Source organism: Epinephelus moara, chromosome 24 (assembly GCF_006386435.1).
Source record: "Epinephelus moara isolate mb chromosome 24, YSFRI_EMoa_1.0, whole genome shotgun sequence".
Taxonomy (NCBI): domain Eukaryota; kingdom Metazoa; phylum Chordata; class Actinopteri; order Perciformes; family Serranidae; genus Epinephelus; species Epinephelus moara.
This window is the reverse complement of record NC_065529.1, coordinates 23,581,606-23,640,154: the sequence shown is the minus strand read 5'-3', so window position 1 is coordinate 23,640,154 and position 58,549 is coordinate 23,581,606. Positions and strand designations below refer to the sequence as shown.

At 41.3% G+C, this 58,549-nt stretch overlaps 3 protein-coding genes across 9 annotated transcripts; 2 read left to right on the top strand and 1 right to left on the bottom strand.

The window, feature by feature from the left end:
* The first annotated feature begins 335 nt into the window (after window positions 1-335).
* dido1 (death inducer-obliterator 1) lies at window positions 336-23,446 on the top strand. Of its 7 annotated transcripts, none has more exons than XM_050037184.1 (17): window positions 336-460; window positions 1,977-2,071; window positions 3,928-4,046; window positions 4,335-5,418; window positions 6,771-7,167; window positions 8,194-8,562; window positions 11,001-11,220; window positions 14,187-14,748; window positions 14,866-15,025; window positions 15,181-15,297; window positions 15,387-15,500; window positions 15,862-16,018; window positions 16,124-16,631; window positions 16,899-17,046; window positions 17,149-17,238; window positions 17,341-17,536; window positions 19,130-23,446. In XM_050037184.1, exons 3-17 carry the CDS (start codon window positions 3,965-3,967, stop codon window positions 22,828-22,830), a joined length of 7,905 nt encoding a protein of 2,634 aa, XP_049893141.1. In that variant the 5' UTR covers window positions 336-460; window positions 1,977-2,071; window positions 3,928-3,964; the 3' UTR covers window positions 22,831-23,446. The 7 variants fall into 7 exon arrangements, with proteins under 7 accessions (XP_049893141.1, XP_049893137.1, XP_049893142.1 ...); XM_050037180.1 differs by having other exon boundaries at window positions 15,387-15,548; XM_050037181.1 differs by having other exon boundaries at window positions 353-456; window positions 15,387-15,548.
* Window positions 23,447-24,286: 840 nt separating this feature from the next.
* Window positions 24,287-27,759, bottom strand: LOC126385907 (opioid growth factor receptor-like). The gene is made up of 8 exons (XM_050037948.1): window positions 27,207-27,759; window positions 26,833-26,895; window positions 26,665-26,703; window positions 26,243-26,297; window positions 25,986-26,064; window positions 25,835-25,901; window positions 25,604-25,752; window positions 24,287-25,508 (listed from the first exon to the last, which is right to left on the bottom strand). Exons 1-8 carry the CDS (start codon window positions 27,747-27,749, stop codon window positions 25,163-25,165), a joined length of 1,341 nt encoding a protein of 446 aa, XP_049893905.1. The 5' UTR covers window positions 27,750-27,759; the 3' UTR covers window positions 24,287-25,162.
* Window positions 27,760-34,500: 6,741 nt separating this feature from the next.
* On the top strand, window positions 34,501-38,677 carry LOC126386164 (potassium channel subfamily K member 15-like). The gene is made up of 2 exons (XM_050038333.1): window positions 34,501-35,273; window positions 37,499-38,677. Exons 1-2 carry the CDS (start codon window positions 34,991-34,993, stop codon window positions 38,458-38,460), a joined length of 1,245 nt encoding a protein of 414 aa, XP_049894290.1. The 5' UTR covers window positions 34,501-34,990; the 3' UTR covers window positions 38,461-38,677.
* The last annotated feature ends 19,872 nt before the right edge of the window (window positions 38,678-58,549 follow it).

Genomic DNA, 58,549 nt, shown 5'->3' with positions numbered 1-58,549 from the left:
GTGGCTCCTGGCAGATTTTTAAAAATTATTTTTGGTCAAAAATGTCTATTGATAGTAACAGTTGTCGACCCCTGATATATGCTATTGTGTACCATACAGGTGACAAATTTAAGTGGTCAAAATTCAGGCAAATCCCCATTCAGTTTAAGATTATTTCCAAAAAAAAATCCCAAAGTTTTCAGTTTGTAAATCTTTGCTATTTTTCTGATTATTAGAGGGCTGTGCATTTATAACCTTGTATGTGACTGGTACACCTGTCCATACAAGCCAAACAAACCTAGCATTGCTGCCTGTGCCCGCTCAGTTACCCTCCTGACCAGCGGGGGCGCTGTAGACACATAGAGCGTTTTCCATAAACCGTCAGCCATCTGCCGCAGTCAGTTAGCTAGCTCCAGCGGGAATGGAAAATGGAGGACTGACCGAAGAGCGAGGGCATATCATCGACATTTCTAGCGTGTAGGTGGGTAGAGTACACCAATTAAATATTGTAGCAATGTTAGTGTAGTTTTCATTTATCTGGAATACGTCCGTGTCTCGGCTTTGTTGCTACTGCAGGAGTTGTCCTACTGAAGGTATTCAAGGCGGTGCTGAATATGATGCGCCTGACGACGGTTGTAACGTTAACGTGTGTACAGCTAAACTAAGCTATTCATTTTGAACCTGTACATTCGCCATGTTTCGTTTGACAAGACTCTTTCTACAGAACAAATATATCCAGTAGCTCGGTTTTGTGCAGTAACGGTATGTGCTTTTTGAATGTTAGCAAATGCTAAACAGCTACAGGTTGAGTGTGCCGCTAGCTTGCTCATGCCCGTGGTGGCTAATAGCGTTAGCCGTGGTTGCTAGCTACACGTTTTGCAACGCTCAGTTCCTCGTTGTGAGACGTAACGACAAACGAAGGGAACGAAGAGGCAAAACATGCAGTGGCGTGTCTAACGACATTCCGTGATTTGTTGGATGTGCCCCACCCAATAATGCAGCATAAGTTGTGCCACTTACGGTTTAGGATTGCTAACGGTAGATTGAGTCGTGGTTTGGCAAAATGTTGGCTATGCGGCCATCATTGGATGTGTAAGGTGTGCAGGAGGTGAGGTTATATGTTGTCGTACTTTGCTGTCTGATATCGTCAATATTGTCGGACTTGTTTCATACATATCCATAGGTAACGTTTTCAAGATAACGTGTGATAACGATGCATGATCGTGATTGTGATCTAACAATATTTAGGCTATATTATGCGCACCAAGGCCCCGTGCAGCCTCCCTCGTTCGGTGCAAGGCAGCAGCTACTGGACCTTAAATCGTCGTCTGCAAACATAGCATCAGTGTGTCGATATGCCATTTCGCTCAACCTGTGCTTGTTAGAAAGACTATTTTATCGCTGTAGTGTTAAATCTAATCTTCGTCCCGAGCCCCTCCCACCTCTCATGGCAACAGTTTTCCTGCCATTCACGTGGCACAGTGTCGTGACCACGGGTACACAATTGGAGCAATCCTCTTAAATCACTTTCAGTCTTTGGTGGGTGTTTTTTTAACTGTTGGCGGTGTAAAAGCAAGGCTCATTGATGCCCCAATTTTAATCAGATATGATTATAACGGATGCATTTTGACATAATTATATACAATTGCTTTCAGCCATTATAATATTTCGATACGTCACCAGAGAATTGTACATTTACTGTCAGTTGTCAACATACTGTTCACTTACTTACATTTGGTTCTTTTATTTATTTGCAGTTACTACAAATAACAATACTCATTGTTAACTCATTAAGTCGACATTCGGTATTTTTGTTGATCATATAAAGATCAAACTTTGAATAGTTGTGAAACGGATACCAGTTAGTAAATATCTTCAATTTCAAGAAAATTAGCATGATGTGGTGTTGTTATTTGTATTCACTAAACAAGGCTTCACTGTTGCAGCCAAATCAGAGAACTTTGACCCTAACTTGTTTTTTTTTCTCTTCCTGGCAGATCCTTTAACCTTGTACCAAGACTGATGATTGCTGGTGCAAGGCCTTTGTTTTGTTTGAAGAACAACTCTGTCACTCATCACTGCTGAACTGCAGGTACAGATATTGGCTTTTTTCATTATGTGCCCTTCAAGTAATGATTAGTAGGTTTGGCTCTTAGTTACAACAGTTTTTAGTTGTAATTTTCTTTAAGACTTAATAGAAATATTTCACCAGTAATAATTTATTAGTAGTGTTTGGCTGAAGTAAATTTGGTTTTGGACTTGTTATTTAACATTAATAAATTATGGATTTCTGGTTCTCGTCCTAATTTTTGCATATAACTTCCAACTTTTTCAAACGGCAAACATTAACTGTGATTTTAACATCCACGATTTGAAGTTGAAAATGTAGAATTTAAATTGCAATATTCTACAAAAGCGGTTATTTTACAGTATTATACAGCCTTACATGGCAGCATTTGACTATAGTGGGTATGCACGTGATGTTAGTACCACAGTCAGTTCCCCCGAGTAGTAACTTGCCACACTCAGCATCTGTCCTCATGCATTTGCATGGAAAGTACTGCTAAATATAAAACAACTGTGTAGTCTAATTTGCAACTCAACCAGTTAATGCATTTTACATTTTGAAGGCTGCAGATGGTGAATCAGGTAGCCTAAATATTTTTCCAAACCTGACCCCAGACAATCAGAATGTCCTTCAGTGTCCTTGAGAATTTAATTAAGTTGGACACAGTTGGACGAAGCATGCTTTTCATGGTTGATGACATACATGTACGGTATGCTATATATTTGTGTCAGGAAACTCACCTACATTTCAGTGTCTTGTGCAGTCTGACCAATACTGCATTGTTGAGGCCAACACTGCAATCTGATAATATATGTTTATGTTCATTATTCGCCTATTATTATTATTATTATTATTATTATTATTTTTATTTTTATTTTTTTTAATTATTTTTTTTTTTTAGCTTTTTTTTTTTTTTTTCAACATACATATGACTAAAACAATCACAGTACTGATCCCTATATTTTTAAAAAATAAGAATTTATGAACAATAAGCATACTATGCAGGACATTTTACATATGAAAAATCAACTTGTCAGTGGTCTCTGGTGGATAAACTGTGTACCGAAAATACTGTTTCCAAAGTAACTGAACCTTAGTTTGGCATTTCTGCCCTGCAGTTTCTTGTTATGTATTAGGTGACATATACACTGATAAAATATATCTGCAATAAGCTAGTATTCACTGATATAATGTTTAGGAGATTTCATGCTTTCAGGATGTGAGTTTGTGTTGAGATAGTGTGTGATGTTATTGGTATCATGCGAAAAAGTGACGTCATTGCATGCCCTCAATAGAGTTGACATTTAAAAGGTGTTTTGAGATAGTACTGTATAGTGCAAATAAACTGTAAGTGTTTATAATTGTAACACTATTTTGGAGCTAGCATGTAATAGAAACTGTCATAGAAAAGGAATGACATTTGCATTCAGTCATTCTGTTTCTATGTATAGAACAATCCCAGCCCTCCTTAATTATTAAAAACGTGGACGCCCTTAGGGCTGGGCGATATGGAGAAGATCTATAACAGTTTCCTCTGTATCAATATTATAGCGATGCTGGTGGGTTGACTATTGGTGCTTTCAGGAAATATTTACACAATGAGATGTTTATTAAATAATTATTAGTAATTTGGATAAAATCACTAAGTTGGTAAAGAGCAGTCTTATGTTAAGAAAATTACATCACTTTATTGCAATGAAGCCTTAAAAACCAGGAAAAGACGACACTTAAAATACTAGTGTCCAAAATATAAAATGATATCTAGTCTCATACATGATATCGATATATTGCCCAGCCCTAGCAGCTTACAGTATGTGCCATATTATGAAATGAAAAGAGTGACTCATAGCTGGTCTCTTGTGTTCTTCTCTTAACTGTAGACATTCTGTTTGAAAGTAGTGATTGACTCCATCATCTATGGAGGAGAATGTGAGCCCTGAGCTCTCTCTAGCTCCTGAGCCAGAGCAGAGCCAGGACCGCATGGATAGCTGCTCTCAAGGTACCTTGGCTGAGCTTCTTTTCCCCTCATAATAAAGGGGTGGGGATGTTTTAGTAATACTGGGCACAATTGGGGTGTCAGGTTCTATGATTTGTCAATGATATTAAATTTGGGTGAAAATGTAGGGTAAGTACAGGTAATATGCAATTAATTCATTTTCATATCTGTTTTGGTTTATATGTATGTTTGATCACAAAACAATCAGTAGTGTCTTGGCTATGTTGTTTTGTTGGTGGTTGCATGCAATCTTGTTTTTGCCCACAGTCTTCTTTGATTGTTTGTTCACAGGTTTTGGAGACGGGGATACAGAGCAGAAAGAACAGTTTCATACTGAGAGCGAGAATGCGGCCAAAGAGACACTAGAGGAGCCGGACAAGTCTTTCAGGGCCAACAGTGAAGTAAAGAAGACTTGGGCTTTCCGACGGTCCACTGTTGCAAAGAGAGAGATGCCAGTGGAGGCAGCAACAGACAGCTCTGAAAACCGCTGTCCTGTACGGCGCAGTGGCAGGCAGTCTAAGCGAACTGACAAGCTAGAGGAATTCCTCTTGACTGCCAAGAGAGGGTCAAGAAAGAGCGCCCCTCCTAGTGTGGAAAGCGGTGACCCTCCCTCCCAAACCCCAACTGATGCAGAGACTGCCTCAGAGGCCAGCTTTGATGGTAACGCTGACACCAAGGCTGCGGAGGACAAGGTAGAATCCCCAGAGAGGAAGACAAGAAGTAGTGCAAGGAAGCAGACCCAAAGGAGAGGTCGAGGTGGCAGACAGACACGGGGAAGCAGTGGAGTGACAGTCAAAGATGAGGGAAGCTCTGACAATGAGGAGGATAGCAAAGACGCCGCCAAGGCGGACCAGTTACCAGATAAAGATGAGGAGAAAGAAGATGGAAAGGGTGACGCCATTCCTGAAGATGGAGGGAGCACTAATGCAGCACAGCCTCAGCCAGAGCAGGACTCTGAGAGGAAAGAGGTTGTTGAGGAGAAGAACCAACATGGAGATGAAAATGACGAAGTGAATGATAAAGAGTCTGACGAGGATAGCAAAGACAAACCCGCAGCGGGGTTGGTGAAACGTGGACCAATAAGAACCTATGTCAACAAAAAGAGGGCAGCCAATAAGAACACTACCCCTGTTAAAGGTCCTGCTCCTGCCATCAAGACCCTCACTGTTGTCAAGAGGGAGATCAAGCCCAAAGCCGCCCAAGCTGCTGGAATGACACGCATGGCCCAGGTACAACAGGCCGATGATGATGAGAATGACTCTTCAATGTCTTCATCTTCTTCTTCATCGTCATCATCATCATCCATTGATTCTGATGAGGGAGGTTATGACCCCAATGCACTTTACTGCATCTGTCGGCAGAAACACAACAAAAGGTACTTATGTTTTTATTTGTTATTGCTGTAGTTGTGATCATAATGACTGCATTTAAAGTATTAATAATGAAATACATTGTATGTTTAATGAACTTGTTACCATTTGATCTTTATTGTACTTTTTTTTTGATTTCAGAAAAATAGTAATAACACAAGTAGATTGCCTTAAAATTGTTAACACAAACATTTTGCAGTATGTTTGAACACCATTTGACAGCCTGGCTCTTCCAGAGGGTTTTGTTTCATAACATTAGATTAATTATTTACATGTGAACATGGGAAGCATGCACTTTAGATATTACAAAAAATGAAAGAATAATAATAAAGAGCTTGTTGTTAGATGCGATAAGTTATATAAACCACGTTACATTCTCACTTAATTACTCTTGGCAAAAGTCTGACCCTCTTGATGCGATGTGTTCAGTCTACTTGGTCCAATTCCAAAAAAAAAATCTGTTTGGACTTTGAGGGAAAAATACTTTTTTTCTTCATATATATTTTGTATATTATTTCCATCCTTTCATCATGGATGGGTGGCTCTCAATTTAGCCACTTCCTTGTGACAGTCTTTTTACCTGCTGCCAGAAGTCTTTGCTCCAGTTTGTAATCCTGGATAATCCAATCTTCAATTGAGATGTCAATCTTGTACACAGGATTGCATCTAAAAGGAATGTCTACTCCAAATATATTTCCCATAAGTTTATGTTCTGTCAGTAGGGCACAATATCTTCAATACACTTTAAACTCTGCATATTAAAGTTTTATGTTATGAAACTCGAGTTGTCGGGCTCATAGCTACAGCCACTGTCTAATCCCATGCTCATTTGTGTTGATGCACTACTCCATGAGTCTTCAGCAGGTTTTCCCCTGCAGGGGGGCTGCCAAATCATTGTTTGATGTTTTTTTTTTCTTTTCAAAACTTAAAATCTGTTTGAAAATACACATTAACATGAATCAGACTAATTATTGGCAAAGATAAATCAGCCTGTTTGCAAAGAAAAACAACCCATTTAATTTACAGTACACGACACTGATGATAGGCTAACTGTTACCCATGAATCCTTGTCAATGAATCCATAATATATAAATCAGTAAATCTGTCAGTAATTATTGTTTTAATTGCATAGTATTGAATGCACCATATATAAGTATGTTAATAAATGGCACTTAAGACTGACCTTAACGTTACTGTGGGCCCAGTTTAATATGCAGCTCAGTTGTGTATATGTGGTGTGGGGTCCCTGCTCTGTCTGTCTTTCAGCTGCTCTACTCAAAAGTATGAGGAAAGCCAGCATTTTTTATGAGCACTACTTTGAAGAAATGTGGCACTATAAATATTCTGTGCTTATTAGGTTCATGATCTGCTGTGACCGCTGCGAGGAGTGGTTCCATGGAGACTGTGTTGGCATTACTGAGGCCCGCGGGCGCCTGATGGAGAGAAATGGGGAAGACTACATCTGTCCTAATTGCACCGCTAAGAAAAACCAGGTGGTCAGACCCGCCACGTCTATCCTCTCTGCAAGCACAGATATCGGGAAACCCAAAGCTCTGACTTCTGCTCACGCTGTTCTTGCTATGATGTCTGCTGAGAAAACCAACACCAGTGGGCCAGATGTCAGTCAGCCGGCTGCTCAGGCTTTGGCGGCACCTCCGCCCTCCACGACTGGAACAGAGGACATGGGCATCAAAGGCAGGATAGAAAAAGCTACTAATCCAACTGGGAAAAAGAAGATAAAGATCTTTCAGCCGGTAGGTTACAACTGGTATCAACTTAAAGGCTTTGAATTACTGTGTTAGTATTGTTTGGTTTGCTGTGCCTGTTGTTCTGTCCTTCATAGCGCATGTCAAGTGTTGTCCCGATAATCTTAATGTCAAAGTTTTTATGATGCCATGGTTAAATATTTAATGCTGTCAGCAACACACAGCTGAAGTCAGTTTCACCACAGTCACTGTCAAAGGTCTTAAATGTGTGATTGAAATGTAAATTAATTATTAATCCTCCAATCTGTGATTTAGAGCAGTGGTTCTCAAACTTTCTTCAATAATGCCCCCCCCCCCTTTGAAATAATTTACCCTGCAAAACACTTTTGGTAGGAAAAAATGTCATATAAAGAGATACAAAACAGCTGTGTCATCAGTGTTGGATTTACTTAACAAGAACCTGAGACACTGAAATGCTAAATTTCAAATGTTTAGAATCATCACTAAATTAAGGGCAAACAGATTTTTGGTCACTGTGCAATAACACTAAGACTGCACTGTAGTTGCATTGGACCATGCCTTTTTGAAAAGTTGCATGGAATAATGCATTATTTATGATTATTTAAGGAATTATGCATTACATTTCTAAACTAACTTTAAAACAAAAACAAAAATCTCTCACCTCCTGCGCTACCCCATACTACCTCTAGGGGCAGCGTACCCCCATTTGAGAAACACTGATTTAGAGTACGGTGCTGTATGACTCCAGCTGTTTTGAATCTGCAGTGGTGGTGTTACTGCATTTAGTGAATGCAGATTACTACCCAAAAAGAAGAGGCCAGGGGCTCCAGACTCTAAATCAGTATAAAAACAAATAGTTAAAGGCATGGCGATGGCATGAGGAAGCCCACCACTACTTAAACTGATCGTCAAAATATAGTACACACTTTTTAAAATCACTGTTGTTAGCAATAAAATTAATAGTAAAATCATTAAGTTGGCATTGTGACACTATGCAAAATGACATCAGTCATCATTAGCTGTTAATTTTTATGTTGTATTGACTTGGAGCAGACCGTACAGCAGCCAGCCCAAGCCCAAGCAGCCCTGTCAGTGCCAACCATGGAAAAGAAGGCAGCATCCGCAGCAGAGCAGAAAGCACTACCGGACACGGAGCAGAAAGTGGCGTCAAACGTGGAGGTGAATACAACACCAACAGTGGAGGTGTCAGAGGAGAAGGCCGGGCAGAAGGCTGAGGAGGAGTCTTCCCTTCCCAAATGTATCGGGCCTGGCTGTGAGAATAATGCCCAGCCAGACTCTGTGTACTGCGGCAACGACTGTATCCTAAGGCATGCTGCTGCGGCCATGAAGTCCATCACTGATGTCAAAGATCCCAAGCAGAAGGACAAGGCCAAGGCTCAGAAAACCAAGTCTACACCAAAGGTAACTTGGGCCACTTGAAATGTTGCCTTTTGCCTGTCCTTAAAGAAAACATGTTCTTACCTTTTCTATTTAATTAGAGAAGCTGTGCAGGGTTGCAGACATAATATTCTAGCTATAGCAATGCAAAGCACTTTCTTAGAAGTTGTGTATGACTGCTTAACAATCTTTGTCACTGTAATGTCAATATTAGACTTTTGATCTTATGTCCCATTTGAGAAATTATTTCCTAAATTGTGTTTTGAATAGGATGAAGAATGTTTGGGTCATTGTTAGCGTGGCTGGGTACGAGTACTTTTCTATCCTGTCTCTGTTGTTTCATTGTTGATTAGCAATACAGAAAACTAACATCCATGTGTATCTATCAATCACGACCTAATATTTGCACACCCAAGTGTTATTACAGTCATGTTTGGGATTTAAAAATAATATAAAAATCCCATTTGAGGTTTGTCTCGCCAAGGTTCCTCTTGTGGCTGCACCCTCTGCAATAATATGATGTTACAAGAGGTCATATCTTAGCCCGACTAAAATGCTTTAGAAGTCTTTGCTGTTATTCTAAAATACTGCTTAGAAGTGAGATTGCTAATGAAATGGTTACTGGCAGTTGCTACTTTGTGATGTCAGAACGTCTTGATGTTAAAATGCCTGTCTTACGAATTAAATTTAGTGGGTTAACAACCTAGATTTCATCTTCACAAAGGCTGTTTCATAAAACAAAACTGACTCACATTTCACAGGGTCAGATCACAAAATGTACCTGCAGTGGAGCAGGTTAAGTTCTATGGATAAGTTAAAAATAAACATGGAGTCTGTCTGCTGACCAGTCAGCTCATGGCAGCAATCATCCTCACTGGATCATGAGTACACTGAATGCTAATTAGAGTATATGAAGGTGTTGAGTAATGTATGTAGGGGCCCACATTGCTTTGCTTCACAAGCTAAGTTATTGTCAGTGATAACATAGTATGTTGTAGTCCACTAATGCTACTGATGTGTCCCAGTTCCAGAGTATATGTTGTGACTTCATAGGTGAAAACTGTTTTCTAGATGCAGTGCCATGAGTTGTGTAAGTAAATAATTTTCCCAATGCGCCTTAAGAATGGTGGGAGATAAGTCTGTTTTATTTAACAAAAGGGGTATCGAAAGGAATATGGCTCCTAACATCTAATCTATACAATGTTTTGGTAACTATACACTGGAAAATATCAACAGTGTCTTACTGTCTTTTAATAACAAGTATTCTTACCTTTACCTTACTTTGTATAGTTTAATGTTGTCCCTGTGCTCCTAATATTACCCTAATTTTGCCTCTGCAACAACATAATAACCCAGCAGGAGTCAGCAGTCCTGCTCTTGACTGACCAGTTGTTACAAACCCTGCCTTTTTCATCTGTACTCAAAGCTAAAATAAAAAATCCTATGGTCTCATTACTTCAAAAAACCAAATGGACTTTTATGAGATTGCATCTTAAAAGCATGCATTGCAGTCTTATTATTTTAAGTGCCATGTACATTCAGGGAAACTATCTTCCAATCAGTCAGCTTTTTCCTAATTTATATGCACTGTTTGATTTCAGCTCTGTTAGAATCTACTGCATTTTGCTCTTATTCATGGTTGCGCTAGTTCGTCGCCTCTCTGTGTCTCCCCAAGGGCGTGGCTTTGGAGCACAGTAGAGGAGAGACAGGAAGTAGACATTACTTGACAGTACTTGAGTTGACAACAACTTAAAGTACAATAAAAGCAAATTACAGAAAACTAAAGATGGGTGGACTGATGTTAAACAAGTGTGAATAATACATGTAATTTGTTAAGCTATGACGAGCCACTAGGCCAACTCTAACAGTGTAAAATGCCCGAGGGTGAAGCTAATTCTATAAAAATAATAACAATGCTGCCCATCTGCTTAAACTTGAGGAATTACTGCTTGAAGAAAGACTGCTGATGATGAGCTTGCTTTGTGATTACAGGTCCCTGAAGGCAATGTCTGAAATTAACTTTTTAGCTCGCTTGCATAGACCAGTAAATTGGACCTGCCAAGAATAATTTGGTACCGTGTACATTTTTCATAGAAATATATCCAAGTTTACAGAAGCTTAGATGCTACATGCAGGGCAGTGTAAAATGCTGCCAATGGAGAGCCTGGTGTTTAAGAAACACTGTTAATTTCGTTTGTACTGGACTCTGTACACTGTTCAGTGGCTACTGAGGACAGAAACTGGGAACAGGCAGGTTAAAGACCGTAAGGGTCAATTATTGTTTACGATGGACAGATTTCCCTGGCATTTGGCACTACATCATAGAGGGAATCTATTTTTAAAAGCCAACATGGCTCAAGTCAAACTGTTCTGTATTTTGACCGTAATGATTTCAAACAATGCTCGCTGAGTGCTGCGACTAAAAGACCTGACTGTGTGTGTGTGTCCTCCTGTCCACACAGAGGAGCGTCGCTGGTGGGAAGAGGACGCAGAAGAAGACCCAGGAGGAGTCGGACAGTGAGGAAGACTACAGTCCTGATCCAGATGAGGACAGCGAAGACGAGCATGCTGAGGAACACCCGCCCCCGCCGGCCACTGCGTCCTGGTCCAGCGACCATAATTACATTGCAGTAACACCAGAAAAGACTACACCCATATCACCAACAGTGTTAAACAAAAAGTGTATGTATCTCTTTGAAGGTCTTGGGCTGTTGTTGAAACCACGTTGTTATGTTTTCATTATAAATGGTGCTAACGTAATTTAGAAACGATCCTGACATATGGGGACAAACATAAGCGCTCTGGAGATGAACTCCCCTGTATGCTAGACTTAAAAATTATCTGCAAAGTGTTGTGATTTTGATAATGTGAAGGTTTTGTTAATGAAATGTCGGCAGCTGTGGAAAAAGGTAAGTGCTATTTGTGGCTTTGGGTAAGTATTCAATAATCCAGAACATTTTTATTCTTTAAAGGGGCGCTCCACAGGTTGCACTCATCAAGATCATTTTATCAGGTGCCTAAGCATGTTGGCACAATTTTATAAAGTCTTCTGTGGCTGTGATCTCAGTTTGGGAGACTTTAAATTCCTAACAGAAAGCCTGCGTTATAAACTAAAGGCAGGAGTTTGGAAAATGTAGTAATTCACCAGGCAGGAAGGGTTTGACAAATGATGTTTAGGTATTCTGGGAAAGGCTCCAGCTTTTTCCTTTTTTGGATCTTTACCCTTGCCATAGATAAAAGGTCAGGATACCTCGGCCTCAGTCAAATTGGACTATTCCTTTTTAATATGACTTTCATGAGTCCCTCCACTTTTAAAAGTGCAACACTCAATTGCTGGAGTTCCTCTTTTGAGTCCCTCATATTTAAAATGCAGAGCTGTACGTGAAAACCTATAAAAGATCACGTGGTAGAGATAAAAGCAAGGCAGTAATATCTTATGCTTCACCATGAGGTGTATGGATGTGATGAATGGACTGGTGCCTGTGTGTGTATGTTTGGAGTGTGATCTTTAAATTACCTGCTCAAGTCTCTCCACTTCCTGGGTTCATCACCTCAGCTGTTGCCCCATATAAAAGGTTCTTTCCTCCCTTTCTCCAGCAGGTAGGTGTCTCCGAATTCTCCTATGTTAACGTGGATCAATGAAGTTACTGTAGCTCATATTCAGCTGTTAAGCACAACTTTGTGTTTGATCAACCCTCAATGTTGTGGGTAACGGGCTGACTTGAATTTTTTTTTGATTCATATTGAATATGTTGCATTACCTCTCGTGGGAAACTGGCTTTGAAATAAAAGGTGATATAACAGATTTTAGGATGGCTTGATTGATTATGTAAGCAGTGTTGGCTTGCTGTAGGATACCTTGACCAGTTCAGCTCAAACAAATACATACTGATGAATCTACACACTGCGGAGACGTGAAGCCCAAGAGAACCCCAGATGGTGAATGGCTGCAGAAGAAGGAAGCTCTGCCACAGAGACTGGACCACCTGGAGATACTGCAGTGAAGTTCAGAAGGCTCACAGCAGAAGAAAGAAGCTGAAGACCTGGGCCTCACGCTGAGTCAGAAGAGGAAGACCCATGCTCAAGTTTTTCACACACATTTTGCACCTGATGAGATCTGATACATATATTGAGAGGAACATTTGTTGCCATGAAATGTGGACAGTTTGTTTCACCTCTCCTTTATAAGGGGTCACTGAAGGCACCATGAGGATCTTAACTGATGAGTTAGCAAGTGTTAACTTTTAGTACATGCATCTTCTCAGGTCAGGAGATCAGTATGACCACTGATTGTTGTGTGATTAAGAGAAACAGGAAGTCTGGCTCACTGATTTGTTCTTTCATAGCTCATATTTTGCTGAGTGATATTTTTATGTGACAGTCTATTATTTTGAGGAGATGGTTGACTGGTTGCTTTGGGACTCTACTGTTGCTCTGCACAATATTATTGTGGTTTTTATATTTAAGTGGGTGTGTAGTTTGTGTATTCAAGTGGGGTAATGCTTAAACTAATGCAGCTTTAACATGCAACTTGGACATAGATGATGCACTAGCACATGCAGATGACATTTTGAAAAGTGTTATGTCAAGTGTGTATTGTCATTTTAGTCTTGCTGCCACTTCGTTCATAATTTTCTTCACATAGTCTGATGTGAATAGTGGTTCAAGAAATGTATTACTCACCTGCATCTGGATGATTAATTCAAATGAGAGAGCCATTAACAAGACTTGGGTTAAAATGCTTTGTGGGTCAGAGCTCATTGCTTTGTCAGCTGGTTATAGTATTAGTGGTCAGGGTCCACAGCTGAGCTCATGATCTGCATGAACACTGTGAGAATAAGTAGGTTATAAACTTCTTTCTATATCATTTCTTTTTATTCTGATCACCATATCCCATGTGAGCAGGAGCATTCATGCTTTGGTGGCAGTGAAACAACATTTTAGCCAGTGGGTAACGGGTTGATGCTGCTTGTCTCTCACATTCAAGTGAGGGACCCTGGTAGTTGTAGTCCTGTCGTCTCAGTCACTGCTGATAGGAGGTTTACAGTAATACTGTACACAAGATAAGTCACTGGAGTCTTGTGCAAACTCTTGCTGAGGTGGAGAGGCAGAGAGATAGACTGTAGGTCATCAGTTCCCTCTCTCCTGTTGAGATCTGTGGGTGCAGAGAATCAAGGTTGTCTGAAGGAGGAGTACGAAGACCACTGCCATTAAATAATATTTGGGATGAACATACTTCTCTCTCAAATGACACTGCATGAACTGCACAATGTATCTGCCATCCACTGCTACAAATAAAGAGGGCTTTTAACTGCCCAGTGGTCAACTTTGTGTTTATTTCAGAATGTTTAGTGCAATATGTCCAGTGTACAAACAAGAAAAAATGTGAACTACATTTATTTTTTTGATTGAACAAGAGGGATTCATTGTAGATCTTACCATTTTGTATCACTTTTAAGGTGTAAAGCTGACAATAGTCCTCTCAAAACAATGTGGCGCTTTACCAGTCGTATGAATGTAGTCTAAATTATCAACGTAAAATGATTTTCTGCAGTGCTGGTTAAATACTGTCCCACTACATGCTGTATCTGCTGACATTGTAATGATGGCATGTTTTTAAAATGTCTGATCTTTTTCTTGGTTTCCAGCCCCCTCTAAAGAAGAGAAGCAAAGTGAGAAGGAACAGAAAGAGAAAGAACCAACCCCGACTCCTGAGAAACCATCCCCAGCGTCCACAACACCAGTCAAAGGAAAGAAGAAGTCCCCGGCCACTAAAGCTTCCAAGGTTTCCCCAAGGGGCAGGAAGCCTTCCGCTCAGTCTCCCAGCTCAAAGATGTCCAAGAAAGCTACGATACCTCAGAGTAAAACCACTACAAAGTCCAAGAAACCAGGTCCGAAGCCCGTCCCTACCCCGTCTCCGTTTCCCCCAGGTCCGATCCACGTCACAGGAGCACTGAGGGTCACCAAGTCCAACTTTACCATTCCTAAGAAGCAGCCACAACAAAAGGATTCTCCATCCCATAGCAAGTCATCCCCATCCTCCAGAGTCCCATCATCTCCTGTTTCCTCAGCTCCACCCACTCACTCCCCATCCTCCAGACCCCCACATCCAGCTGCGTCGGTGCCCCCTGCGTCCCCCATGCCACCGCCACCCAACAACCAGATGCGAACAAACATCCGCCGCTCGCTGACAGACATCCTCTATAAGAGGTAAGAGGCATACTAAACCTAGTTCAGAAATATTTCTCTTGTTAGACTATCTTTAAATCTTTTGCTGAGCACCTTCACACATCAAACACCAATATTTGTTGTGTCTCTTGCCACCAGGGTGAGCGACAGTGATGATTTGAAAATGACTGAGAGCGAGGTGGCAAGGCTGTCAGTTGCCATTGAAAAGGAAATGTTCAACCTTTGCCTTAGCACTGACAGCAAGTACAAGAACAAGTACAGGTCCCTCATGTTCAACCTGAAAGATCCTAAAAACAAAGTGAGTCAACATACACATTTATGCATTTATGTTTTCAGTCAAGTACACATCTTGTCTTAAAGGAAATGCCTACAGCCTGAAAAGCTTTGGTCTTTATGATTCTCTTGACGTCCCTCATGTTGATGTTAAACAACTGTGTGGTATGTTTGTCTCAGGGCTTGTTCTACAGGGTGGTGGGTGGCGAGGTTAGTCCCTTCAGACTGGTGAGACTAAGTGCTGAAGAGTTGCTTTCCAAAGAGATATCTGAGTGGAAGAAGCCAGATGCTCCTGAGGTAAATAATACTTTCCTTTAACTAAACACTAAGCACAGGTCACCTTGATAGGAGTTTGGAATTAAACTGAATATGGTCATCTTCTACAGGCCCAGTCTCCCAGTTCAAGGGCCCATTTGGGGCATTCCAGACTGGGCAACAGGCATGACTCTAGCTCACATAGTATGGATATGGAGGATGCTCCGCCAACATCTGATGGAGATGTATGTATCTCTGCCACCACTTCATCTGCTCGCATGGCTTCTGCTGCAGTAAGTGGTGGCATGCTGTCTTTCTTAAGCTTTCACACTTTGATTTTCACCTTTGCATGGGGCGCTTAGTACCAGGATATTTCAGATTAATGAAGATATTAGTTATCTTGCCAACTGTCCTGTTTTTCAGTGCTTTTTCTTTGTTTCTGAAGCTTTTTCTTTCCAAATCATTGTTGAGCAGTAAACCTACTTGCATCTACCTTGCACAATATGCAGTGTTGTACATCTTAATAATGAAGAATTACAGGTGTTACGTGGATTATTACCATCTGTTCCAGTTCAACTAAGATTTAATCGTGTTCTCTGCCCTCAGGACCAAGATGACTCCACTCCTTCAGCTTCGGCTCAGTCCTCTGCTGCGGAGGGGAACACTGGCAGCAGCGTGCCAGACATTTTCAGCAACATGCTCAAAGACACCACTGCTGAACACAGGACTCATCTGTTTGACCTTAACTGTAAAATATGCACAGGTAATTGAGAGGGTGACATGGAAGTGTCAGGGTAACATTTATCTAGTGAATTAAGCATGATTTGTTTTACTACAGATAATTTTAATATTGAGTCTTGCCCTTTAGGTCAGAAGACAGAAGATGAGCCTGCAGCTAAGAAAGCCAAACTGGCCAAGAAGCCTGAAACTAAACCTCCCAGACAGGAGCTGCATTCATCCAGGTCAGGGGACGTCTCCCCTGTCAGCCAAACACAGGTCCCCACAGCTTACCAGCCCCAGGACCCCGTAGCCTACCAACACGCAGTCCCTCCATCCCACCAGTCTAACATGGAACCAGCTGTCGCAGAACCACAGCCGCAGCTTGACCTCAATATGATGGTACCTCCAGTCCAGGCCCCTGCAACCATCGCCCCAACTGTGTCTTCTGTCAGCATCACCCGTAGAGACCCACGCATGGCCAGGCACAGCTCCGGTGTGACCGTCACCCACACTACTCCAGACAAACCCATCAACAACTCATCAGAGCCGCTACCAGCTCCTGTTAGTGCTGCAGTGGAGGTTGCACCCAAGGCACCGCTGCCAATGCCCCCAGCTCCCCCGTCTTCAGTAGCTGTTTCCAAACCAGGGAAAACAAGGTGCTCAATCTCATCACACTTTTATGAAGGGTTTTGTGATGCACTAACATTTGTTAGCAATGTGTATCTGTATGGTGTGCTAAAATTGCATGAGGAACTATATTTAAAATTCTGTTTTAAACAGGATTGGTGGTGCTACAGTGGAGTATGATGGGCAGTGTCAGTGTTCTATTCCTACACTGTATAGCCCCTTTTACATTCATAGAATAGTACAGGCATGAGATTATGATTTTGTGTTTTCTCTAAAAGACTGTTTTGTTTTTACAGTACATCTGACCCTCCTCTTGAGGGAGAGACAGCAATCTTCCTCCATGGTCAAGAGAAGATTTGGAAAGGATTAATTAACATGCAGTCTGTGGCCAAGTTTGTCACCAAAGCTTATCTGGTGTCTGGATCCTTTGAGCACCTGAAGGAGGTTAGCAGTTAGACTGATGATTAATTGCAAACATTATTGAATGCAAAACCCTTGGAGAGGGTCAGCAAGAGCGTCATACTTAGTGTTGTCAATGTTTTGCAGGATTTGCCAGACACCATTCATGTTGGAGGACGGATATCTCCAAGCACAGTGTGGGACTATGTTGGAAAACTGAAAACCTCACTCTCCAAGGTTTGTTTGGAGAGAAATTTCATTGTATAAAAGTGCTTAACATTTTTATTTTAAGGTCTGGCATCACTTAAATACTCTCTTTTGCTTTGTCTGTGTTTGCAGGAACTGTGTCTGATCCGTTTCCACCCAGCAACAGAGGAAGAAGATGTGGCATATGTCTCTCTCTTCTCTTACTTTAGCAGCAGGAAACGATTTGGTGTGGTGGCTAACAACAATCGGCGAATCAAAGACCTCTATCTCATCCCACTGGGCTCAAAGGACCCATTACCCTCCAAACTCTTACCGTTTGATGGGCCAGGTAAGCATTTACAGGGCTACACAAATATACCTTTGCAGTGACGTGAATGTAATTGTTTTTATTTTAATGTTTATGCTGTTACATTTTTTTTATACCCATGGTGAGTATATTTAGTGTCATCTTTGTCTTTGGACTCAGGTTGAAATGAGAGCATGTTGATTCATGGGTTTGTACTGTAGGGGGCACTCACACTCCTTGTTGAGTCTCCCTCAGAAAACACCTCTCTGCATGTAACAGCTGCTGTGTTCTCTGCTGTGTATCTGACTTTGTACCCTACATTTCTAATAAAGGAAGTTTGCATCGCAGGTTGGTGCCATTTGAGTCCAGTCTCAGCCTGTTGTTTCTTAAGACTTGGCTCCTACATAAACAGAATTGAACAACTGTGTAACCAATAAATCGCTATTCATTAGGTTGTCAGCCATTTCATGCCATGCTAGTGTTTATGGTTTATGGTGCAGCATTGGGATTAAGCAGGAAATGTTCTTATCGTGTCCTCCTAAATGAAGAATCAGCACTTGGTTTAAACTTTGCCATCAGTAGTTGTACAACAATGTTAACAGTACCCACGTTGCTATTGCAGCTCTGGTAAGTACAGTGGTTGTACACCTCAGAGGGTCTGTCTGCTCCTTATGTAGTGCCTCAGACATTTTTCTTTTATTAATTGAGTAGCTTCATAAAGATAAAACTACACTTTTTGATCTCCAACATCAAATTTCAGTAGGGGCTAATGTATGCACCTTTCTGTGGATTAATCATAGTTATATTATAAGTTACAATCGGTTTCAGTCTTTTGCAGTCATTTTTTAGCAATGTTTGGGTGCAGTCTAGCGATGTCAGTCAGTAATTTAGAGGGATTGTGATTCATTTTAACTCTTGGCTGTATCCTATAGAAGCGTAATGCACCACTTGAAATATTTGCCCTGTTTTTCTGAATTAATGAGATTATCTCAAAATTATGTGAAAAGGTTTAATGGGGAAAAATCTGCTCTTGTTTGAATTTAATTAATGATGATATGATGATGATGATAATCTTGTTAATTCTTGCCTAAGAACTAACAAGATTACATTTGTTTTCAACAAAATAATCTTATTCAGAGAAACAAGCAGATTTTTTCTTCATTACATTTTTTCTCAAAATTTTGGAATAATCTGAAAAACACTTGTAAAGACAATTGATTTTTTTTTTTCATAAGTGAACACATTACACATTCGCAATATCTGTCAGGGCATCTACAAAAAAAAAAAAAACTTCAAAGTTACAAGCCTCCTGATGACAGATGTTTCTCTGCAGCTGGTGCTCATTTACCCATGTCAGCAAGTTTTTTTTACTTCAGGTTTTTTAATTCACCACCAGGTACAATGACAACTGACTGAAATATAAAATTGCATATTTCTACTATTGTCATTTGTCGTATCAAAGGAAACACTGGAGAAAGTTGTGAGACTTTTTGTGCTACTCATTCTTTTTGTCTTTGTGGGGAAAGTCAGAAATAGTCAGAGTTTAATACAAAAAAACGATAGTTTCTTTTATGAAATTGTGTCTGTTATTCCACACGCACGTTTTCTAAGATTCTTGTTTCGTCTATCTTGCAGGGCTTGAACCAGCTCGTCCCAACCTGCTCTTGGGGCTGCTGATCTGCCAGAAGGACAGAAAGCGAGCTGCTGCTCCGTTGGAAACTGTGGAAAAAAGGTCCAAGACTGAAACTAAAGATGCCGACGACACTGGCCTTCCAAAGCCATCTCCTTTAGTCAGAGCAGAAAGAAGTACACGACAGAGTCTTGAAGTCCCCTTTAGCACAACTCCTCCAGGGTCACCTCCACCCAGCTCTGAGAGCTCAAGCAGCACAGTGGCCACCTCCTCAGTCCTTTCCTTCTTGTCTTCTGTCAAGTCTACAGCCACATCCACTACCACAGGCAAGGACTCCCCATCCTCATCGAGCTCTGTTGCTTCCTCTGCAGCAACTGCCACTCCTCTTCAGACCATTCTCAACACTCTCTTTGGGAAGAAAAAGCATGACTCAGAAGCTTCCAACTCCCCGTCTGATCAAGGCGGGGAACACTCCCTCCCACCCCCTATGATGCTTGACCCCATTGTGCAGCAGTTTTCTAAGGAGAAACAGTTGGAGGAAGATGAAGATGACAGACCGTATGACCCGGAAGAAGAGTATGACCCCAGTAGGGGCTACAATGTGCCTAAGAAGCCCGTTGAGTTAGTAAGCAAACCTGAAGTCTCTAAGCAGCCTGAGGTGGTAGCAAATGAAGGAGATGATGTAGCGTATGACCCAGAGGATGACTCAATTTTTGATGATGTCAGAACTGTAGTACCAGGTCAAACTAAGGTTGCAACTGACCCTTTGACTGATCCACAGAAGATATTGGAGAGCCTTAAACAGATTGGAGAGCAGACATTCCAGAAACAGGGAGAACAGCAAATATCATCTACAGGGACAACTGTTACCTTATCAGCACTTCCAGACACACTCTTAACTCAACCTACCAAATCCCTTTTAGCCAATACTCAGCTACTGCAGCTTGGCAAAAAGGTTGAGGAACTAGTGAAGTCTTCATCGGTTGCTCCCTTGATCAACCAAAGGAGAGATCCCCGACAGAGCAGGGATCCTCGCCAGGCTGCGGCTGGCTGGAAACAGACTGATGAACCTGAGGAGCAAGAGGAGACATCTGCTCCATTGGCAGATTCTACTCCTGTCTCACAACCTGTGGTTCACGAGCCCGAGCTGTCTAATGTAACTGAACTCCCAGACTCCTCACAAGGCCCAGAGACACCACTGCCTCACGAGGAAGTGAAAAGAGAAACACTACCCTTCATGGAGTCGAGTGAGGCAGAGGTGGCAATTCCATTATTAGGGGAGGAGGTGGAACCTGATATGGAGGTCAACTATATGGATGAGAAAGAAGTGAAAACTGAGGAAGCTGAGCCAATCAAGGCAGAAACAGAAATGGACAAGTACAGTATTTGGCCAAATGCTGCCAGTATTTTAAAAGCTGGTGAGGACTCAGAGTATGAAGAGAATAGCCAGGATGCACCTACCACAAGTTATTATAATGAGCCTGCACACACCTCCACGATAACTTCTACAATCCCAGTACTCACGCAGAGCTCAGCAATGGTTGACACTCTCCGCTCACTTGAGTCCCATCACATGCCACATCACATGTCAGCGTCAAGCTTCGACAGCGAGTACAGATCTCCAGCTGACATTCCCCCACCATCCAACTTCCCCCCGCCCCATCCAATGCAGGGACAGAACCTGATAATTAGGCCTCCGCCGATGTCTATGCCACCACCCATCCAGGGTCTTCCTCCAATGTCAGGTCCCCCTCCTATGCAGGGACCCCCTCCACCCATCCATGTTCCTCCCCCTGTACGTGGTCCTCTCCCTATGCAGGGTGACAGTAGCCAGCAATATGGTCCACCTCCGACTGCATACCCTCCCTATCAGAATCAGTGGCCAGGCACCCAGCCACCATCACAGCAGCAGCAACCTCCTCCTGGACCACCACCTCAGAATATCATGCCACTTCGAGGACCACCACCACCATTCCCTCCAATAACCCAGAGGGGCCCTACTCCTCAAATGTTTGATCCTTCTGTTCCCCCACAGTACGCTGGACAGCAAGGCCTCCCTCCAGGCCTTCCCCCACCTCCTACCTTTGATGGACAGAGCAGTGTACCTCCACCAAGATTCACTGGTCCTCCTCCACCATTTAATTTTCCTGCAAACAGAGGTCCTCCTCCACCTTTTACAGGGCCACCTCCCAGTCACTTTGAAAACAGACTCCCACCTCCATCCCACTTCCCAGGCCCCAGAGGTCCTCTGCCATCTCAGTATGGTGACCATGGGGCTCAACCTCCACTAGACCAATCTCGAGGCCCTGCAGAACAGTATATCAAAGAAAGTTCTAGCTCTTTTAAACTAAATGTGGACCAGATTCCAAACACTATCCATATTTTTAAAGACAATCAGGGTCCTCCACCAGGTCCAGCATACCGGGGACCTCCACCTAACCAGTACGAGGACAGAAGAGGCCCACCTTCTAGCAGCGAGATGAGCGGACAGCACTACAGTCCACATAACCAATATGGGAGCTCCAGACCACACTCGTCACCACCACATCGAGGATCTTTTGATGAGCACCGAGGTCTTCCCCCGCAGGAGGGTAGACCCCACCCTCAGCGTTTTGGAGGATCAGAACGGTACCGCTTAGATAGGCACTCTGATGAGGCTAGACCTGTTCGCCATAGCGGGCCTTTACTACCGACACCTTCAGAGGCTCCCATAGGCCCTCCAAGTCGCATGGGAGCCCACAGTCCCGACATGCACCGGGACGACCCCTGGCGCCGCCACTCTCCTGAAATGAGGAGGAGGAGCACCACCAGTCGAGAAGACTCAGAACCTCGCATCGGAGATCGTTTGAGCCGCTTTGAAGGAGGGCACAGAGAACCTCTTCCTGGACCTGTACCAACCTCTGAAGAGAGACAGAGGGAGCTGTCTGAGGACCGCCGGAGGGAAAGAGAGCGGGAAGTCTCCCACACCGGCAGGCTGTCATGGGACAGGAGCCAGGGCAAGCGGTGGAGCAGAGAGCGAGAGTGGGATAGAGCCAGAGAAAAGGACCGTGATCTCGAGCGCAGCCGAGAAAGAGATCCAGAGCGTGGCCGAGAAAGAGATCCAGAGCGTGGCCGAGAAAGAGATCCGGAGCGTGGCCGAGAAAGAGATCCGGAGCGTGGCAGAGAAAGAGATCCAGAGCGTAGCCGAGAAAAAGACCGGGATCCAGAGCGTAGCCGAGAAAAAGACCGGGATCCAGAGCGTAGTCGAGAAAGAGAACGGGATCCGGAGCGTGGCCGAGAAAGAGACCGCAGCAGAGGGAGGGAGGGTGAGAGGCACAAGGAGACGGAGGGAGAGCGACACAGGGATCAAGACACAGACAAAAGGAGAGACCGGGAGAGAGACAGAGCCAGGGATTCTGACAGGAGAGACTACGACCGCGACAGAGGGAGAAACCGTGATCGAGAGCGTGAACGTGACCGTGAGCGAGACCGAGACAGGAGACGGGACAGATCCCGAAGCAGGGAACGAGACCGGGACAGAGACCGTGGGAAAGACCGGGGCAGAGACCGAGACAGGGAGAGGGAGAGAGATAGAGACAGGGACAAAGACAGGGATCGTCGGGACAGGAGCAGAAGCAGAGACAAGAAAGAGGAGAAAAAGGACAGTAAACATGATGCATCCAAGGAAAGTGATAAAACTGCAGAAAGTGGCAAGAACATGTCCTAGTCTCTGTTTTATGGACATGACATTATGGTTTGAAGGACACTTCAATCTTTGAACGGTTGAAATCCAGTTGTATCACTGTAAATGTAGATGAGCAGTATTTCGTTAAATTTCCACAGTTGTGTTCGTACTAGAAAAAAAGTTTGACAATGTTTGTATTCTTTTTGTCACTTAAAGGTTTCTAACTTTGTTTTATTACATTTGAAAACAAAAAAAACTGAAGGCCATCTAAGTTGCTTGTGTACCAGATGTATTAAGTGGGCTACTGAGTCCTATGACATGTACCTTTCTCCTCTCCAAGCAGTCTTTTTTTTTTTTTTAAGAAAACAATAATGTAACTGAGTAACACACCATTTGCAATATGTAAATATGAATGTATTTGTGTATATACTGATGTTTTTAATCATACTTTTCTAAGTAGAGAAAATAAAAGCCATATATCTCAGATGGATAATGTGAAAGTTAAGGAATCACTGTTTACACACAAATGTGTGTTTATATGTCCAGCAGCATTGAACTTAAACGCTCCAGTTATCTACGGTAATACATCCCATCAATGGTTGTTAATGAAATGTCCTGATTTTGTTTCAGCTCAACCAATTAAACCTGTTTGATGACTTATGTGTCTCTCTGTTATCAATACTTGTTTTTTAAAAATAGAGTAAAAGGTCAGTTGAAGGTCCAGTGTGCAGAATTTAGTAGCATTTAGCTGTGATGTTGCAGAACTGAAAGCTCTCCTGTGTGCCAAGCGTGTAGGAGAACTACGGTGGCTGACGTGAAAACAAACTACGTCATGTTAACAGCTTCAGAAAAACAAATAGGTGAAATGCAATATCACACTGAAGGTTATCTATAAAAGACTACTGTAACAATTTCATTACATGCAACAAAGTTCCATGACTTTTCCAGGCCTGGAAAATGTAATGTGAAATTCCAGGCCTTTCCAGGTCTTCTGTGACAGTGGGAACCCTGCCCTTAAAGTCTTGGACCCAAAGTAATGTGAATTTACCTGTGATTTAGTAATACAAGAGCAATTCTGGGTGAAATGCAGTCATAGGATAGCCTGTTTAATGAATGTGACTTAGGCTGTTGCAGCACTTCCTAAATAATTACCTCAACAGAGGTCAACACTTAATCTCACACACAACTCGGGGAAAACAGTTCCTCTTTCTAAACCAGTAGTTCTCTTAACTGCAGCTAGACAATAACACAACTCCAAAAAACAGCTGATAGTAAAATCTACATTTTCAGTCATGATAAAGCCTTAAATGCAACACTACCAGTACAGAACCACTACTTGACATTATCTTTTTGTCATAATGCATGCAAAAACGTCACTTAAACATAATCACATTAATATGCATAATGCTATTACTCTAATAGGATTAAATATAAGGGCTGAGAATCTCACAATCGAGACGACATCAGGATGTGGTCACACTGAATAAAAAAATAAAACTTGTTAGACAATAAGAGACAATAGTCTCAAGTTTATTAATCACAGTCAAACTGATGAGCAGTTCATTCATTTGTCCTTCTTGTCAACACCGTAACATGCACACAACAACTTCATTACAGCTGTACATTTTCTGATTACAACCTATGAACCCACTTCAAAAAATTGCACCTTTCTGTTTAAGGCAAATAAAAATAGAAGTCTAATACCAAACTGTGAATACTTTAGTAAACAAAAGCATCTGCATAAATACCAATGCTGTAAAGCACAGTGAACCATTGTATGAACTCCTGAGAAAGATCAGTCAGTATTTGGAGTGTATCTGCCGCTACATCACTGGATAATAATTCATCATCACTGCACACGTCTACTCTCTCTTTGCTCCTTTGACCCTGTGTGACGTTCTCTTTAAGGCTGGATATTACATCTGCACACAGCATGTCCCAAATCTATACTACACACTCATTGTTAGCAGGTTTTAGTATGTAGTGTGCTCACACTGGAAAAGTAACAAAGTAAGACTCAAAGCAGACGGCATGAATACTAAATACTGTTGATATCTGAGTGTACTGTTGACGCACACTATTCTACCACAGCGCAATGCACAAAGAAAATGAAGCAGCTGCTGTACACAAACTGCAAATAATGCTAAAACAGTCATAATGAATCTTAGAAAATGAAGAAAACAAGTACGAAATTTTAGTGAAAACATTTGGATGTCTATTTGTTAAGTTTAGGCGGCGATCCAAAATTGTGGTTTAATTGACAACCAATGTCACACATTTCATTTCCTGTTCCTGATCTATGATGATTATGTAGTACTATGCATAATACAGTGAACATTAGTATGTAGAATAGATTTGGGGCACAATGCTTAATTTAGTTTCTGGCTCTGCCTTCACTGTTCAGACCGAACTCTGCATACATTTCCTCTTGTGGCGCCAACTTCTCCGACCATCTCATCTGAACTTTCTTTGGGCACCATACAAACTCCTCTTTACGGTCATAGTTCAAGTAGGAGAACTTGATGAGCTTCCTGCGCTGTCTCTTATCGAGGACAGCGAACATAAAGTAGTTGAGGACACTGTCCTTGACGTTTGGGAGTTCTCTGTGGACCAGAGTCTCCTGCAGGAAGAAGCGGACCAGCGGGGCTTGGTAGTGAGGGTACCCCAGGGTCCCCTGGCACTTCAGGATGCGGGTGATGCGCAGACTGTTGTGAGTGTGACTGTCAATGGAAAGCAGTAAAATCCCAAACATATTACTAAGATGTTTTTTGTTACTTTTAGTGAGCAATATCTTTTATTAAAATTTAGGGATTACCAGTTGAGGTTGTGGAATCTCTCTCTCCAGTTTGGTGCTCTCTGGACTTCTCCTGTTTTCTCATCACACAACTCAATACCATAGAAGTCCAACATGAGCTTGTATGACTTCAGCAGATTTTCCTTTGCAGTGCTGCTCTGAAGAAACTCCTTGAGGATAGGTAAAACTTAAGTCAGAATATGGGAAGAACTTTCTTTTAAGATTTTGATTTGGTAGCTTTAAGCAGTTTACCTTTATTTCCTCTTTGGTCAGCGTACTGGCCTCATAGTTCACCCCTGGTTCCTGCAGGGGGAACAACCTGTGAGGAAAAAAATGTTGTTACAAATTGTATAAACAGGAACTGAATATTTTACATCACATCTGTTATTATAGAGTAACTTACCACTGAATATAGGAGTGTACATACTCCAGTGTGTCATAGTCTCCATACCAATTATTGTGGAAATCGTGTATGTAGACACCTGATGAAAAATATAAAACACACATTATGATTAATGCAGTGGTTCCCAACCTGGTGTTTTTCCTTTTCCTATAGTCATTGCTGTTCTCTAGTAAAATACTGAATAGGGGGAGACATTATTAAACCACAACGTCAAGTTCCTTTAAGTCATGTCTGTGTGCTTGTGACTGAAGGCCTACCGTCAGGTACAGAGCACTGCAATCCGAGGTAGAAGTTCAAATTAGGCTTGTCCTCCTATTCAACAGAAGAGAACTGCATTTAGATATTTATTTTTTAATCACTTAGCACAATCATCACTGCTTTGCCGACAGTGTCATTAACAGGCGGCTCGCTCAGTGTGTGACGTGCACTTGTAGATAAAATATAGGCCTAAATTAATAAAGGTTCATTAGAACGGTTTTGTATTTCTCTGTAATGTAGCACAGTGTTAACAATGTTACTGATACTATTCTTTCTCAGACCTTGAACTCAAACTGTTGTGTTGCCCCGCCCAACATATATAATCTAATAATTAAATCAATATCGTAAACATGCGGATGACTAGTATATTGCTGTTCATACCAGGTGTAAACAGGGCCACAGTCATCCTGTGTGTACTTACGGATACTGGCTTTATCCAGCGTTGTGGTATCATCTGGGACTGTGGGGAAACATAAAAAGACAGTGGTTTGGTTAACACTTAAACATGAAACAGGGTATGTTTGGTGTGTGTGTGTGTGTGTGTGTGTGTGTGTGTGTGTGTGTGTGTGTGTGTGTGTGTGCAACTTACAGGATAGTCATGCCTGTAGTTCTGCATGTCTTTTGCTGCACTTTCAAATCTGCTGAACTTGTACTGGAGCACAGAAAATAAACAGTCAGTTTAAACTCGGAGTATTTAATGGTTATAGGAGGCCTGACAGCAAACACTGCAGTAAATTGTGTCACCCTTGCAAAAGAAGCAAGTGTTTAAAACAAAAACTGCAGTAAAGTCATTCCCCACATGAGATGAAGGAGATTATAAAACTGTCAGGTCACTATTACATATCACCATGAGCCACTTTTAAAATCTAAAAATAGACAGTGACTCCTTTGCAGGCCTGAAATAAAAGCACCTGCCTCTCAGAGCTGTGTGCAGCAGGCCTCTGGAGACTCTGGTTTACTCACATGCCTGGAGGCCGCTCGTCTCCCACTCCTCCTGAACGCGCCCTCCTGCTGCCTCTGCGGCTCCTGCTGCTCCTCGGTCTCCCAGGTTGAATCATAGCCACAGTAAAACTCATCTGAGGTCTCAACTTGGTAATCCTCGTTGTCAGACTCATCATCATCTTCGTCAGATTTACCCCCCTCTTCCTCAAACCTGGCCCGCTTGCTGGCGAGCTCTCTGTCGGTGTGCGCGGCCCTCTTGGCGGCGGCAGCCTCATGTTGACCCTCACCAGGAGCCCCCTGGACCTCCTGTGGGTAATCTCTCTCTACAGGTTTCTCTCCGTCCTGTATTTCAGGCTCCTCTTGGCTTCCGCGAAATTTCGACCAGCCTAATGATAAAAATCTAAGTCCGGGTAGTGGCCTAAACAACCCTCTCATACAGCGCCATAAGAAACACAGTCCGCGCCATAACCACTCCACCACAGGGTAAAGTTTGTTCGTGCCAAACCAGGCCATGATAAAGATAAGTCTCCTAACGAAGCCAACCAGCTGTGACACGGTCCTCATCTGAGCTGTATGTGCTACTCATGTTCATATGTTTCACTTTCACTTTCTCTGAACTCCAGGCTTTACAGAAAATAGAAACTGTACTCACAGCCCATGAACTACACCAGCAGGTCCAGGCTGGTTGTTTATGGGTCAACTGGAAACAGAGAAATAAACATACCACCTTCCTCATGTGTTCAAATTGGTGGAGATATTTTAATAGAATTTATTATCAGTGTTTGATCAGCTTAAAAATGTGACTAAACTTTGGTTGAAGAGTGAAAGCTATAGAAGTGTAACCTCATCCCTGTTGTTTTAACAGTACTTAAATTACTGCTGCACATTAACTTTGTCCTTTCAGTGCCGTTAAATCAGCTGTTACACAACCCAGACCTCCAAATACTTTCACTTCTATAAAACAGGGATGACCTCAACAGGAGTGGTCTCACTAAAGGCACCATCATTTCCTAAAATATAACTTTTTTTCCCACAGAGGGTATTTTGACATGTCACAGTATGATCAGCGCAGGTTTAAATATTAAAATAAATGATGGCTGAATTCCATTTAGCTGCTTTTACTTCAGGATCCTTGTATCCTGCATGCTTGCTCACTGTCACTCTCACTGGAGCACTTGAATATTGCAACAGAGCCATGTTAGTGTCATTAGCAGTGTCAGGGTAGTTATGTATTACTTTTTAGCACTAATTAAGTAATATAATGCATTACCAACATGATTTTGGGGGATATTATTATATTTACAATGTCACTTAACACCTTAACCCTTTAACGTCCTGCTCAACTGTTTGGGAGAGCACATTTTAAATCACTATATCTAACGTGTTGAACTTAACTCAACCTGATTGAGCTGTCTTTACTGTTCAATTTAGGCATGTTATGTTAAAAAAAATCCACCATATGTCACTGTGTCTTTAAAGAGTTTTTCCTCTCAGGACGTTAGTAACAAAAAGTCACTCCAGACATGAGGCCTGAGGTAGGTATGTTTTTTTTAACATGTTATAATCTCAGTCTGACTGACAGATTTACATAACTTCAGACACAAAATAAAAATCTAATAGGGGTCAAATTATTTTTATGGTAGTTGAAGCTAAGCCAAAGTCATTTTTTGCTAAGAAAAAAAAATCCAATGTTATCCAATATACATATGGTGAAATAATGTTATCAATACCATATATTTAAATTTTTTCCATTAATATTTGATGCAAAAAAATCCTATCCATATAATTTTTTTTAACCATTTTTAGATCTTTTCGCATGACTGTAATAGTAAATATCGAGAATCAATACAAAGAAATAATACTAGTACTGCTATTATTTCTAATTCCATGGTCATAAACTACTACATGTTGGTATACTAGCATGTTACCAGCATTATAACAGGACATGGTTTTTCATGTTGATATTTTTCTGTCTGTTTAACCATCACCATGAAGGGCCATTCCAACTGTTTGATAGAGGCTGATGTTTAAAAAACTTCAGGGTTTGTTAAAAAAAGCAAACAAACAAAAAACACTGACTTTTGTTATTATCTCCCCTTTGAAATAAAAAATGCAACCAAAAAAAAAAATTAAAAATTGAAAAATTAATTAATTTATCCAATAGTCATTTTTTGTAAATGGTCTAGGGTATTTAGACGTTCTATATCATATTGCTATTATTAATATAAGCAGAAGATTTTATTACAAAGATCTGCACAGAACTGGGTTTGAACTGTAATAAACTGGAGCTCCTGTGCTTTGATTACCTGCTGTGAAACAACATGACCCTCATGCATTTATAACACCTAGTCCTAATGCAAAAGTAGTGTAAGAAGCTACTTATTACTCAACACAGAGAGTAATATTGTAAAGTAACTCATTACTTTCAAATGAGGGTAACTGGTAATATGTAATGCATTACATTTTGAGAGTAACTTACACAACATTAGTTATTAGTCACACCTTTGCTTTTCCCACTATGACAAGTCAAACTGCTCTGAGAAAAGCCCACCATTGCATTGATTTTAAACTTTTACAAATTACTTTTAAAGCCCCACACAGCCTTGGTCCTTCAGAATATTCATTTAAAACAATCCTCAAAACATACAAAACAGGCTTTTTTTTTTACAGTAAATCTGTTCCTTCTATCCCTCTGTTATCAGTTTTATTATTTACTTTTTTAATCATGTCATTGCTTATGTTAAAAAATATATATATACATGTAAATATATCTTGAAGATGTATGCTGTTTTATCATGTTCCAGCATTTTGTGTGATACAAATGAAGTGTATTATTTAAATATTATTATATATGCAGTGACAGTGGGACATTAATTACCCTAAGAAATATGAGCAGCCATGAGCTCATTCCACTGTCATTATGAACATTACCCTTAAACTCCATTACTCTACACATGAATGATTATGTGATTTAAATGTAGGCCTAAGCAGGGCGTTTTAATGAGACTTAAGTGGATAATTAACTGATATGTTAATGAGTTGCGATATAGTCATCCCTTAATGTAAATCTGAAAAAAGACCTTGATATTTCAGTTAAGGTTCATTTTCAGGGTGGCATTTTAACCCCTTAGATTATGTAGACAATCCACTGAAAATACCTTGGTATGTTATGTCCAGCAATTTATACATTAATAACAAATTTGAGGTGATGCCCAGAATTAGCACTTCATCGATACATGCAACAAGTTTGCATGTTCTCCCTGTGTCAGTGTGGCTCTTCTGCGGATACTCCAGCTTCCTCCCACAGTCCAAAGACATGCAGGTTAATTGGTGACTCTAAATTGTCCGTAGGTGTGTGTGAGAGTGTGAATGGTTGTCTTTCTCAATGTGTCAGCCCTGTGATATTCTGGTGACCTGTCCAGGGTGTACCCCGCCTTCTCATCTAATGTCAACCCCCCATGAGCCCTAACAAGATATGCAGTTATGGAAAATGAGTGAATGAATTCTGTTTAGACCCTCTTGGTTTATTTCTTTGCTTTTTGTCTATCCAGCTGATTTAGTACACTGAAATGTGGGCAACAAAGCCGAGGTAGTTGACTGACCAGGGCATTCACAGGAAGAATTACCCTGGTGTCACAACATGGAGAGATTTTTATTTTAACTCTGTGACCTTGTGCAGAAAATGACACAATGACTATAATTTTGAAATACAAAGACCACAGTCAGCACCAATTTACTGTCATTTGAGAATACAGCGATCCATATAAAAGAAAAAGAATCCATCCTCACACCAGGTGCCTCAACCAGAATGAGGCCCCTCTACACAAAGGTGACGTAGAGGAACTGAAGATCACATCTGTGCCCTTTTGACTAATAAGGCACAACAGACTGTTCACATTAGCTGCAAAGTTCAAGCCTGTTCTCCTCTGTGACACTGATGACTTATCACCAAAGAGATACTCACCTCAACTTCATATAGGCCCCCATTTTTAGAATTAAACAGGCATTTTCATTTTCATGTCCAAAATACGCCGTGCCTCTGTAACATATGATCATCATAACGACTGTCTTTATCTCCGCTGCCTTCACCGGCTGTTATCAGTGTAAAGATAGCATCATGTTTGCAGTATATTTTCCCGCCTCATTTTCTACGGGGATGGCACTTGGATAGATGAGTGTCTCGACTCCAGTCAGTGGACATCCTGCTCTTAATGTCTTCCTGTGGAAGATAAAGGGATGCATGAACCGTCCTGTAGAGCATGGAGAGATATGAGATGAGCACATAAGATAATACAGCATCATTACTTCATGGCTGGAGAGCTGTTAAACCACAGGGTCCTTATTAAAAAAAAGTCACTTGTCCTTCGCAGTGATTGCACGGTACACTGCTGAACGGATGTGTCTGTTTCTTCTGTAGGTTATTTGTTTCCCACATTCAATGTGAAATCTACATAAGGAACTGGTGTTGAATAATACTGATGTAAGCACTGTGTGCTCTCATTAAGTGGACTCTGGCAAGGCTATTATCTCTCAGGGACTCCTTTCAAAAGGAGATAATTGCTCTTACCGCCAGTGAAGAAAATCAAGACTTGTCTGCATGCTACACTGTTAACATCTGCTCGGCAATAGATTCATTCGTGCTTACTAAAGCGGGGTGAGGTCCTGTACTGTCTCTGGAAGATAAAAGCAGAGTGTAGAGATAGCCATATGTTCTATATGGAAGGGAGGCAATAAATGTGGATTTAAATGACAGATCTCAGGCTCTTTATGGCCTGGTTTAGTGCATGAATAGGTCCCACAAATTGGAATGTCCTCATGAAATAGATGGAAACTTCATGCAGAATATGAAACTGAAATAACTTGCAGCGTGGAGCTAGTGGAGCTACGGCAGGCAGCCTATTTTCTAACTGCTCTGCTGTGAACCCAATTAGCATGACACTGAGCAAAAACCTAGCAGATGCCACTGAGAACCTCAGCGTGGCTCCACGAGCCTCTGTGTAGCCACACTGATACATACACACAGATTCACATATAATTTCTCCCTGTCTCTCTCTGGCTCAGTCTGTGCGTTGGACATAGTTAATGACGAAGGCTTGCTGGATCACTCAGTGACTAAGTGTGCTTGATAAAGGTCAGCGCTGCCACAAGCTAATGCTTCATCGCTCAGAGTAATACTTTAGCCGAGCGTATTGTGAATGTGCCGCACATGAACGCTTCACAGGGCAAAATAATCAAGAGAGTATGAGTCTGGAAAGCACAGCTGTTTCTGCTGTACTTCTCTGTGGCAGCCGCAGACACAACACACACACACACTCTGACACTTGTGTATCCCAAACCTCTCCAAACACAGGATCAGTGATTAACAGCTCGGAGAGTCCGCCTGACAAAGTTTGCAGCATAAATACTTCACAAAATGGGACAATATTTAAATAATGGACAGACTGAGATGATAACTGGGAACTAACATTTATTTTTGCTCTGGCTGCCTTGTAAATTTACAGAAAAGGAAAAAAATCCAGTCTGAATTAATGGGGCAATGGGAGTAAAGTGGCAGTAAATGTTTTCTAAGCTCCCATATCCAGCCTGCACTGATTTACTTTTGCTTACTGATGTCCACATTAACATTTTTCTGCCTTATATATTTTTGTAAAGCTCTCCACAAGTTCAGAAATACTGGCATTTCTTGGTTCTGAATACTGAGAGTATAAAATCAGGGATACCAAGATCCTTTTAGTTGATTATGCATGCATGCTCACAGACACACATGCACAGAACTGCACAGGAGTATGTTCATTGTTTATTTATTTGGTTATGGTTATGCAGTGTTAGAAAAAGAAGATCCCCTACAGACATGTTTTTCACAGTGTTTTTTCACTCAAGTTAACACATATTTTATTAATAGCTTATATTTTAAAATAGACTGAACTACGTGTTTCACGTGTTGCTTTGTCAGATTTGCTCTGTGCTTAATTACCATCAGGTTTGCCTTTTAAATAATCATGATCCGATCAGCAAATAATCCAACAGGTGCACTACAAAATGTGAAGAATAAAGGCAATAGCAGCTTACGTACAAAATTAATTTCAATACAGATTATATTTCACAGGATAATGAGATACAATGAATGTTAAAGTACAACAGAGGATGAGTAGATTCAGACTGCAAACAAGATACCATAAATAAAAAGGACAAAATACATGAAAAACTGTCAGAAAAAAAATTGAAAAATGTATGAAAATGTACATAGAAGACAATGGCTAAGATAAAGAAATACATAATATAATATATACACACCATTATTCAAAGAGTAGAGATAGAATTCACCTGTCTTAATTAGGGAAGGGACGGAAGAGGGTTTTGCCAGGAGCAACACATTCTCACTCCGACCTCGTCACATATCGACATTTGGTCATGGACCTTCCACGTCCTGATACGACGCGCAAGGTACCCTGGGTGCGTTGGTTGTTGACGTTCTGCCTGTTACATGCATTGTCTCCTTTCAAAATACACTTCCGTTTTCACAGGAAGTTTAACGATTACATACAGTCTCTTTCAAAATAAACACACTACATCAGTACAGCAATGTGAATTGGCTTTTTTTTTCCTCCAACAACTAACACATGTGGTTGGGTTTCGGAAAAAAGAACAGTGTTTGGCTTTATAATCTTAAAGGACACAAACACCACTCTTCCAAGTGAAAGTCGGTGTTTGTTGGACCCATCCACCACCACTACTGCCCACCCTATTCAGACTTTTACCAGCTTAAATCTCGTCCTTGTCCCGATGCGTTTCCCCTGACGCCGCCGAGCACTGTTAAACTGTGATGGCAACCTGCTGCGTATCATGCCGATGTTAGGACAGCTTTTTTCGTCAGTATCTGACACCACAAGTCACTGCCCAAGCACCAGATTTCAACAACATCGGAGTGAGATTGGGTGACCAGGAGGGATTTAAGTGGCTCAAATTTACTTATACAAAGTTTTTAGAATATTATAGAAATATTCTATGAATAGAGTATAAATATTGTGTATCTTGTATGTTTTTTTCTCACAAAAACTTTCAATTTCCTAGTTAAAATTTTTAAAATGACATCTTCTCCTTTTCTCTAATAGAAAAATCCAGAATCTATGAAAAGTCCATCATTACTGTAAGTGCACTGAGGGCTTCAGGTTTCCACATCACACTTGTGTAAGCTGCATATTGGACAACAACTGACAGTTGTGATGACACAAATCTGCTCTAGCATACAGCTCATATTTAAGGTGATAAAAGAGGAACCTTACTTTTTCAGGACCTAAACACTTTTAGTGTCAGACTCTGCACAAACACCATTCTACACAGCGAGGGTCAAAGTGGAGTAACAGTTGGCTGAAGGCATTTTGAGTGGAGAGGAACTTGAATGACTTGATATCTCAAGACAGAGTGAACCTGACCTGTTAGGTAGGCCTATACATTAAAGGCAGGCAGACCTCAGCAAACGAGGTCATGTGAGCACCTTTAAGTGGGCTAGACTAACATCCTGTGGAAAGGCAAGGTGCTGCCAGCTGCTGAGCTCAGATAACTTGTGTAGACACGCGCCTTTGGTGCCATTTCACCTGATGACACGCTACAGAACAGGCTACAATTTCAACACCTAACCCACGAGGGCTTATACTGTAATCCTAGCAGAGCACAGGGGCCTCAACACATCACTGAAGATGGATGGAGTTGTTGGATGATGCTCCTGTGCCCTCTGCGCGTCTGTTCCTGTGAGCAGGAGCACCCTCCGTCCCCCCCACCGCTCCGCGCGCACTCCGGAGTTGAGGATGAAGCCGCAGAACATCAGGACCGTCTCTCTCATCCTCTCCATTGTTTTCTACCTGCTCATAGGAGCCGCCGTCTTTGACGCGCTGGAGTCAGACAGCGAGAGTTCAAGGAAGAAGGCACTGGAGCAGAAGCTAAACGAGCTGAAGAACAAGTACGGCTTCAACGAGGATGACTACAGAGAGATTGAGAGAGTGGTCGTGCAGTCGGAGCCGCACCGCGCAGGGAGGCAGTGGAAGTTCGCCGGATCATTTTATTTTGCCCTCACTGTCATCACCACGATCGGTAAGTACATACTTTGATGATTTCTCCGAAAAAAACATAGGGCAAGCAGCATTTCTGCGTCCCCCTGTGTGTGAATGCTCTTTACAGTTACAGGTGGGAGTCCTGTCAGGACCCCAAGTTTAGGGGCCAAAAGTGGTCAACAAGGATTCTTAGTGCTTACAATGAATTCTCACAATGACCAGTTTTCACTTTGGGTAAAAAAAAAAAAAAAGATGAAAACATTAAGAAAAACTTATTAACATTTCTCAAAACTTCTCATGATATACATTTTACTTTGCTGCTTCCATCTATATGCAAAAGTAGTTATGTTTATTAAAATTTGACAAAATACAGTGTTTACATCCTAAACCAAGACCCTCACAATCCTCAGAGAACAGACACACGTGACAGTATTGTTGCAGTATAACTTTCTGTGAACATGTCAAAGGTCCTGAGTGAGGACAGCGATGATAGGCCTATTTAATGTAGACCTTTTAAGTCAGATTTTGATGAAAAATATGACTGGGACTCAATGAGCATGTGGATGAGGAGCAGGGTTAGTTATATTGTTGGAGTGGAGGACTTTTAAGAAGTTTATGTGGACTTTTCAGGAGTTTTCCTCACTGTTAGAAACCATTAAACTCAAGCTGATCACAGCCTCTGTGCTCCATAGAGAATAAACCTACAACATTAGAGCTACCTTTGAGCTCTTCACACGGTGGAGTCAGATTGTTACCTGATTATTTAATTGTGTAATGTGTATAAATATAAAAGATTTGATTTATGGAGATGCAAATTGCCTTTTGAAATAACTGACAAAAAACTGACCCAATAAAACAATTTGAATTTCCATTCAGCAACATAGCCCTGCGCACAAAAAGGACATGATGCTCTGATGTGGATTGTGAATAAATGTTGATCAGATCAATCACAAGTTGTGAACACAAGTTGTGATTGATCTCATCAACTGTAGTTTGGTAGTGTAATAATGTACTCAACATGGTGGGAAAAAACCCCCTCTCTATTAACAAACGCAGAGCACCTATTTTTCAGTTGACCACATATAATCAGTAAACGCTGAACAAATGTGAACTCTGCTTGTGAGTCCACTGGAGCACCAAAAGAGGAAATGCATGTTTAAGAAAGGTCTAGAAGTGCCCATTATCATTCTGGTGTCAGGAAAAAACACCCTGGGTTGTTTGAATTCCTCTAAACCAATCAAAATCGTCTTGGGCGGTACTAAGCCCATGATGCAGTGGCAGCACCTTTGCAAAATGGTAGCATGCAGATAGCAGCAGAGGAGGAGAATGCTTGCTATAATTGCCTGTCAATGGCTTCTACCTGCAGTCTTCATCCAGTGAGTCAGACAAGGACATTAATATAAGTGAATGGGGTATGCAACAAATATTTGTAGGATGGAGGTGTAATGTGACCTTTGTGATGGGAGATGTTAAACCATTTCTCACCTTTTCATTTCTGTTAATTCATGTAGTTTAGTGACCTCACCTCCAGCATTCCTGCTTAACTTCAGCCTGAACAGAGGTCTGATTAGATAGATAAAATGAAAACACCTGTTGCAGGGCTTTTGATAATAAAAAGCTGGACTTTTATTGTCTTCTTTTATGGATTTTCAAAACACGTTTGCTCTCTGTCTGTAGGTTAACCTATCCACCCACCTTACACCTTTATTTAAAGCTGCATTGATCACTTTTTAGCCCACAGGGGAGAGAAAAATATCACAACAAGCAGACAAATGTTTGACTCTCCTCACCAGCTAGAAGGCACAGCTTTGAAAATGCTTAACCTCTGGGGCTGATGAGAGCAGCTCAAACAAGGAGCTGAAAAACTCTATACAGCAGCAGAGGTTTGGTGATGATTCTCAACGATTTTGTATCAATCGGCAGTGAGTGAGAATATTCCAAATATAGCCTACACCTTAACAGATGCAGATTTTTTTAAGTGGCTAAAATTCTTTGAACAGCAATAGTTTGCTCATCTTCCTTGCTGGTAGATTTGGTTTATCAAAGATGATAGCAAAGCAGCACAGTACATAAATAAGCACGGCAAATTAGCAGTGCGACCTAATATAAACTCTGAATCAGAGACTTGGTTCTGCACTGGGTGACATGAGCGTTTTAGCCTTGCAGTATACGAAGCAGATGTAATCCTAATGACTGTGAATCTTTCTAGACATTAAACATTAGTACTTAACATCACGTGACCTGCAATATACTGTGATTTCGTAGGTTATGGCCACGCTGCCCCACGCACTGATGCTGGCAAGGTCTTCTGCATGTTTTACGCTCTCCTGGGCATTCCTCTGACGCTGGTCATGTTCCAGAGCCTGGGTGAGAGGATCAACACTTTTGTCCGCTACCTCCTGTGCAGAACCAAGCAGTGCCTGGGCTTACAGGAGACAGAGGTGTCCATGGGGAACATGGTCCTGGTGGGTTTGTTGTCGTGCATGAGCACCCTGTGTATCGGAGCTGCAGCCTTCTCCCATTATGAGAACTGGACCTTCTTTGATGCCTTCTACTACTGCTTCGTAACGCTCACCACCATTGGATTTGGGGATTTTGTGGCCCTGCAGAACACGGATGCTCTCCAGAACCGACCCCCCTACGTGGCATTTAGCTTCATCTACATTTTAGTTGGGCTGACAGTCGTTGGGGCTTTTCTTAACCTGGTGGTGCTGAGGTTTCTCATCGTCAGCACAGAGGAGCCTGACACAAGGACTGAAGCAGGGGTAGAGGATCAGGGAACACAGCCTAAGGATACGCAGGGGGATTTGGAGGTGTCGGTGGCAGAGGCAGAAACTGCTGATGTCAGCTATAAAGACCGCGAGGATGGACACAGCAGCCTGTGCAACCTGAGTCTTCCCATGGAGGGGGGCACCAGCTGTATGAATCTCCTCCCCTCTCCTACAGAGGAGAGCAGACTTATTTCATCTGAGCACTCAAAGCTCTCTGAACCAAGCAGACTCAGGGCCTTGTTCACCTGCATGTGCTGTGGCCCGGACGTTTATGACAGCCCCTCTCCGCCTCATCATGAGGAGGCGGGCGGCCACAGCAACCCTGTCTTTTACAACTCCATCTCCTACAGGGTGGACCGGGCCTCGTGCAGCTCCTGCACCGCATCCCTAGAGGCCTCCCCCTGCAGAGCAGCTCTCTGTAAGAACAATCCTCACACCAGGAGGAAGTCATTATAACTCTGTGAAACTTTGACTTAGTGGCCTTTGTTTTGGACTATTTCTACACACCACATAACCCTGATTTTTTTGCTTGGTGGAACAAATTGCCCAGTGCTCTCCTAGTTACAAATGTAGCATTACTTGTTGCCAGATAAAACAGAGCACATGATGAAAATCTCTGACAGTTTATGTATTTTTCTACATTAAAAAACTACCACTAAAAAGAATTACAGAATTAAAGTACATATATAAACCCGTGTTTTCCACCATTACTGTCCCAATACACTGTGTGTTATATAAAAAGCATGTACAGGAGGTGGTTGAAAAATGCAACCTGTGCCTGAGAAAGGTGTGGTTATCTGTATTAATACCTTCTGTGTCAAACTCTGTGTTGTCACCTGTGACCTTCAGTTATTTCCAGTCAGTAATTATCACTGTCTTCTTATAGAAGCGTACACTTTGTTGCTCTGGCTGGTTCCCCTGGTAACGTGTCCATCTTCACTGCTTAGTGCAGTGGAAAACTGGGGACAGACACGTACAGTACAGTGAGCGTGTGATTGTATGAAGGCAGCATCCAGTCCAGAAGGCATTCTCTGTGATGAATGAGTGTGTCAACAAAGAACGTCACACTAAAAAAGTGGCAAATTAGAAATGTTGCCAATCGAGTGTTTGTGTGGTTAAATCACACGTCACTATTATTCAAAGTAGATGTTTAATACCAAGCATTGGACAAGAAAATATGCATTAATTCAGAGTTTTAAGAAAGGTATAAGAGATGTTTTTTAATGTAGAAAATAAGGCATTTTCCTTAAAATGTACTGAAAGGGCCACTCCACCGATTTTACACATATAAGTCTGTTTAGGAGAGGTGCTACTCAGCCTGAGAAAACGGTTGTGTAATGCCTTCTGTGGCTTTGGAGGAGCTCTCTGAAGTCTTAAAAATGAACCCCGTTGACATCATCAGGGTTGTTGGTGAAGATTCTCAGTCATCCAGGTCATGGTAATAAAAAGTGCTATATCGTAGGCAGCTGGACTTCTTGAAGACATTTGACCTCTCAACCAAGAAGTTTCTTCAGTTCTAACGGACTGGTGCGGAGTCACAGACTTTAAACTCTGTGTGGGTGTGAACCCTTACACAGTCGTTGAGGTCACGTGAGCTCTGAGTTTCAGCATCATTAAGGTCACAGAGGAGGTGGCCTACAACACCATTTATCACCCACTTACAGTACAGTCTTGGGATCCCTTCCCAGACAACTTAACAAGCCATTCTCACCTGGAGCCATCTGACCCTAACGACACACAAGATGGTCGGGTGGGTCAGCGACTCACATGTGGCCTTAACAATTTGAAATTCAGAGCTCACATGTGACCTCAGTGACTCTGATGAAAGAGTTTAAAAGCCTGCGACTCCGCTCCAGCCCCTAAGAACTGAAGAAGCTTCTTGGATGAGAGGTGAAACGTCTTCAAGAAACTCAAGCCAGTCCAGTTGCCTACGATATGGCACTTATGGTCATCTTTACTTTGGCTTCAGACTATAGCCATTTAAGGAAAATGAAAGAAACATGAGCATTTACCAGGCAGCAAGGGTCAAACTAAATTATGCTATGAGTTGCATTGTGGGCTCAGACTAAAGGTGTTTTGGCCCGATTTAAACCCAATTCACCCCTCGTGATGCTCAGAGGAAAAAGACAGTCAGAGGAGCAAGATTATCTGGTAATGTGAGAGGTTTACAGAACCAGTCTTAAACTTCCCGAACTGCTCGCGAACTCATAATTTCAATCATGTTTGATATTTAGGATCAAAAATCTGGATTATGATGATTATGATTAGGAGTATGGAGCAGCTGATGGTGTTGCCAAGCAATGGCAAACATTATAGCCCATGAGGCTAACATTAGCTAGCATACAGTTGTTGACAGATGTTAAAATTGACAGCCAAAATCCTGTGTTGGCTGCGTCTCCCCGCCCATAGTTCTCATCCAGACTCATCTAACCCTCTAGTTTTGTGTTTCTCACTGCTGAGCATTGTTAACATTACAGCAAGTAGTCGCACCACGTCAGTCTTTGTTTTGTTTACATCTGCTTTCCCATGAGATCACATGAGGTGGTGCATTCATGCCCCCTCTGGCATGATGATCTTAATTATATTCTGTTCTATGTGTATGTTTGAGATTAGAGAGAAGTACATCTGTGAAATTTCTCCTAATGGGCGTGATGCAACCCACTTTCAAAATCCGTCAGGGTTTTAAAACCCCTGTTATCTGAGCTCACCCAACTGTCTTAAATTGCAATACTAAATTGTTGGAGCGACCTTTTAAATATTTGATTTCACATGTGGTTTGGTGTTTAACCTGCCTAGTAAGATGAGTACTGTACTTTCATGGCGTGATCTCAGATCTGTAAAACACATTTTAACAGACTGTGCAGTCATCTTCCTTTGCAGCCTCACATTCATCTTTTCTTTAGGTTTCCAAACACAGTGGAAACAGGTCACATTTGACAGTGTTGAGAGCAGCAGTTCTGTGATTCTTGACCTCAGTTACAATGATTTTTACTGTAGCCATCAAATCACCGACCAATTTACACCTCACATTTGAGGTTTTACCTTAAAAACTGTGAAGACAAGCCAGTTGTTTTGAGACTGTCCATGAACTAGAGGAGCCATATTCATGCACTGCAAACAAAGACACCGAAGCTTCACGGCTGCTGCTCTGTAGCTGAGTTTGAATCATAAAAACTTGACCACTACCAGCTCCCCAAGAGGACTTCATTTGCAATTATGATCTCCTCCTGTTAATATTTCAGCAGTCTGTATCTGACCTGTACTCTGACCTCCCTGTGGAGGGTCAACTTGAGGATCACTCAAGTTTTGCATTATATTATAGCAGTAAGGAGCCTATTATTAGGAGCCTCCTGTGGTGACCAACAGTGACTTGCATTTAATTTCCTCTTGTTCCCATTTCTCCCACTAGGGAGCAGCATTGGTCCACGTAAACATCTGAAAGACCTCTGCAGCACCGGCAGTCGTGTCTGCTGAAATCTTTGCATGATGAAGTTTGATTTTTGAACTTAAGGGACCTCAGCAATGGCACAAATGCACACACTCGTGTTATCTGTGTAGGTGTCGCAGCACAGGAGATGACACTTTGTCCTCAGAGAACTTTACTCCTGCGTGCCACGAGCGTAGCATAAAGAATTAAAGCATGACAGCAGGAATTTGTTTTCATCTGACAGCATAAACTACGACACAGATTACTTCTGTGGGAGCAGATATCTGAGAAGCTTTTCAGCGAAGCGTACAAACATGTATTCGCTTCCAGCGTTATCAACATTATCAACAAGCAAAGAGAGGCCTGAACAATGAGCGTCATTTCTGTGTGCCATAAAGATCACTATTTTGTGAGTGATGAAAGCTGGTATCTAATTTGCATAATTACCTCATTAATATTGCAGATGGTGCTTCACTTTATTCTGTTATGATGCCTCAGAAGCCTCCTCATATCTGTGACTGTCGCTGCTCCAACACTCTGAGCCTGGAAGTACTGAAAACTATCTACACAGACCAACCATCAAATGCCACGGCACAAAGGAGGAAAGTGATTGTATAAAATGAATTGCACATGCAGAATTTGTAGCTTCACCCTGACACAAAGACCTTTGTGTGATGATTTTGTGCTGTTATATTATCTCATGCATGGCTGCGGCGCAGAGATCAAACTTTTTTCAAGCTTTATTATGTGGCTCAGTGAGTGGCAATCCTTTTAGCAATTTCTAAGAGGGTGATAAGGAAGGTAATTTTATATTTTATGTTCACTTTTTTCAAAGGAGATATTCGCACATCCAACCTCACAGGCAGATGCATAGGAAAGTATCACTTGAATCTTGGGAAAAGAAGCTCCTGCACACTGCTGTTGCTCAGCATCACAATTTATTGATCATACTAATGTTGCAGCCCCTCTGGACTTTTGTCAAGTGTTTCAAAACAAGTCTCACAAAATTGATCTTTAATAGATAATGCTCTGCCAATTTTGTGTGCTCAAGTGTGGGACAATTATTCTCCTGTGACATGTGCACAATTTGTCACATTACATTCTACATATACGAGAAAGGAATAGAAGAAAAGAAAAACAAAAATAAATTCAACAGCACAGCAAATAAGTTACTTACAAGAATATTTACAGAAATTGCAGATCAAATGAGGGAAAACATCGGCCTTGTGGCTTTCATAAATCATTAAATGTTGCATGCTTATCCGCGCCACTTGTATCTTGAGAGTACCACAAGTAGGTTTATAAAATCCCAAGGTTCCTCAGAACATGACATGCCATGGTATCTCGTCGTTCAGCCCTACGGGGGATGGAGCTTGCAAATTAGATATCCAGTATACTTATCTTCTATTAAGTATGTCTTCAATGTTACCTCCTCTCCAGCAGGGTCACTTTAATGTCATGTTTGAAGTCACTGAAATGTACTGCTACTGGGTAATCTCGGACATTTGTCCTTTTAGAACTCTTGTGTTTGCTGATTCCCACCTTTATAAATGTGATGTCTTACTAATAATCCACAAGGACATTTAATCATATAAATTACATGAGAAGTGGAACATATGATGACATCACTAATAAAAATATATTTTTTTCCTAGTGTGGGGATATTGTTACACTGAGCACATACTCTGAATTTGTGGCACCAATTTGGAAGAGTTTTCAACAAGGACTGAGTACTTTTGTTTTATTGGCAGCATTACAAGGCAAGGTCATTGTAGTTGACTAAAATTAAACAAAAAATTAAAACTAGGAGTAACACACATTTTAGTTAATTGAAATAAAAATAAAAACGAGTCCTCGGAAAAAATGGCCTTCACAAAGCGTTTTGTTTGTAATTTAACACCTGCACCAAACTAAAGTGAAATGAAACTAACCAAAACTAATTAACAAAATCAAAACAAATAAACAAAAGAATTACAAAACAATCATAACTCTGGCACAAGGCTGTGTCCAAGATGATGTCCACTTCAACAGACCATTAATCGTGTTTCTATTATATATTATTATTTTGTATGTTCTCACAATGGATGTTGTTGCAGGCTGTGAGCTGCAGGTGGTGATAGTGATCCTTTACAAACAAACATATCCTTGAGGTGAGGCCAATTTTCATGCACACACACACATCTGGTCACGTTTACGAAAATTCAGTTCTGTGGGAAGTCCAGTCATTTTGATATTAAGGATTATCTTCTGTTAATAATCTTCATGCAGGTTCCTCCAGAAGCTCTGCTGAGGTTACTAAACATGCTCAGCTGTGTTGAGGAGAAAATGCAAGACTGCAAATCTATAAACTTGTATTTCAGAATGTTAATACCCACACAACAATGTTATAGTTCATTAAAGAAACAATAATACCCTTCATTTTACCTCAGCATTCATTGATTACACTGTTGAGTTTCATCATCCAAGCAATGCGCACATGCTTTCCTCTGCCGCATCATACAGTAGTTGTTCAGGGCTGAGAGAGGGGCTGAATAATTGATTATATTGTTAGATATTTCTCTTTGTGAATACACCCTGTTAAGTCATTACTGTCCCGTGCTGAAGGGTCTTTCATGTGCATGGCAGGGGATAACAGATTAAATCGGAAACAAGCCGTCAGTTCAAGCAGAGTGCAACTCTTCTCTTTCTAAAGGGTAAATAATACATTTTATATGGCAAAAAATATGGGCTGGAGGCTCATAAAAGAAGCTGCATGCAAATTAATTATTTATGAATGTACAAATAAACTGAACCAATAGTGGTTGCCATGTTTTGATTACGGAGAAATATGTTTGTCTGTGTACACTGCATTCAGTCTTTCAGGAGGAGCTCGGAGATTATGAGTTATTTTCTTGGATGTGCATCAGAATGCGAAAGCGTATTTGTGGCTCCCAGTGAACACAATGAAAGATTAAGGAACTAAAAACAAGTGTCATATTTATTCAGATTGATTAAATAAGTCGAAATTAGGATTCAGTTGGAGAGCATTGAGAAAACAGACATTAATAGAAGTTCATTGGTGGGGTAATTGCTCATTAGTTTTAATTTCCAGCCAATTTGCTGCTTGTGTCAAACAGTGTGAAAAGGCTGTTTTTACTCCCTGGTTGTCTTCTCCAATCAGACGTATGTTTGACACACTGTGTCTCTTTGACATTTTGTGTCAAAGAGATCATGCTGTGTGATCACTTGTAGTTTAAATTAAGTCTTAACGGAGCATTTGAATCACCCCTTAATCACCGGGTCTGCATCTCTGCAATAATGATATCTAAATTTGATAACAGAAATCACAAACTGGCAATCAAGTAAAATGAATAATATCACTCTTTCTGTGTTTGCTCATAATGTCTATGTCACCTCTGAGCTGGTGGACCAGAGCCTTCAAGTAACCACATTAGTGTACTTTGACTGTTTGACTTATACTGGTCAAACAAGACAGCATTGCTTTTCCATTTTAATGCGACATGTTCTACTGAATTTATGTTCTACAGCAATAAACAATGTTTTCACAGGTGCATCTGGCAATGGTTGGTCAGTCAGTTGGTCTTTCCACCACTTTGGTTGACACTGAAATGTCTAACAACCATTGGATTATCGTAATGGAAATTTGCAGAGATATTCATATCCCTAAAGATGAAGCCTGCTGACTTTGGTAATCCATGACTGTTCTTCTTCTATACGATATTTTATGTTTGTCATGCATGATGTATCTTACGCACAGTGAGTTTACGCTTGTGTAAAATGTGCTAGGCCTATATAAATAAAATTGACAATATTGTAACCCTAGTTCTATTGTCCTGACCAGCTAAAAGTTAGTCACCATAGTCCGCCTACCTCTCTTCAACTTAGACCAGTGCATCAGAGAAGTAGGGGGCCCAGCCAACCCAGGTGGTAAGCAACCAAATTGGGTGGAGCTTTGGCCTAACCTTGTCTCCCTTATGGGGTGAAGGAGAAAAAGCATATAACCTTATTGCTTTCAACCCGGACGAATTCCTATGTTCTTGGGAACGAAGGAGCGAGCGGTGCAGTGCCAGCGACCAGAGCGTTAAGTAGAAGTTGAGAGAAGCTGAACTTTATGCAAATGAGCAGCGCCACCGCCGAAGAAGCAGCCAATTGCAGACCGGGATTCTCACGGCGAGGCCGGGCAAAATTAAAAGAGAAGACGAATATGTAGGAGAAACTTATCAGCACGGTCTGGGCTCTCCCGGAGCTGCACCAGCCGGTGAAATTCCCCATGGAGTTGCCGGGTTTGCAGTACTCTGTGGACCCAGACAGCCCGATGGCTCTGGGCCCTGCGTTTCTTCAGCAAATACGCCGATGCAATACAACAGAGGCTTCCGAAAGTGCGATCCATGAGCTCCCGCTTATTTACCACCAATTACATTTTTCAGTGATCCTACGTACCAACAGGAGGGTAAAATCATAATAATAAAAGACTCATCAAGGCTATATGGCTGTGTTTATTAGCGTTATTTTAATTGTGCAATGAAAGTCATGGATAATACAAAGTGAAGACATAAATGATAGTATATTTGTTCATCCTTGTAAAGTGCACAGCCGGTCAGCCTAGATGGACACATCTGCAGCGGCTGGCCCCGCCCCTTTGGCCGCTGCAAGCGCCTGCTGGAGCTGGCAGTGTGAGCGATGTCAGAGCGACCAGAGCGCCTGCAGGCGATTATGTCGCTTTTGGTGGGAATGCACAGTTAGATGACAACATCCTCAGAGAATAGCCGAACAGCAGTCTATTGTATTTGTAGGCTATCCCCTCGAAGATGAAATGCAAGTATTCCCTGTGTTTCGGAGCCACCTTGACATGAAAGTCTGTGTCCTTTAAGTTGGTAAACCAATTTCCTGCCTGGACCAGTTCTAGTAACCGCTTGTTGGTTAGCATATGGAACATCCTGTGGACAACACATTGATTTAGGATGCACTGATGAGGTTCTTGAAGTGGCGACTGGAGAAAGCTGCTCATTGTGCAATTCACTGAAGAGAAAAAGCATGTCTGATGGCGAGAATCTGCTTCCCTACATACTGTGGGGTCTGCACATATTCGGGTAGGCTTGTCCTGATTGGGCTGGTACATATATGCTTTTCTCAGTGTGTGAATGTGTGCTCGTGATTAGAGGAGTATTACTCATAGAGTCCAGTAGAGGGGGGAGCGTGTGAGAGACAGAACATTAGGCTACCTCATTGGCAGAGCTATTGAACCGGGGGAACGTAGGGCTGATGGAACATAAGGCAGAGGGAACACAGGGCTGAGGGGAAATAGGGCTGAGAAACAAATGGTTGAGGGAACATAGACATACTCCCAAATTTGCTACAGATATTCAAAACTCAATCATGATGACATGCAATGACTTAGGGTTGAGGGAACATAGGTTTGAGATATAGGGCTGTAGGAATACAGAGCTGAGGAACATAGAGCTTAGGAACATACAACTGAGTGAACATGAGGTTGAGGGAGCATAGACACACTCCCAAATTTGCTATGGATATTCAAGATTCTCTCTTGATGAAATGAAATGACTTTGACGATCCCTTAACTTTTCTTTTCCACAATCATCGGGTCAACACTTTGGTTTATGATCAAATACCTTCAAAACCGACAGTTCTTAACCTCAGCTGTACTTTATGTTTAGTGCTAGCAAATGTTAGCATGATATAATGTTTAATCAAGATGGTGAACAAGGTATCGGCATGTTAACATTGTCAGTGTTAACAGTCTGACGTTAGCATTTAGCTCAAAACACAGCTGTAAGTACAGCCTCACACAGCCACTGGTGGGGCCATGGACTGTTACTCTTGTCTGTCACATAATGAGGAATCTGAGGTAAGCTAAATGGTAAAGCTGTAAAAAGCACTGCAGTGCTAACTAATACAGCCACATAAAATGAGAGTAGCCTTTGAGGCAAATCATTCCCAGAGATTCAGCCTGTTGTCTGAGGCAGGGGATGTAAAATTATCAAGGTTGGCTGTTATCCATTTCCTCCTCAGTTGTACCATTTAACAAGACAACAGCTTCTCTGAGCACATGGCTTCCTGTCTAAACAGTGGCTCTGAGATGGAGCGAGAGATGGGAGAAAGAGAGGGAGAGGAGGAGGAGGAGATGGCGGTGGCGGTGAAGTGAAGCTCCCATTCCCCTTAGACAGTATATCTGTGGCCATGGAGCAAGGCTGTGTCCAGTGGCAGATTAATGTCTGTGTGAAAGTGTCTTCATTGGGTCTGGGTGCTCCTCAGTTAGAGGACAGGTTATAAAGCATAAAGATGTAAGAAGTGAGGTGGGACTTAAGTCTTTTCATGACAGTAAAGGTACACAAGTGTCGCAGCAATGCAGAACAACATAAATGCTGAATTTGAAGAGATACATCATTGAGAGATGAAGACATTTGTCTGTTCTACAAAATCAGTAGCTGGTAGCCTCTCCGTGTCGTGCAGGTCACACTTATCTCCTGTCCAGCAGCACCATATTTTTCTCATTATGTGCAGCTCTATAGAGAACTTGCACAAATGTGTTTCCTCCTGTAAGTAAGACTGATTCAGAAGTTGCTGGCGGGGCAGAATTTGAATGAGTGAGATAAGGCCACAGAGAAAAATGCAACACAATGGCCCTCAGTCGGGTTGGATAACAAATGCATTCTTTTTTATTTTTAGACATACTGTGCAGGGAAGAGAGGAAAAGAGGACCCTCATAAAGAATAGTTCCCATTGGAGATATGAAATCCAATTTATTCATAGTTCTTCAGCTCGGAACTGTAAAAGATTGACAACAGAGTGATTTGCCACATCTGTTAATCTTCCTAAATGAGCAAGCAGTCAGATCTTTGCTACGGCCCCTGCACTAAATAATTCACAATACTGCACTTCAGTTTTATTCCATTTTCATCTTCTTTTCTCCCTGTCAACTGTCAGGAGCCAAAATCATTGCTACTGTATCTTGAGGCACTGCGGTATATTTTCTCCATATAGAGCCGTGCTCATTAGGGGCAGCTTTTTGGGAATAGGTGATAACAACAAAGGGAAGCGAGAGAAGAAAATCCACTTTTTAGCTGTTTAAGCCATCGTCCACATGGTGAGATAAAAGAGATGCATTTTACTGTAATAGGTTTTCCAGCATGTGCATATTTTCCCTATTAAGACCCTTTTGAGTCTCACAGCCAATTAAAATAATCATTTATGTGGAACATTTCATTGTCCACCGTAGATACAGACGTTTTACCTGCACTGATAAGATCAGTGATGACCACAGCAGCATCTGAGAAATTCCAGTGAAATGGTTCCTTTTGAGCAGTCACTGCTGTTTATCACACTACCATTTCCCGCCTCCAACACACTATTTTATTTTTTTTTTCATTCGCTGATATAATGATTTTAATATTCCATTGACTGTGTCTTTGCTGGTCTGCTGAGCAGGAAGCAGACGTTTCCATCAGCAGAGCTGCGGCTGGCATTCATCATCAAAGGTCTGCCCAGGAAACAGACAGCTTTACACTCATCTGCATCTGCTTGGTATGCCAACTGGGTGAACATCCACATCATCCTACCCACACTGTTATTTCTGATTAGCATATAATGCATCAATTACTTCACTTTCACTAAACAGAAAAGCTACCACAAGTTTCGTTTCCAAGGCAACTATGAAGAGTGCTGGTGGCAGGAGTAAATTAGTTTGGCAGAGGAAATTTGGATTGCGATGGCAAAAGCCAAATATTGGGCAACAACTGTTGTCCGTCACAGCTGATCCTAACATATGGAATGTGATAAGGGAGTGTGCTGAGGACTGAACGGTTTAACCAAACAAAATAGGTGGATACACACACAAACACTCACAAACAGACTGGCATTTCTCTACTTAAAGGAAAGCCGTGTTACATCGAATGCATGAAGAAAATGTTGTTTTTCCTCACATGGGAAATGACAAATCTATTGATTTAGTGATTGGGTGGGGACCACATTTAATAACAGCAAAACTATATCAGAGCATCCATTTACAAACTCGCAACTCGTGCAGTATAATCCATGTCTGATTTATCCAGTCGTATGCTCAGCACTTTCATTATAAAAGGTAACGTGGCATGACTAATTATACAAATGGTCATTTTGTGGGTGAAGACAATTCACTGCAGCTTTTCTTTACATCCAGTGTTGGAATTTGACCATGTATATTTACTCAAGTACTTGAGTGCAATTTTGAGGTAGGGGAGACCGGGGATGATTTTAACACTTTTTGTTTGAGCAAGTGTAACTCAGTGGAGTTTTTTGTTAGAGCTCTTAAATTTTGATACGTGGTACCCATATTTGTCTGCTATAAATAACACACACTTTGACCTCTACTACACCATCACAGATTATGGAAATTAATGTCAAATACAAAGAGGTATATTGTTACAACGTACCCCAGTACCGGGGAGAGTTGTAACACTAGCTGGGGATGGATGTAACAATTAAATTATTGTGCTTCAAAAAGATTCACAATAGGCTAAATGTATTCAAGCACTTCAATGAATAATAAAGAAGGAACAATAAACTTGTAAGAATACAATAATTATAATATTAAAATAAATAGAAATGTATAACATAAATACAAAAAAGGTTGACATTTGAACAGCATTTGAACAGTTGAACAATAAACACTTCTGAAGACTAACTATTATCTGAGCAAACTAAGGCATAATACCTATAGCCTATTTTTAATCTGATTGGCAGTTGTGGCAAATGTAGATGTCCTTGCCTGGGGTGCAGGCTTCGTGGGCCCAAAATCCACACTTTTAAGAACTGTTACAACCCTCCCCATGCCTAGCAGCCATGAAAGAGCTAACAGTTTTTAGCATTCAGCTTCAAAGCACACATCAAATTAAACTAGAGAAACTACGACTTGAACCTATGTAAGTGAAACAATTGTACATACAACACAATGGACACTATGCAAAAAACAACTGTGATGAAAATGTTTGGTTTCTCACCTGAAAAACTGTTTTTTGGCTCTAGAACAGACAAATTTGGACTCAGAGACATGTGGCTTCACCAGTGAGCTCCAATTGTAAATGGGCATGGACTATGTTGATGATGTCACCACAGCTCGTTTCTAATTGGCCAAACTGAGAGTGTTACAACTATCCCTTTGTTACAACCATCCCCGGTCTCCCCTACTTACTTCTGCTCCACTCCATCTCAGAGGGGAATATTTTACTTTCTGCACTATATTTATCTGACAGCTTTAATTCTGATTAATAATACAGAATATAATCAATGAATAGATTATTATGTATTATTATAGGTTTTAAGTTACCCAGCAGTATATAAAGTAATTAATATGAGCTTCATCTTTACCAGCATCTACAATTATGATTCAATAATATGATATATATTATTCTGAAAGGGGACAGTCTGCAACAAGTACTTTTACTTTTTTATTTTTTTTATTTTGATAGTAACACTTTTGTGCTTTTACTTAGGATTTTGAAGCAGGGCTTTTACTTGTAATAGAGTATTGCTGCATTGCGGTTTTACTACATGCACCTAAAGATTCAGTGTGTAGGATTTAGAGGCATCTATTGGCAGAAATAATAATATTTGTAGCTATGTTTTCATTAGTTTATACTCACATGAAACTATGACTGTTGTGCTTTTGTTACCTTGGAATGAGCTGTTTATATCTACATACAGCATGGGTCCTCTTCCACATAGCTTGCTATGTTGTTCAGCTCATAGTGAACACTGGCTGTAGATAGGATAATTTGTGTTTTCACGTCGGCATGGGAGAAGTTTCAGATCTGCAACATCACGGCTAAATGCCACTAAATCCTGTACACTGGACCTTTAAGTGAAGGATCTGAGTACTTCCTCCACCACTGCCTACATCCAAACTATACTTCAGGTGTGCAAAATGTCTCCACTAAAGTTCTTAACTGTAAGGGATTCTCACAAAAAGAGACACACTTATGACTGCCACAGGTACCGTCATGACATTGATGCATTTACAAGTGTCAGTTTAGCACATTGCATAGACATGCTGACACATATCACAACCATCCCACTGATAATTTAACAACAGATGTCACACGCAGGTTGTTTTCACACTTTATTCCTTGATGCTGTCTTAACATAGAACATACGGTATATAATTACTCTATATAACTGCTAGCCATATGGTATATTACGTCAGTTACAGGTATTAATTATCTTTTTATCATAATATTACTGGTATGAGAAGAACAAAAGCAAATGTGAGGTGTGATTTCCACAAACGTTCTCACTCACTTATAGTCAAATATGTATCACAACTTTGGGTGTTATGTCCATCATTGTTAGTTTTTCCTTAAATATATGTCCAGCTTGTGTAAAATTATGGTATCATAATTGCTAAATCATAAAACCATTATAATTTTGTATAGATGAAGATGACTATAAAAGTGTCACAGCTTGATTTATCCTAGCAGTGACTCCAGTTTAAGGAAGCTTTTATATTTGATTGAACAACAACAGCAACAGTCATTTACTTCCAATAAAAAAGAAGAACTGGGTAGTTAGTATAAGCACAGTGGTGGAACAAAGAAAAAAGCAGTGAAAGAGAATTTGAAACTGTATTAAAATGAAGAAAAGGGACCTCATGTGCTCTGTACTGTGATTAATGAATAATCTCTTGAAATAAACCAGTGCAAAAACACCAGTTTATTGTGTCTTCATAAGTGTTTCAGGATCAAAATAGGCACGCTCTTCTCTGTATTATTGCTTCAATCCATTTGTACAAGTGGACTTGGAAAAAGCAGCGTTTAAATGGGATTGTCAAATGAATGTGAATATATGTGACGCTGGCAGAAATCAGTTTAACAGGTAAATGATAAGACAGCGTTTACTCTGATTTGTGTTTCTTATGTGCTTCCCTTGTGTTTGATTCTCTGAGGTGTACTGTCTCTGAGGGAACATGGGAACTGCTGTGCATACAATTAATTCAAGCACCTGTGGTCTGGCTCCATTCATACTTCTCCTTACATTCCCCTTTATCCTCTGAAGGATGTCTTTGTTTTCAATGTTAGGGAGAGCTGGATGACAGCCACACATCCGCTAAAAGATTTGTAAGTGTCCACATGCTGCCCTTGAGCAAAACACTGAATTTCTACAAGCTCCAAAGGGGCTGCTTTTGGCATGGAAAACGTAAGAAATAAAAAAATTACACAACATGAAAAGGTTTATGTGGTTATTATGGTATGAGGGCTTGTGTTGGTGGTGTATTGTGAGGGCTTGTCTCTCTGTATGTTTGGGCCAAAGAATGGGAATTTATTATTCTTGGTTGCTTTTAATGACCTTCTGATTTAATCAATCACTACCATAAGGTCAAAATACCAATTTCAAACACAATGATAAGCAGATGGCACCTGGGTGTATGAATGTGAGTGTGAATGGTTGAATGCTGGCCTGTGCTGAAAAGCTCTTTGAGTGGTCTCCATATTAGAAAAGTGCCATATAAATGCAGTCCATTTTCTAAAGAATGAAAATCTTTTGATTTATATGACCTCTTGACCTTTAGTAGGATGAATTTCCAACTTAAGAATGAGCCAGGCAGGTTTCAGGTGTACTGTCTAGGTAATGTGAAAGCAAAACTGAAGTTAAAGGTTGTTGTGGCTACTCAGAGCTACTCTGAGCACCCAGGTTGTTAATGGCGAGGTTAAAGCATGTCCCATTGCCATTTTTTAAATACCGTTTTTATGCTTCATTCAAAGTTATTTCAGTGGTTTTGGTAGTTTTGACTGCTATCAGTATGGTGCATGTAACATAAAGTACCCATGTGCTTCACTCAGGTGCTATGATCCCAACATTAATGCAATGCAAAATAAATGGGGAGAGCTGTCCGGTCATGGACAGTCTGTTAAAAATTAGCATCTTGGATTTAACACAGTTTTGTTCGAATTGGAGACCTTGAAATGTAGATATACTTTGAGTTTTGTACTTTATCAGTGTTAATGTGTTATCTTTAACATCCCTTAATATAAATATGTGTCAACAATATCATTGAATGTGGTGTTCTATGAATCCTTGTGCAAAAATGATTAAAATATTTTTCACAACACCACATAACTGTCTGTAAATTGTTCATTTTGTCCAACACTTACATGTAGTGATGTGTAACTGACATTGGAGCCTCAGTGGAGTTTCAGGCCTTCAGTCTTGTCTAGTGATACTTTAATAGGCAGCACTGCAGCAAAACATAACCAGAGAGCATTCAGTAACAAGACAGTGCCATGGATGTACAAGAGAACTGGATACAGTGTTGGAGACAGGGTCCAGTTCAAAGTTGGTGCATGAAGCCAAAAACTTTTTAATTAGCTGAATCTTCCAAATTGTTGGACCCATACAGCAAGAGCACTGAAGACTTCACTGGCTGGGAAATTAACTTCAGTTTAGCCGTTCGCTAACATGAATGGAGATAAAATGATTTAATCCTGTGGGCCTTCTAGACTGACTGAATGGATCACATTTTGATAGTGAAACAAGTCATTTTGTGGGGGTTGTGGCGCTCAAAAAAAGATATCCGCTGATGTACAGATGTCTCTTTCCCAATTTAAGTGTCTGAGGAAGTCTTTTTGAGCATCACGTGACGGACCTCGAGGTTGTTATTTCACGGCTTCCTGGGGGCTTCGATAGCACACTTTACATTTCTTCTCTGTGTCTGTGTCATGTGGGTTTTGTCACTGCTCTGCCCCTTTAGGAGACAAGAAGCAGGTCCTGTGTCTATGCACTCCAATGGGAGACATGAATGTGAGCACAGATTATGACTGATTCTTTTGCGCCATGGTGAAGAAAGTAAATATTGGACCAATTTTTAAGCCAAATATCTTCTGAACATTCTGACACGGCATTTTCAGGCAGTCAAATCAGGAGAAAGTGAATGTTGTTTGAGACCTCTTTCTGTCTCAGCAGCACACTCTTGAGCTGCAAAATAAGGCACAAACATGCGTACTGAATCTGCTTTTATCCATCCATACGACATTCCCAGCATTTACAAATGCAGTGTGGGGATGTTGGGGAGACTTAAGAGACAGGAAGTGTTTTGGAACCATTTCAGACAGGCCCAGCAGGGATGTTGCTCAGTCTTGTTTCCAATTTTTGAGTTGCCAATCGGTATTGCCGAGAAAAAAATCACTCTCCCCGTAGGCCACCATTATAAAAGAGATGCCTGTAAAGCTGTTGACAGAACACATCGAACTGCAGCAAGGTCAATTATGACTCTTTCTACAATGACTTTTTCATTTATGGAGAGTTTTTCTTTGTAAAAATTTCTGTGAACCAAGAAAAGCAATGAAAAAATCTGTGATGTCATCACAATGTTAAGTCTAGGAGCTGAGCTATAAACACTACTGCCATATATTTTGTGCTGCATGCTGTAGAAGTAAACCTATGAGTTAGAAACCTTTTTGAGCACACACGCCAGGTGAGCAACTCCATTGGACTGAATTGGCGTAATCTTGGGGTCTAGTATCATATTCTTATTAAACATCTATGATTTCATGCCATTGGCGCTGCTTGTAATGCGTCATATTTTGTTATGAGCATCTTTGCTTCAACTGAAATCATTAAAGGGGGGGTCCTGCTTTATTACCTCACCTGGAAACTCTAATCTGTGCAGCTGGCATTTGGTTTTGAGACATTTGCTATTGTGTGGCCCATGTTCCTAAATCATTTTATCTTTGATCAGATGACCACAAACTAACTGTCTCAGTACTGTTTGGTTTCTGGGCTCCATATTAAGCCGGCATGTGTTTGAGTGTACTTTACTTGACGGCTCCTTCATGTTGACACAACATGCAGAGAGTGAGAGGAAGAGGTGTCAGCTGGGGCTCATCTCTGCCCCAGGGCCCTTTTGTGGGTTTATCCAGCCGTGCTTTTCTATTCCTAAAATTGTCCTTCACATAACAAATGCTCAAATCTTAATTTCAGCTGCATTTTCTGCATATATCAGCAACAACTCAGTACAGCCAAACACATAAAAAAGACAGCGTCTCATGTGATTTATGAATAAAACAACCAAACTAGACAGCTCAGCCAATCGATATGGCATGACATATGAACTGCAAATCTACCGCTTGTTTTGTTGCATGATGCCTCAGCTGTGTGACTCACACTGGCTGTGCACACCTCCCACTTGAGCATCAATCTTGTTTCTTAAGTCTCTTGTTTTCTCTCCACCACAGAACCATGAGACGTCTGAATTAAAGATGGGCCCAAGACACACCATCGCTCATCGTCCCCAAACAGCTCCGCCACCTGCAGAGATTCCCTAAGTCACTCACTCTCTCTAACAAGAATAAGGATGAACACACAGGAAACACAAGCAAGTTGGGCTCTTTTAATTTAGGCAGAGGATTCTGACTTTGTGCTTTTAAATGTTTGGCAAAGTGATCAGATGTTTTTGTGTTTTGCATAATGGGACTTGAGTTTGACAATTAGACATGCAGTCTGGTGGAGAAGGTCAGAGTTAGAATAAGAATCGGGTCTTGTTCAGCATAAGGGTCAGTGCCTCGCTATTATAACCACACAAGTGTGGATGGATGTGCGAAAGTCTCGGGGGAAAACAATACAGAGAACTTGATTGTTATGGGAAAATCCTTATTATATAATAGCTCCTTTGATACTCCACGTAATTGCTATTCAAAACACACAAAACACCAGTTGTTCACCAGGTGCAAGTCATTAAGAGATAAAGCACGGTACACTTTGAAACGCCAAAGAAATGCAAGCAGACCTTGATTTTGGTTTTGTCTCTTTGTTTAGAGGCTCTCTCTGCAGCTTCTTGATTAGCTGCTCTGCATAAAAGAGCGCTGAACATCATCTGAATGAAGGCCACTGTTGATCTGTTATTCACAATTATAACTTACAAAATCCTTTTAATTTATACTCAAATCCCATAATTTGTAAAACATATATACTTTAAAAACAGAATTAATTGAAAAGAGGCTTAAAGAGTAATTCACTTTATTTATTTGACACAGTGAAAAATAGGAAAGTTGAATAAATACGACAGGTGGTGATGCATGGGGCTGAACAGGAATATCCCCTGATGGAGTCTTGACACTGCTTGTGGTGGTGAAGGGGTGGAGAGCATTGCTGGAGACCTGTATGGATGTGAGGCGGCGTGGGAATTCTGATGAGCTCAGTGGAAGGACCCATGGGTGATGAGAACTGGAGGTGAACAGGGTGGTGGAGGGTTACATGGATCTGACACTGAAATGACAGCTGACAGCAGCAGAGAGAAGAACGACTTTAAAATCTGACAGCAACGAGATGATTGGCTCACAGAGGTTGTGGCAAGATCTGTGAGCTGATTGAGCTGATTGAGTTGGGAGAGAAAGAAAGAGAGAATGTAAATAAATAAAGTAAGCATGAAGACAAGTGTCCCTGATTGAACTTCGTTAAGCTTGACTTAACATGATATCCCGCGAAATACTGAATCAATCTCTTGTCTTAATCTGTTATGATTTCGCACAGATGATCAGATTAAGTTGACGGTTTTTCGCATATTGACTGGATGCAAGTACTGGGCTGCTTACATGTGTATTTCCAGCTTAGTTACAGACAATCAGAGGACTGTTGAGGCAGCGTGTGTATGGAGCTATATTTGAGTCTTTATTACATGCGAGAAAATAAATGATATGAGAGGGAAAAAAAATGTTTGAGAGAAAAAGTTTTCACACTGATAGCAAAAAATAATAATATTTGAGACTAAAAAAAGTTTTGAGAGAAAGTATTTTGTCATAGAATATAAAAAAAAAAAATCTGAGATTTAAAAAATGATTTCCAAGAAAAAAACTCTCTCAAAAAACTTTTTTTTACTCTCAAATATTATTTTTTTGCTATCAGTGTGAAAATATTTTCTCTCTCTCTCAAAAAAAATAGTTTCTCTCAAAACATTTTTCTTCTCTCTCTCAAAACCTAAGTCTTTGCTCTCGTGTCAGGATTTTGCTCTCACTGTGAAAATAATGTCATGGGCGGGGCCACGTTCCTATTGGCCAGTCTCAATCGAATTGACAGCTAGGTGAGGATCGTCTTGGGAGTCGAATTCAACTGAATCATTCATCCACCATGGTGGATTCACCGGCATAGATGCGCTGCGTTATTTGGGAGCGGAGACTCCAATGTTTGGGTAAGATGGTGACACACACAATTGATGGGTAGCTAGCTGAGCAAGTTGGTTATCAAAATCATTCCTATAATGAATCCATTTTCTCACCTAACGTTATTTTACCGAGATTGTGTTATTAACTGCACTAGCCAGCTAGTGTTAACTTTACATCTAGCTAGGTTATCCGATTAACGTTACTTTACTACGGTGCTTTTCTCTTCCAACATTCCATGTGTGGCAGGGTGAGCGCTGCTACACCTCCGCCCTTAACTGGCATCAGCTGGGCCTAATTTCCAGTTGTCGGAGCCTAATTGCGCAGTGGTGGCACCTGCGTTATTTGGTCTTCCCCTCACAGGCGCGCTCACTTCTACCTGGCGTTTACCTGGCGAGGGCTGTGTGTGGCGTGCTCCGGTTGGCGTGCTTTGTTTGTGTCGTGCTCCGGTTTCTGTACCCAAACTTGGGACTCATAAGGTAGGCATGGGTGCTGCAATGTTTGTGTACTGTTAAAGCATATTATGGTGTCACAGCTGCCGTGACTCTTCGCTTTACAGCGGTGTCAGCCGTTCCTGTTGCGTGCAGCTTCGGAGGGGACTTTGAAAAGCGTGGTGTCTGCTCTTCCTCATTGCGAGACGGTGACTGGGTTTGAGCTGTGCGCTGTGCGTTAAGCTCCCTTCACTCCGGTAAGCTCGCTCTGTTTCTTTATTTCTACTTCTGCTAGTTCTGTTAACTTTATGTTAACAGGTTGTCCTGCTCTCTGTCCTGCTGTAGCTGAGGCCACAGCTTGTGGCTTCTTCTCCTCCTCTGCGCACTGTGTGGGGCTGCACTCTGTAGCCCGGTGATGTGGGCCGTCAGCTGGGCATCCTGAAGGACGGCTATCCACGGCCTCCAGCCTCGGTGCGGCCGCTCCGTTTTCCACTGCTGTTCTGCCGGTTTTCCACAAACTGATTAAAGCACACTGTAACGCGGCT

Excerpts from the sequence above, each read along its gene's own strand:
- LOC126386164 (XM_050038333.1), top strand. The coding sequence starts at position 34,991 with ATGAAGCCGCAGAACATCAGGACCGTCTCTCTCATCCTCTCCATTGTT. Across the intron at positions 35,274-37,498 it reads CACTGTCATCACCACGATCG|GTTATGGCCACGCTGCCCCA; the intron begins GTAAGTACATAC and ends GTGATTTCGTAG.
- dido1 (XM_050037180.1), top strand. The coding sequence starts at position 3,965 with ATGGAGGAGAATGTGAGCCCTGAGCTCTCTCTAGCTCCTGAGCCAGAG. Across the intron at positions 11,221-14,186 it reads AACAGTGTTAAACAAAAAGT|CCCCCTCTAAAGAAGAGAAG; the intron begins GTATGTATCTCT and ends CTTGGTTTCCAG. Across the intron at positions 14,749-14,865 it reads ACAGACATCCTCTATAAGAG|GGTGAGCGACAGTGATGATT; the intron begins GTAAGAGGCATA and ends TCTTGCCACCAG.
- LOC126385907 (XM_050037948.1), bottom strand. The coding sequence starts at position 27,749 with ATGAGGACCGTGTCACAGCTGGTTGGCTTCGTTAGGAGACTTATCTTT. Across the intron at positions 26,704-26,832 it reads ACTACAGGCATGACTATCCT|TCCCAGATGATACCACAACG; the intron begins GTAAGTTGCACA and ends GTTTCCCCACAG. Across the intron at positions 26,298-26,664 it reads GCTGGATAAAGCCAGTATCC|GAGGACAAGCCTAATTTGAA; the intron begins GTAAGTACACAC and ends TCTGTTGAATAG.